Raw genomic sequence first — 72,089 nt, forward strand, 5'->3', positions numbered from 1 at the left:
TTGGTGGGTCGTCGTTCTCTTGAAGGTGAAGTGGACGCAGCTGTGGTCCGTCCATTGAAGCTCTGTGGCGTGGCTGAAGTCGATGTCTGTGCTGGATGAGAAGACGGCGTTGAGTGTGTGTCCGGCGAGGTGGGTGGGGGTGGACACCAGTTGCTTGAGTCCCAGGTTGGCGAGGTGGTCGAGCAGGGTGCTGGTGTTGTGGTCGTTGTTGTTCTCCAGATGGAAGTTGAGGTCTCCCAGGAGGATGTAGTCAGCGGAGGGGAGGGCATGCGGGCTGATGAAGTCGGCGATGTCCTCGCTGAATTGCGTGCGTGGTCCAGGGGGTCGGTAGATCAGGGTGCCTCTGAGGGTGGTGTTCGGGTTGGTGTGGATCTGGAAATGCAGGTGTTCGGCGCTGGTCAGGGTGTTGTCAGTGCTGGTCGTGAGACGGATGGTGTTCCTGTGGATGATGGCGATGCCTCCTCCCATCTGGTTGGCGTTTCGGTCCCTCCGGACGATCTTGTAGCCCTCTGGGATAGCGATGGCGATGTCGGGAGCTGAAGAGGCGTTCATCCAGGTCTCCGTGAGGAAGGCAACGTCAGGGGCTGTGGCGTCTAGGAGGTTCCAGATTTCGATGGCGTGTCTGTGGACGGAGCGGGTGTTGAGCAGGATGCACTTGAGGTGGGTGCATCCTGCTCAACACCAGGAAGATGAGTACTCAAAAGTCCTGCAGAGGAGTGGGGGCTTCTCCCGCCCACCCGCCACCCAGCTCCCTGCAACACGTTGCTCTCCCCTCGCCCAAGTTTGCTGAAGGAAAACCGTGACTTTAGCAAGCGGTTCTTATCTCTCTTTCCTCGCCTTCATTCGTTCCCTTGTGCAATGGATCCAAAAAAGTAAGAAACATTTTGTTGGAAATGTTGTCTTTCTCTGGCATTTTCTGTTGGAGCTGCAGCCTTGGGACAGAAAGGGTAAATAAATTAATAAAAAAATACAATACATGGAAAATAACGGCATGCAACTAGACATAGTGGTTGCAAAGTGACCAGAGTGTTTTCTGTCACACGTAAAGACATCAGCGCCACTTTACAGAGTGGGCCAGTTAATAGCGCTGGCGTTTTCAACTCTTTCCTGGAACAGCATTGTTGTCGGAAGAGAGGGTGAGGAGATGATGTCTCCATGGCCAGGGGTGTCTCTGGCGTCTACATGGTCAGTGGGGTCTCTGACGTCCCCATGGTCTGGGGTGTCTCCAACATCTCCATGGTCTGAGGTGTCTCTGACTTCTCCATGGTCAGGGGCGTCTCGGGGGTCTTCCTGTGCTATTGTGCTTGACTGAACCTATGCCCTGTTACCACAAAGGAGAATACAGCAAAACAACTCTCTGAGACAGTTTATACTGCCTATTTCACAGTGGAATGCTCTGCTAAATCAGTGTGCATTGATTTAAGAATGAAAAGGAATGATTAAGAGTAAAATAAAGTGCCGCAATCATGCCGCAAAACTTCCATTTTTGTGCCGCTAAATTTGCAAATCTATGCCGCAATTTCCTGGGGGGTCTGACTGAAGGAGGAACAAAAAGGAAGGAAGCAAAAAAGAAAGAAAGGAAGAGTGATAAAAAAGGAAGGAAGGGGATGCAAAAGAATAACAGAAGTAAAGTGCAAAGAAGAAAAGAACGACCAAAGGAATAAAAAGGTAAATAAAATAGAAAAAAAGAACGAAAGCAGGTGAAAAGAATTAAATGCTATAAAGAAGGAAAGAAGTATTTAAAAAGGAAAGGAAATAAGAAAGCAAGGAAGGGAAGACGGATTGTAAAAGGAAATTGAGACAAACAGAATAAAATAAGGGATAGTCAGGAAAGACGAGAAGGAATGACAAGAAAATGATAAGAAGAAAAAGAAAAGGAGAATGAGAAAGAGGAAGAGGAAGGTACGGTTGACTAAGGAAGAGATGGAGCGAAGGAACGAAATAACGACCCATGAACGAAGGAAATAAAGAAGAAAGACGTAAATACTGGCAAATGTGTATTTTTTTGCTAAATTCCTTCAAAGCCGTATTATAAAATGCACCTTTTTGCTGCATCTTTTTCAAACTTTATTCAGAGGATTCCGGGGCCTTCCTAATCCCACAATGGAAGCGCACGCAGGCACGCTAGGAGGTTTTAATGTGCGGGGGTCAAGAAACTGAAATGGCCCCTTCACTGGGCGATGCTCTGGCGCCATCTAGCGGTTCCAGCTGTATTACTTGTATCCTCTTTGATAAATAGTGCAGCTGTGCTTTTAATATCTACAAATAAAGGTTGCCTCGCCGGCGAAGCCATGGGGCTTGTGAAATAATGTCCTTGTTCGCCCCCGCGCTCCTGACTGGCTGGGAAAACACAGACCCCTGCACGTCTCGGGGACAGTGAGTGTGCATGCCGGGGTGTGGAACACAACTACCTAAAGATAGTTTTTGAATAGCCATAACAGTGCACATGCATTTTTTTTTACTTATTATTATTATCAACTTATAATGCGCACAGCTGCCCCGGAGGGTTTCCTGGCGCGAGGCAGACGCAGTTCAAATGTCCCGAAACACTGACTTGGAATAGCCGGGTCTGCAGGTTTTTGAGAGAAGTGAAAAATGACTCACACTTTCTGTGTTCTGAATTCTTCTGTATTTGTTGTTACCCAGGTGATAATAAGTCATCCGTTTACTAACAGCGTCCAGGCTCCAGTCCAAGTCCGACCAGGAGACCTCTCTTACCTTCTGGTCGAGATACCACTGTCAGGAGCGCTGCTGCGAACCCCGCTAGGTCCAAGGGCCCCCCACAACCAGTGCTGAGTGAAACAAAACCCCCTGCAGAGAGAGCCAAGAGCCAGCGCCTCTGCCCTCAGACGGTGCCAGTGAGATGCACAGGGGCGGCGTGTGAGTCCCAGAGATGGGAGCCCCAGACACGATACAAGGACGAACCATCAAGATGTATTTCAAACTTAGAAATAAATCCAGAAGGTGAAAAGGAAAATGACTAGTAAAGTCTAGCTGCAAACAGGTCAAGGAGGGATCGTCATAGGGGCTGCTGGGACTTAAAGGCAGGAGAGAAACATGACAAATGATCGAATTCCAAAACCAAACACCCGGGAGTCTGTCACTAGGGATAGGGTGAAAGCCTAGCCGCAGACCCCAAACCAGCAGCAGAGATCCGGGTCCGAAAACATCAGTTGTAACGTGAATTGGCGTCGTGTCCTAGTGTTGCATTGATAAAAACCAATCACCATTCAAGTGTCATTACCTAGGGAGGCTCACCCCACAACCCCCCCCCCCCCCAATGAATAAACAAGTGGACCCTTTAGCCTGCATATAAGTGGGAGTGACAATGCATTACTAAGCAAGAGCTGCTTGAAAGCATGAATTAAAACACTTCACTGCTGCTAGCAAAGACATCAACCTTGTTATGTCATATTAGCTTATGGTATGCTATGTTATGTTACACTATGCTATGTTATCTTCTACTATGATATGCTAATGCTATGTTATGTTATTTTACGCTATGCTATGTTATGTTATCTTATGCTATGTTATGTTCTACTATGATATGCTAATGCTATCTTATGTTATGTTACGCTGTGCTATGTTATGTTATCCTATGCTATGTTATGTTCTACTATGATATGCTAATGCTATCTTATGTTATGTTACGCTATGCTATGTTATGTTATCTTATGCTATGTTATCTTATACTATGATATGCTAATGCTATCTTATTTTATGTTACTCTATGCTATGTTATGTAATGTTATCTTATGCTATGTTATGGTATACTATGATATGCTAATGCTATCTTATGTTATGTTACACTATGCTATGTTATGTTCTACTATGATATGCTAATGCTATGTTATGTTATTTTACGCTATGCTATGTTATGTTCTACTATGATATGCTAATGCTATCTTATGTTATGTTACGCTATGCTATGTTATGGTATCTTATGCTATGTTATGTTATACTATGATATGCTAATGCTATCTTATGTTATGTTACGCTATGCTATGTCATCATCAAATCTTTATTTCGGTCACTATGGACCATAAAAGATACAGAGAAATACAATGTCAATTTAGCAGTAAAACATGAACAATAGTAGTTTCATGATAAAATAAACACTTTATAGGTGTAATATTAACTAGCATAACTTGAACAATGAAAAACTCATAAAAACAGTCGTAAAAACATTTAAAATGAAGTGTTATCTAGACATGAGGCGATTGCGAATAAACCATGCTGTGGTTAAAAATTTGGCTACGGCACATACAGTAGGGGCAGACAGGTCAGATTTTAGGATTCTGTATGCAGGACGGTATTCCTTAAAGCCTAAGTTCCTGAGGAGGGGCACAAGCCAGTATTTACGTGGTTTGTTATATGCAGGACAGAAAAAGATCATATGTAAGTCGTCTTCTCTCGTAAGAGGGCAAGCCTGGCAATTAGGTGTAGTCTGCGTGTTAAGCCAGTGCTCTGTGTGTGCCCTCAGCGGGAGTGATCCGTAGCGCCACTGCAAGTACAATTTGCGTGTTAGTGGTGGAGCAACATCATCGAGGACCAGCTCCAGATGGTAATGGTCCTTGAGAGCAATAAAATGTATGGACAACGAGTCTTGGCAAAGTGATTCAAATGCTGCCTGTAACTTGTACTCGCGGTAAGCGTCGGCCAATGATCTACGAGAGATCCTTCGACAGGCGCTCCGCGGGTCAAGCCACAACTCTGGCTTCCCCATCATTTCAAAGGTGTTCTTGATATATTTAAACCAGGGTATATGCAGCACCTTAGGGAAGCGCAGAATTTCTTCTAGTTCTGCTCTATAACTGGATAACTCTAGAGAACTCCAAACTCTGCGCCAGTACATCAAGGGCCTCAGTCCCAATTCTTCAGAAATTGGTCTTAGGCCAAGATCCAGTCTCAGCGGGAGGAGCGGGGTGTTTGATGGTAGGGCGGTCAGTTGTCGGATAAAGTTGTTCTCGGTTATCTGCAACTTCTGACACGCTACATGTCCCCATATCTCACCCCCGTAGATTACTGCCCCTCTAGCCTGTGTTTTGTAGATGTGGAGAGGTGGGCCGAGAGGCTTGTAGGAGGACCTAGAAATCAGCCTGGTTATACCACCTGCGAGTTGGGCAAGTTTCAAACTTGCTCTGGTAATATGCGTATCCCAGGTCAAAGATTGATTCAAGGTGACACCTAGATATTCAAATGTAGAGACCCGGGCCAAACTTTCTTGTCCAATCGTGGGGTTTGGGCGGGTTGAAGGGGGTGGGTTGAAGGTCATGAATTTAGTTTTGGTCGCATTCACCTCCAAACCACGGAGCTCACAAAAATTAATGAATCCATCCAAGATTCTCTGGAGGCCCATTGGTGATTTTGAGAGCAGGAGGGTATCGTCCGCAAACAGAATTGCGGGTACCCTCCTGCCATTCAACACTGGGGCATCAATATAGCTTAGCCCTGTCAGGAAGTCTATAACACCGTTCACGAAGAGTCAGAACAGGGTCGGTGCAAGCACACAGCCCTGTCTGACCCCCGTGTCCACGGGAAAATCCTCTGTTAGTGCACCTCCCTTGCCGCATCTGACTTTAGCATAATTGCCCTGGTGGAGCCTCATCAGCATAGTTAAGATATCGCCCGGAACATCTAAATCTTTAAGTACCATCCATAATTTGGCACGGGGGACCAAGTCAAATGCTGCCTGCAGGTCAACAAAGACCGTATACAGCGTGCCTCTGCCCGCAGTCACAGTTTTCCAATATAAGTAATTGAATCGAAAAATCTGATCTATTGTAGAAACGCCTTCCCTGAACCCAGCCTGATATGGGCTCAATATGTCCCTCTCTGCAATCCAAGTTTGGAGACGATTCAATAATAGTCTACCAAACAACTTTTGTGTGACATCTATTAGGCTAATTGGTCTATAATTGGAAGGGAGCAGAGGGGATCCCTTTTTGAATATTGGGACAATCTCTGCTCCCAACCAAGTATTTGGGACCTCCATGCCGGCCAAAATGGAATTAAATAAGCACAGCAGGTATGGCGCCCAGACGGCTGGTTCATTTTTGAATAAGTCACCAGGCAGTCCATCAAGTCCCGGTGCCTTGCCTGGTGCTAATCTGTCTATCGCCTCGTGTACCTCCCTTAGAGTAAAAAAGTGCCCTTTGGTATTGTCAATAATAAAATTGGACGTCTCCGATGTATTTAGTGCGCTATATAGGGATTTAAAATGATCACGCCATGCATTAGCTGAAATATTAGGTTCAGTTGCATCAGGTAGTGTATCTGTCCCTGTATTTACGAGGCGCCAGAATAAGCGGGAATCACCTTTTGCTAGTGTCATTTTTAGTTTCTCCCACCTATTGTGCTCCCATTCCTTTTGGGCAGCGCCAATCATGTGTTTGTAAGCTAAACGCCTAGCCCTGATAACCTCAATCCCTAGACCCTCTTTCAATGCAGCCAGGAGGTTTGATTTAGCCTTCCGGCATGCAGAGTTATACCAGCTAGGAGTGTGTGGGCATTTAGTGGGTCCTTCCTGCGTTGTAAAAAGGATGTCAGATAGTGCCAGGGTTAGGTCTGTATGAAGAGTCCCCCACTCAGTCCATTTATCGGGGCAATCATTTCGATCAATGACTTCCAGAGCCTTAGTAAAAATGGGAATCGCCCGGGCATAAAGACTGGGGAGATTGCCTGGGTTAAGAAGTAATCTTTCCCATCTCACTCTCCGTCGGTTGTTGGCAATTGTTAGACCCGCCAGAAGGGACGTGGTCTGCTCCCTCATAACCGCGCAATCTGGGAAAATGTATTCTGCTTCAAGAGCGCGGTGGTCACTATCCACACCTGGCAAAACCCTAAAGTCTTTGATGGAAGACCAGGATGCTAAGGGGACAAGAATGTAGTCCAATTTTGATTCCCTCCCACCCCTGCTAAATTTGTGTTTTGGTGGGATATCGGATTTTTTCCGGCCATTGCATGCCCGTAAACCGAATTTTAAGGTAAGTGTTGTGAGTTGGACCGCAAGAGGTGTCCATGCTTTTGGTCTGGGCGCCTCCAAAGGAGGTATGGACCAGAGCGCATCCTCTTCTTTGGCCAGACCATCTAAAAGGCCAGAGAGGGGCTCATAATGACAATTGAAATCGCCACCAATTAAGTAGGGCGTATCCGTAGGAATTTCACTTAAAACTAGAGCGAGTTCCTCAATGGTACGGGATTCCGACCCGTTGATTACTGGGCGGGAGTAAACATTTGCCAGCATGAGTCTATTGGAGTTGGGCCATTCCAATAGTACCACAAGGATATCCTCTGTGGAAAGTGAATGTAGGACAGCACTGCATCCCAAGTCAGCTGCTAACCATATTGCCAGTCCACCCGAGGGTCGTCCTTTTCCTCCCCATTTTGCTTTCATGGTAAATGATGCGTATCCTTGATACGTCACCTCGTCACATGCCCAGGTTTCCTGGAACATGCAGATGTCCTTACTCCTGATGAATGTATTCCATTCTGGGCAGTGTAACTTGTTTACAAGGCCCGCCACATTCCACGATAGCACTTTTACAACGTGGGGGTTAGTATTGCCAGTTGATTCATCTGTAAGTAGGGTACTACCCAGATCATTTACTGGAGATATGCACATATCAGAGACAGGGGCTGTGGTAATCACCACCTCATCTGGCTGGATATCCAAAATAAAAAAATTGTGGTCTATCAAGTTCCTGGGCTCAGCCTTCGATGGGTTGGGTTCCTTTGTTAGGGCAAATGGGACACTTTCCTCTTTATTGCTTGTCCAAATCAGTCAGTCCACCCAATCTAGACTCCCAAATCTATTCTGTGTGGGGAAGTAGTCAAGGTGTGATTTGTCGTTCATATAGGGGATACCCCTTTTCTCATTGCTCTGCCTATGACCTCTACTGCGTACAAGTTCCCAGTCGCCCTCTCCCTGCACTTGTACTAGAGGTGGGTAAAAGAAAGATAGTGGTAGAGCTTGGATTGTGGTTCCCCTGTCACGGTAGGGCCAGTTAGATATATGGGAGACTGTCCTAGGGTCCCGAAAATTGACCAAGACACAGTCTCCCTGTATAGATTTCTTCAGGCCACCCAACCATTGGACTCTTCTTACCATCAGAACCTGGCTACTTATTGCAACGGGGAGTGGTCTATTAATTGTGAGCCAGTTGATAACCTTGTTTTTGAGCGATTCAACTGACTCTTTGGATGGTTCTTTTAAAGCAGGAATACCTGCCAGAATTATAGTATAGGGGCTGGCCTCGGGCGGAAGATTAATAATCATTGGTTTCTCACTAGTGCTCTTATTCAAGCCCTTGGTGCAACGTGCGGGCGAATTCTTATTTGGGCTTCTATTTGGTATTAAGTCAATAGCTGGTACTTTGTGTGGAAGAGGCGGTATATAGGTTTTGGAGGGAAGGGTAGAAGGATTCAGACTGGTTGCTGGGGGGGGTAGATTATTCGTCGCGCCACTTAAGACAATATCTGCGGCTGTATTGTCTTTTGCGCAGGCAGCTTTTAATTTAGTCATATCATTGATAATACGATTTAGGGACGTTTCAATTTTCCCCAGACGTGCTTCCAGGGGATTAAGTAGTCGCCTCATCAGATTATAGATATCTGAGAGTGTAATGTCCTCCTCACCCAGAGTTGAACCAGTAATATCTGGTTTATTCGATGACAAATTAGATGACAAGGGCCCTTTGGATTGTAGTGGTGTTTGGCGTTTATTAATAGACTCAGAATTCTTGGCCTGTGGTGCGGCTAAAAGTTTGGTATTTTTGCATTTTTTCCCCCGTGGCGTCTGGGGCTTCTTGCTATTTTTAGGAATGGCTCCTTCCCTCACCCCTGTCCCATTGCGATCGAGCTGTGTAAACCCCAAACTGTTATCCTCCCTGCGAAGTGCGGAAGTATTGGAACTAGTCTTGGAATGGGGAGGTTTAGGTTGAGGGAGGGGGAGGGGCAATATACTAAGATCAACCTGAGATGAAATAGTACAATCAGAGTTGGGAGTGCCTTGCAGAATGGGACGTGGCAATCTAGCCGATTCAAGCATTTCATGTAAACCCTCACTCCCATCCATTTGTGGACTGACATCAAGTCTCTGAGACGGGGTTGTTATTGCGGCTAGAGGGCCCAACGATGATCTTCTTACCCATTCGATTTCCTGGGAGATACGTCGTTCCAGTGTGGTGATATCCTCAATTAATAGTGTGCCAGCTTTGGCAAAGTATGAGTCCAAAGTGCATTGAGGATTCCCAGCAGCGCTCTGAGTCTTACTTCGAGTCTCCCTCATGGCCATTCTTCAGCGGCTATCCTCTAGCAGGCAGCAGGGGGCACGGGAGGGCAAAGTAACAGAGTAACTGACCGAGACCGATCTCGACCGTTCACGAACGGCCTCAAACGGCCAGCTCTTTGCCCGGTCTTCGCCCCGGTCTGCGTCCCGCGCGCGTACCCCTGGCGCGTAGGGACAGGAAGGTTGTTAATAAGAGGGAGGGCGTGGAGGAGGCGGGGCCGGGAAGAGGAACCAGGTGTGCAGGAAGAATTGTCAGTGTGCACCCTGGGCCTCGCAGTCCCATGTGATCAGCCTCCTTGGTGGGTCCCTCAGGTGTCAGCAAAGCGTCCTCTCAAAGCAGGTAACAGCGAACCCAACAGCGTCCCTGCTCTTTTTAGCGGCACAGGAAACAACCGGCCTACGAGCGGCTCCCGCGAAGCGGGGGCCGCGAGGAGTAGAGTGGATCAGCAAGCGTCCTCACAGGGCGAGTAGCCATTCATAAGTCAGAATTTTCCTCTTCTTCTCACCCGGCAGGGCCTCCTTCCCTGCCTGCAGTGCTGGTCTTCTGCCTATGCCAATCCCGCCACAATCTCCGCCCTCTTTTCCTTTTTCCTCTATGTCCTATGCTATGTTATGTTCTACTATGATATGCTAATGCTATCTTATGTTATGTTACGCTATGCTATGTTATGTTATCTTATGCTATGTTTTGGTATACTATGATATGCTAATGCTATCTTATGTTATGTTACGCTATGCTATGTTATGTAATGTTATTTTACGCTATGCTATGTTATGTTATCTTATGCTATGTTATGTTCTACTATGATATGCTAATGCTATCTTATGTTATGTTACGCTATGCTATGTTATGTTATCTTATGCTATGTTATCTTATACTATGATATGCTAATGCTATCTTATTTTATGTTACTCTATGCTATGTTATGTAATGTTATCTTATGCTATGTTATGGTATACTATGATATGCTAATGCTATCTTATGTTATGTTACACTATGCTATGTTATGTTCTACTATGATATGCTAATGCTATGTTATGTTATTTTACGCTATGCTATGTTATGTTATCTTATGCTATGTTATGGTATACTATGATATGCTAATGATATCTTATGTTATGTTACGCTATGCTATGTTATGTTATCTTATGCTATTTTATGGTATACTATGATATGCTAATGCTATCTTATGTTACGCTATGCTATGTTATGTTCTACTATGATATGCTAATGCTATCTTATGTTATGTTACGCTATGCTATGTTATGTTATCCTATGCTATGTTATTCTATGATATGCTAATGCTATCTTATGTTATGTTACGCTATGCTATGTTATGTTATCTTATGCTATGTTATGGTATACTATGATATGCTAATGCTATCTTGTCATGCTATGATAGCTAATGTTATGTTATATTATTTTGTTATGCTTTGCTATGTTATCTTGTGCTATGCTATGATGTACTATGATATGCTAATGTTATGTTATGATATATATTATGTTATTCTATACTGTCTTGTGTTATGCTGTTATACTATGATATGCTATGCTGTTATCTTATGCTATGTTATATTATTTTGTTATGATTTGCTATGTTATTTTATGTTTTTATGTTATGTTACCTTATGTTATGTTTATCTGTAAAGCACGCAATCCCTGGCATCCTGGCACCGAGCTGGTGGCGCTGTAGCCTCGCCCAGGGCAAGCGTTGGAGCTATTCAAAGAGTGAAGCCTTTAGCTTCTTGTGGAACTCAAGAGGTGAGAAGGCTCCTGGGTGTAGTGAGAGGCTGTTCCACGCTTTAGGGTGATGTAGGTGAAGCCTTTCGCTTCTTGTGAAACTCAAGAGGTGAGAAGGCTCCTGGGTGTAGTGAGAGGGTGTTCCATGCTTTAGAGGGGATGTAGGTGAAGGCTTTAGCTTCTTGTGGAACTCAAGAGGTGAGAAGGCTCCTGGGTGTACTGAGAGGGTGTTCCATGCTTTAGAGGTGATGTAGGTGAAGCCTTTAGCTTCTTGTGGAACTCAAGAGGTGAGAAGGCTCCTGGGTGTCGTGAGAGGGTGTTCCACGCTTTAGAGGTGATGTAGGTGAAGGCTTTAGCTTCTTGTGGAACTCAAGAGGTGAGAAGGCTCCTGGGTGTAGTGAGAGGGTGTTCCATGCTTTAGAGGGGATGTAGGTGAAGGCTTTAGCTTCTTGTGGAACTCAAGAGGTGAGAAGGCTCCTGGGTGTACTGAGAGGGTGTTCCATGCTTTAGAGGTGATGTAGGTGAAGCCTTTAGCTTCTTGTGGAACTCAAGAGGTGAGAAGGCTCCTGGGTGTCGTGAGAGGGTGTTCCACGCTTTAGAGGTGATGTAGGTGAAGGCTTTAGCTTCTTGTGGAACTCAAGAGGTGAGAAGGCTCCTGGGTGTAGTGAGAGGGTGCTCCACACTTTAGGGGTGATGTAGTGAAGCCTCTAGCTTCTTGTGGAACTCAAGAGGTGTGAAGGCTCCTGGGTGCAGTGAGAGGGTGTTCCATGCTTTAGAGGTGATGTAGGTGAAGGCTTTAGCTTCTTGTGGAACTCAAGAGGTGAGAAGACACCTGGGTGTAGTGAAAGGGTGTTCCACGCTTTAGAGGTGATGAAGGTGAAGCCTTTAGCTTCTTGTGGAACTCAAGAGGTGAGAAGGCTCCTGGGTGTCGTGAGAGGTCGTTCCACGCTTTAGAGGTGATGTAGGTGAAGGCTTTAGCTTCTTGTGGAACTCAAGAGGTGAGAAGGTGTAACAGTGAGTCCGACCCCGACAGTGCCTTCGTCTGCCACTCTCACACTGACTTTGTGTCCCCCACCATATCCCCTCTGTACCCACAGCACCCGGTCTCACGGATCAGACCTACAGCCTTTGGCAGCGCCAAGACGCCTGACGAACACTGTTTCTTTAACTGGGACGAGCTAGCAGCAGACCCCGCCCCCGACGAGAACGTCACAGAGACGGAGCCGTCATATCCCGGAAGGCGAGGACGAGAGGAGTGTGTTATCACCGGAGCGGAGAAGAGAGCGAGAGAAGGAGAACGAGAGGAGAACCGAGAGGAGAACCGAGAGGACCGAGTGGAGAGTATCGTGGACGAGAAGAACGAGGAGACAACCAGACGACGAGCGGAGGTGCCGGTAGCCGAGCCAGGAGGCCAACGACCCCGTGATTCGCCCGCCACGTTTCCGAGGGAGAAGCGTGGCACCAGCAGGTACGGGCTCGTATCTCGGGTTGGGCGGGTCTTCGTAGTGTGCCTAGAACATAAGAGCCGTACCCCTCACCGTACCCTTTCCTCACTACCTTCGCCACATAGGTTAGGAGTTTTGAGCACGGTGATCCTCCTTCACTCCCTGGGCCCCCTCACGGTATCACCTTTTGAGCAAATCACTGATACGCCTCTCCCTTCTGTCCTTTCTTCCCTCACCTCACCCTGAGGACCGGAGAACCGCCCTGTCACGAAGACCTCGACACCCTGGAGCGGAGTCAGAGAGGGAAGACGCCCCCTACCAGTCGCCGGACCCCGGAACTCGACGAGGAGAGCACCTTACCATACTATAGACCCTCAAAAGATAGAAAACGTGTACCTAAAAAGAATAAAGCACCTAGAGAAACAGCTCCTGTTTCAGAGCCTCCTTTCATCCCGCAACAAGTGGTGGAGAATGCGGGCATAAGTACCGACATCTGTAAAGAAAAGATGGATGAACTCCTGCAGCACATTATACAAGGACAAGAAAAGTTAGGATGGGTGGTAGAACAACAGCTGAAGTCCGCAGAAGTGGATAGAGAGACCTTTAAATCTACCATCGCGGCTCAGTTAGACGGCATCCAAACGATGATTCGAGACCCTGGTACCGGATCCGTCCCAAATCCCAGACCAGCACTGCCGGGACCATCCGGTATAGCTCTCCAGAAATATGTAGCCGGAGAGGATCCCGATGCGTTCCTCCTGAACTTCGAAAGAGCCGCTCTAGCCTGCGGATGGCCGGTAGAAAAGTGGCCTTTCTTTCTGGCACCTTTGCTCACCAGTGAGGCCCAAGCAGCCTATCAGGTTGCTAACGCGAACGGCACCGTTCCATATGGCACCATCAAGGCCATTATTCTGGACCATCTAGGCCTGGATGCCGAGGCGTACAGAGTACGGTTTAGAAAAGAAAGAGGGAGACCCGGCGAGAATCCCAAGACTTTGTTTTTCCGCCTAAAAATGGCTGCCGACAAGTGGTTGACCCCGAACACCAGTACTAAAGAGTATATCATGGACAAGGTGTACCTAGAGCAATACCTGGAAGCTCTACCCTTCAGCATTCAAAGATGGTTGCGGCAGCAACCACACTTGACAGTGGCCCAAGCCATAGAGCTGGCGACCTCATACGCACGAGCCCAACCTCGTAGCGCTCCATGGGAGACCGAAAAAACACCACGCCCCTCCCCGTTGAAACCAGAAAGGAAGCCCCGACCTCCCGGAGAAACCCTCCCTCTAAAACCTTTCAAACCCGAAACCTACCCCGTAAGAGGACCACAGTGTTTCGAATGTGGGACTTGGGGGCATATAGCCCGTTTATGTCCCCACCGCAGATCCACCGAAGAACCCATGGAAGTGGGATACGTACCCAAGTCCGTCCTGTACACCGCTGAACTTGGGAGTTCCTTCTACGTAAGTGTAATGGTGAATGGGAGAACAGTCAGGGCTCTTCTTGATTCAGGGTGCCGACAGTCTGTGATTCAAGGGAAATTGGTAGAGTCCACACAGGTGCTGCCCAGCTCAGTAGTAAACATTAAGTGTGTGCATGGGGACATAAAACCATATCCGGTGACTGTCCTACGCCTAGAGCTCCCGGGTGGGATTCAACATAGAGTAAAATTGGGGGTATTAGAATCCTTGCCAGAGGAGTTGATTATTGGGACGGACAATCCCGAATTCCTGGAGCTGTTTTTTCAATCCACCCGTAGGCCGTCCATACAGACCCAGACCTCCCTACTGCAGGGTCAGGCCCATCCCGCGTATATCACACCAGAACCATGGGTGGGAGACAAAAACTTTAGCTTCGCCCAGGCAAATGACCGATCTCTCTTTAATGCGTGGGAACATGCCCACCAGTCTAAAGACGACCCTAACCCCACGTACCCACGATTCACCATCAGAGAAGGGTTGTTATACAGAGAAGGAAATAAGGGCGAACCCCTACAGCTGCTGGTACCCTCCCCCTTTTGTGATCAAATAATGTTCTACGCTCATTCCCATCTCCTGGCAGGACATATAGGGAGTGAAAAGACGACTCAGAACGTACTTCGGCATTTCTATTGGCCAGGTATCTATAAAGATATCAAACTGCACTGTACAGCATGTGAGGTGTGTCAAAAGAAAAACCTACACCGCCCTCCCCAGGTGCCCTTGCAGTCATTACCCATTATCGGGACCCCCTTCGAGAGGGTTGGCATGGACCTGATAGGACCCCTGCCAAAAACAAAAAAAGGGAAACAATACGCACTGGTTATAGTCGACTATGCCACTCGCTTCCCGGAAGCCTTTCCATTGCGTAATCCCACCACCAGAGTAATCGCGGACAAAATGATAGAACTGTTCTCTCGGGTTGGGTTCCCGAAGGAAATCCTGACGGATCAGGGTTCTCCGTTTATGTCACGCCTAATGAGGGAAGTGTGTCAACTAGTGGATCTACGTCAAATAAGAACCTCCGTGTACCACCCACAAACCGACGGCCTCGTGGAAAGGTATAACGGGACACTCAAGACAGTCCTTAAAAAGATGCTCTCAGTAAGTGGGAAAGAGTGGGACGCTCTTCTACCTTTGTCCCTGTACGTCATACGAGGACAAACCCAAAGCAGCCTGGGATGTTCGGCCTTTGAGATGCTCTACGGAAGGCAGCCACGCACGCTACTGGAGATGACCAAAGAGGCGTGGGAGAAAGAGACGGGGGAAACCCATGGAATATTGGAATATACCCAAGACCTGAAAAACAAGCTTGGAAAATTGAGAGACCTGGCCTATGTACACCTAACCCAAAGCCAGACCCGCCAAAAACACTGGTACGACAAAGGAAAAAAATGGAGACAACTGAAGATAAACGACTGGGCTTTGGTGCTCTTACCTTCGGCCACCCGACGGTTCCAAACGGAATGGATGGGACCTTATAAAGTGACCAACACCATTGGGAAGACCAGTTACCGTTTACAAATATCCCCTAGGAAAACAAAGGTGTACCATATTAATTTGCTTAAGAAATGGATCGGACCTCCGCCCAAAGACGTCCACATGGCCAGGCCAGCGCCCGAGCCCACTACTTCTACGTTAGTGGACTTGAACATAAACGACGACCTATCAATGCACCAGAGGGAGACATTGCTCGAGACTCTGACGCCCTATGACTATTTGTTTTCGGATGTGCCTGGGAAAACAACGGCGATTGAACATCGAATCGACACTCCTCCTGGAACTGTAGTGAAGAGGAGACCCTACCGCATTCCAGCCGCCAAACGCCCGGCCATACAGAAGGAGGTCCGGGAAATGCTACGGCTTGGGATCATAAGACCGTCTCGTAGTGAATGGTCATCACCAATTGTAATGGTACCAAAACCAGATGGAAGTACCAGGTTTTGCATGGACTTCCGAGCCCTAAATCAACTGTCCTCTTTCGATGCATACCCCATCCCACGGGTGGATGAACTCATCGAACAATTAGGTGAAGCCAAATATATCAGTACGCTAGACCTAACAAAGGGGTACTGGCAGGTACCCCTGAGGGAAGAAGACCGCACAAAAACCGCCTTCGCAACACCAGAAGGATTGTTTGAATTCAACGTCCTACCCTTCGGCCTGCATGGAGCCCCCGCAACATTCCAACGGTTAATGAATGAGACCCTTCGTGAACACTCCACCTTCACCTCAGCCTACCTGGATGACATTATCATCTTCAGCCCTAGCTGGGAAGAACACCTCATTCATCTCGCTTTAGTTCTTCAAGCACTCAAAAAGGCAGGGCTACACATAAACGCAAAGAAATCCCGGGTGGGCTATCAAAAGGTAAAATATTTGGGGTACATACTAGGCCACGGGGTTATTGAACCCCAGATCGAGAAGGTCCGGGCTATTTCAGAAACACCCTTTCCCGCCAATAAAAAGGAAATGAGAGCCTTCCTCGGGTTGATAGGCTATTACAGAAGATTCATCCCCTCCTTTTCGGACATAGCCTCCCCTTTGACAGACACCCTAAAAAGACAAATCACCCCTCAGGCTTTTCAGTCCCCGTCGCCGGCTATGTGGAAAGCCTTTAACACCCTGAAAGGGATCATTACCACAAATCCTGTTCTGGCATCCCCCGACTACTCCAAGCCCTTCATCCTTCATACGGACGCCTCCGACTATGGGGTGGGGGCGGTGTTATCGCAACAGACGGACAAAGGAATCGAGCACCCCATCCTGTACATCAGCAGGAAACTGTTCCCCCGGGAAGTGAAATATCCCACAATTGAGAAAGAGTGTTTAGCCATCAAATGGGCAGTGGACAAATTGAGGTATTATCTGGAAGGCCACCCATTTACCCTCTATACAGACCATGCCCCATTACAATGGATGAGCCGCAACATGTCGAACAATCCCAGAGTGTTACGCTGGTTTCTGTCCCTACAACCCTTTTCATTTACCGTCCTCCACCGTAAGGGTGTTGAGAACGGTAGCGCGGACTTTCTCTCACGACATCCTCTCCCCGATCGGGAGAATCCAAGGGGGGAGGTGTGTAACAGTGAGTCCGACCCCGACAGTGCCTTCGTCTGCCACTCTCACACTGACTTTGTGTCCCCCACCATATCCCCTCTGTACCCACAGCACCCGGTCTCGCGGATCAGACCTACAGCCTTTGGCAGCGCCGAGACGCCTGACGAACACTGTTTCTTTAACTGGGACGAGCTAGCAGCAGACCCCGCCCCCGACGAGAACGTCACAGAGACGGAGCCGTCATATCCCGGAAGGCGAGGACGAGAGGAGTGTGTTATCACCGGAGCGGAGAAGAGAGCGAGAGAAGGAGAACGAGAGGAGAACCGAGAGGACCGAGTGGAGAGTATCGTGGACGAGAAGAACGAGGAGACAACCAGACGACGAGCGGAGGTGCCGGTAGCCGAGCCAGGAGGCCAACGACCCCGTGATTCGCCTCGCCACGTTTCCGAGGGAGAAGCGTGGCACCAGCAGGTACGGGCTCGTATCTCGGGTTGGGCGGGTCTTCGTAGTGTGCCTAGAACATAAGAGCCGTACCCCTCACCGTACCCTTTCCTCACTACCTTCGCCACATAGGTTAGGAGTTTTGAGCACGGTGATCCTCCTTCACTCCCTGGGCCCCCTCACGGTATCACCTTTTGAGCAAATCACTGATACGCCTCTCCCTTCTGTCCTTTCTTCCCTCACCTCACCCTGAGGACCGGAGAACCGCCCTGTCACGAAGACCTCGACACCCTGGAACGGAGTCAGAGAGGGAAGACGCCCCCTACCAGTCGCCGGACCCCGGAACTCGACGAGGAGAGCACCTTACCATACTATAGACCCTCAAAAGATAGAAAACGTGTACCTAAAAAGAATAAAGCACCTAGAGAAACAGCTCCTGTTTCAGAGCCTCCTTTCATCCCGCAACAGAAGGCTCCTGGGTGTAGTGAGAGGGTGCTCCACACTTTAGGGTGATGTAGGTGAAGCCTTTCGCTTCTTGTGGAACTCAAGAGGTGAGAAGGCTCCTGGGTGTAGTGAGAGGGTGTTCCACGCTTTAGAGGTGATGTAGGTGAAGCCTTTAGCTTCTTGTGGAACTCAAGAGGTGAGAAGGTTCCTGGGTGTCGTGAGAGGGTGTTCCACGCTTTAGAGGTGACGTAGGTGAAGTCTTTAGCTTCTTGTGGAACTCAAGAGGTGAGAAGGCTCCTGGGTGTCGTGAGAGGTCGTTCCACGCTTTAGAGGTGACGTAGATGAAGGCTTTAGCTTCTTGTGGAACTCAAGAGGTGAGAAGGCTCCTGGGTGTAGTGAGAGGGTGTTCCACGCTTTAGAGGTGACGTAGGTGAAGCCTTTAGCTTCTTGTGGAACTCAAGAGGTGAGAAGGCTCCTGGGTGTAGTGAGAGGGTGTTCCACGCTTTAGAGGTGATGTAGGTGAAGCCTTTAGCTTCTTGTGGAACTCAAGAGGTGAGAAGGCTCCCGGGTGTAGTGAGAGGGTGTTCCACGCTTTAGAGGGGATGTAGGTGAAGGCTTTAGCTTCTTGTGGAACTCAAGAGGTGAGAAGGCTCCTGGGTGTAGTGAGAGGGTGTTCCACGCTTTAGGGTGATGTCGGTGAAGGCTTTAGCTTCTTGTGGAACTCAAGAGGTGAGAAGGCTCCTGGGTGTAGTGAGAGGGTGTTCCACGCTTTAGGGTGATGTAGGTGAAGGCTTTAGCTTCTTGTGGAACACAAGAGGTGAGAAGGCTCCTGGGTGTAGTGAGAGGGTGTTTCACGCTTTAGAGGTGATGTAGGTGAAGGCTTGACTTCCGAATCTGGGTTTCTGTCCGCGTGCAGTGTGTGCAAGAGGGAGTCTGGCCGAGTGGGGGTGTCAGGTAGGCTGTGAAGGGAGATGTGACTGTTCAGGTAGTCTAGTTGTGTAGTGCTTTGAAGGTATGTGAGGAGATTGAACTGTGTGCTCTTGTGTCTCAGGAGCCAGCGGGGTTGCTTGAGGTGCGGGTGATGTGAAGGCTGTTTGGGAGGTTGTGGGTGATCCTGGCTGCGTGTTCTGGTGAGTTGCTTGCTGATTCTGGTGTAGAGGGGGTTCCCCTGGTCCACCTTGCTGCTGACGAGGGTGTGACTGACAGTTTTGTGGGTTGTTGAGCCTTAAACATTAAAACATTATATGTGTGTTCCTCCTGCAGCAAGCAGCAAAAAGTGAATTCTTACCTTGAAGATTAGCATCGCTGCAGTACAGGGTACCTTCCAGCTATTTATTATGAAAGAAAATGCCCTATAAACAGAAACATGGACACAAAGCGCAAGGCAACTTTTGAAAGCAACGTTGAGTGAAATCAAATGAAACATACAAGCATTGGAGCCCTCTTGCACGAATATAAACAGGAGGTGGTTTGGCTTGTTCATGTATTTTTGCCGGCAGTCCACATAAGACAAGCCTTGTTTTCTCCTCCTCAAATAAGTAGTCCACAACTCAAAAGAAGAGGAAGGTGCGGTTTACTACTCCCTTTCTGAGTGGCGAGAACAAGGTGGTTTGAGTCCGGTCATCTTGTGTAAGTTAAGCATTTTACCTACATATCTGTGAGGGCCAGTGCTTAATTTGTAAAGAAACAAGTGCCGGGGCTCTGGTCAGGAGGCCACCACAGCTTGCACCGCACATTGTCCCTCCATGCTACCAATGATAGGAACAACACAACTACTGACCATCACACCCCTACTAGTGTGACAATTTGGACTAATCCAGGTCTCCAATGCTATAAGAATGGCTTGAACGATAGGTAAGGGTCATTTTTAATGTAGATTGAAATAAAAAAGTAACTTGTTGTGGTCATCTCTAAAGTATTCAGGCAGTGCCATCTTGTGACAGACTGTCAAAAGCGCTAGTGTTGACAATTAAGTGTGGGTGCTGAGCACCGGAAACCACAGGCACAAATTAAGCACTGAGAGAACCAATGTCTCCTCTTTCAGGAATCTTTCCTAAAAAGGGGGTGTGGGGGGTTGCTCCTGTGAGTGCCCTTCTGTAAGACTTCCTCTGCTTTGGACACACCATGTCCAGCTCAGGGCTTTAAGTGGGCCGGGTCTCACCGGTGCTGAACACCGGCAGTTTTGTTAAAGGGGGCCTCAAAATGGGTCTCTAACGGACTCTGTTTTGTGCCCTGGCATGGGCGGTCCGTTTTTTACCGGACTGTAGTGACAACAGCCACTAGTGAGAAGTAAGCAGTGTGAGCACTGCTTACTTCTCACTAGTGGAGAAGTTATGCCATGACGTCACGCCAGGTGAGCGTTGCAAGGGAAGGGAAATCCTTTAAAGAGTCATTTTCTCTCTGGATTTCCCTTCTCTTTTTGAAACTCAGTGTTAGATCGTCGGCTAGTGTGACGATCGCAGTATGTGGGTAGGAGGGCAGCATGCGCTCCGGGATCGGGGAATGATTATACACACACCTACTCCACGCTTACGCTTCGGTGCACTGACCCGGATCATCCGGTCCGGCCCCCATTTATTATCTGCACCTCTTCCGGGTCACAGCCCAGACCACCCTCTCTGTGATCAGGGGGGTGTTCCCCATAAACATAACATTCCTCCTTTATCATGGCAAAACAAAAACAACACAACACCGGTTGAAAAACACTCCAGTATAGAGAGAGAGAGAGAGAGAGAGAGAGAGAGAGAGAGAGAGAGAGAGAGAGAGAGAGAGAGAGAGAGAGAGAGAGAGAGAGAGAGAGAGAGAGAGAGAGAGAGAGAGAGAGAGAGAGAGAGAGAGAGAGAGAGAAGAAACCAATGCATTTCTTTTCCTTAGTCCATCACAAAACCTCTCAGTCGAGACGACGCCGCTGGATTGGCTCAGAGATGATATCTGTGTCCACCTCGACCGTCACTCCCATCTCTACCGCCTTCAGCTCCAGCTGCCCCTGACAAATGTTCCACAGCTGCCCCGGACATTGGTGGGGCTGGCCCAGGTGAGACACTCTCCTCGTCGAGGGCGTCACCCGTCGGTTCGCCATCCTCGGACTCTGGCACCACCTCACTTGGTCGCACCGGACACTGGTACTTTTTGAACTGGGAGATGTTCCTGGTGACTGTCTCGTGATCCCTCTGGGCAGTGACCATTGTGCCCTTGACCGTCTGAATCACCCAGGGCTCAGGTTCGAACGGAAGGGAGAACTTCCCTCGTGGATGTCGATTCTTCACTAACACCAGGTCACCTGCCACCAACGATCTGCACCCGGCATGGCGCCTCTTGGACATGCGGTCATTCTTGACCCGCCTCTGCCGAAGGCGTTCGGATACTTGACGATGTGCAGGCGAGGATGGTGTCAAATGAGGAAACACATCATTCAGCACCCGTTGATTACACAAGAGACCGGGGCTGGCCATAGTTGTAGAGTGAGGTGTAAGTCTGTATTCTTTCACGAAAGTGTACAGGGCACATTCCATGTTCTGTTCTCGAGACATTGCTATCCTGAGTACTTTGTTTAGGGTGCGCATGAAACGCTCGGCCTCGCCATTGGCCTGTGGCCACCGGGGTGTGATCTTCACGTGTCGGACACCTCTTGATCGGAGGTATTCAGAGAACTCGTGGCTGGCGAATGGCGGACCATTGTCTGTGCGTAGCTCCTTGATTAGCCCATGGCTGGCCATGATTTTCTCGAAGCGAGGTATTGTGTTGCTCGCAGTAATTGAGTCCAGTATCTCAACCTCGGGGTATTTTGAAAAGTCATCAATGACGACAAGCATGTGTCGGCCATCCGGTAGGCTCCCAAAATCGGCACTCACCCGGTGCCACGGGTGAGGAGGTATGTCTTCCGTCAGGATTGGGGCCGGCGGATCAGCGGGCCCCACCGCTTGGCAGAGCGCACAGGACCGGACAGTCCTCTCCACCACACTGTCCAGATCAGGGAACCACACCTTGCTCCTCAGACGTGATTTTGTCTTTACCACACCTTGGTGCGCGATATGAGCTAAGTCCACCACTCGCTGCTGTAGTGACCTGGGGATAACCAGACGCGTGCCTCTCATCAGACATCCCTTGGGGGACACGGCCAATTCGGAACGGACATTGTGAAGAGCTTTTAACGCCATTTGTGCATCATCCGTTCGGTGTGTCAGGTTCTCCAGCAGGGAATGCCACCTTCCTGATCCAACCGCTGATATCACCATCTCCCAGCAGTCATCCCGTTTGGTCGCTTCCAGGATGTCCTCTAGCCTGATGGGCAGAGGCCGAGAGCGTTCCACCACCAGCCTGACATATTCCTCCGTCTCCTGCGCTTCAGACTCCTCTTCTCGGGTAACTGGCCGGGCATGTCTGGATAGGAAATCCGCCGGATTTTGTGTCCCTGGGCGGTAGACCACCTTGAATTGGTATTCTTGCAGCTGCAGGATCCACTTTTCAATTCTTGGAGGTGGTTTCGACGACACGCCCATGAAAAGAGGAATCAGCGGTTTGTGGTCAGTGTGAACCGTGAATGGCTGCCCATATAGGTAGAGGTGGAAATGACGACACCCCCAATGTATTGCAATCGCCTCCTTTTCTTTGCTCTGTTTCCGTCAGAGCTCGGCTCGCGTAGGCTACCGGGGCCCACTCACCGTCCAGTTGCTTCTGGGACAATACGGCACCCAAACCAATGGGACTGGCATCCACCGACAGTTCGGACTCCCGGGCGGGGTCAAAATACGCTAAAGTGGTTTCGGCGGACAAGGCGTGTTTGGTGTCCTGAAAAGCCTTCTCCTGAATGGGACCCCATTTCCATGTGGCGGCATTCTTCGTGAGTTCCCGTAGGGGCGCCGTTAGATTCGTTAAGTTCCGGATAAACCGACCACAGTAGGTGACCATGCCTAGGAAGCTTCTCACTCCGGTGACCGTGGTCGGGGCAGGTGCCGTCTGGATGTCACGAACTTTCGCTGGGTCGGGTGACACTCCTTGTTGTGAGAAGTGATATCCAAAAAACGCTATTTCTTTTTTTAGGAACTCGCACTTTTCACGATGCAACGTAAGGCCACTGTCCTGGAGCCTCTGGAACACGCATCGTAGACGGTTCATGTGTTCCTCCAGAGTCGGTGCGTGTACTAAAATGTCATCACTGACGTTTATGACCCCTCTGAGGCCAGCCAACACACCTCTGATGGTATCTTAAAATACTTCCGCCGCGCTGGACACTCCAAAACTGAGGCGCTTGTAGCGGCGCAGACCCACATGGGTGGAGAAAGTGGTTATGGCCCTTGACTCGGGATCCAGCAGGAGTTGATGGTAGCCCGCCCGAAGGTCCATCTTCGAGAACCAGTGCGATCCGCTTACCTCCGCAACGATGTCATCGACCGTGGGTGTCAGATGGCGTTCCCGCTTGATGGCATGATTCGGCAAACGCATATCCACGCATATCCTGACTTCACCTGGTTGTTTCGGTTTTCGGGCTATCACAATGGGGGAGACCCATGGTGTCGGTCCTTCCACTCTCTCGATGATGTCAGCGGCCTCCAATTTTCTTAGCTCCTCTTCGACCTTCGGCCGCAGATGAAACGCTACTCTCCGATGCTTGAGAGCAACTGGTTGTACTGATTGGTCTATGTGAAGCCGTACCAGGTGGTCCTTTAAGCATCCGATACCGTCAAACAGGTCTCGAAATTCTTCCACCAGTGACTCAACATCCTCCAAGTGCACAGCGAATGCAAACACCACCAGTTGCAGATGTTCCGCCGTACGACAGCCCAGCAGCATTCCCGCACCTTCCTTGGTGACGTACACCTTTGTGCGAACGGAACTTGACTCATGGGTGATGTCGGTGGTGAAGACGCCTAACACAGTGAGTGGTGTGCCGGAGCCATAAGCAAACACCTGTATGGACGTTGGCTTCAAGATGGGCTGTATCGGGAAGGATCTCAGCATGGACTGGGCCATTATGTTTATGGACGCACCTGTGTCAATCAGCACCGGCGTCAGATGTCCTGCAATCTTGACGTTACACTTTGGGACCCTCCGTCTCGGACATCCATCAGGTTGTAGGGCGTGAATTACATGGACCGTGCCTTCTTCCTCATCGTCGTCCATATCGTCTTCCTCAGCCCCCTGTTGAGGGGCATCCACTGCATTGATCTGCCGACCTTGTTGCCGCTGACGTCCCGCAGAGCGGCACACTTTGGCTAGGTGATTCAGACGCAGGGGCGGTGGGTGAGATCTTAAAGTGGTGGGGCGCAAACGAATTAGCATACAGCACCGTAGCGAGCGTGCGCCGCGAGCGAGCCCGAACCCCAAAAGGGGGGTTTGGGGGGGTTACCCCCCCCCAAGAAAATTTTGGAAAAAAAGAAGAAAAAGCGTGCATTTTCAAGCAAATTTGAGAAAGCAGGAAGGTTAATAAAGCAATTGTGAAAGTGCAGTTATTACATTAATAGATGGCATAACATAGGTAGCTGCTTATTGAGTATTACCACAGAGCTTCATACATTCTGTCCTATTATGCTCAGGTGCTGAATTCAGACTATAGGACTCATGGAAATCTCAGCTCTAAGAGTAGATGTGTCCAACATAGTTCCAGGAGGGCCAAATCCACGCCAGATTTTCAGGATAAAATAAGTGTCGGTAGAATTAATCTAAATGCTACTCATTTACATACTAATTAGATATTTTGAATCTGTGATGATGGATCCGGCTCTCCTGGACCCCTGCTTTAGAAAATGGCAATTTTGTGTAACGTGTGTTGCTTTTTGCTGCACCCTAAAATGGATACCTTAGCTACCGTTAGGGAAGCGCCAGCCTCAAATCAGAGATAACATCTAATAGAAAAACATAATAGTAAAGGGTACACTTATTTAAAGAGACAGCATGCATTTTACACAGGGCCGTCAGACAGAAGGGGCTTTTGATTTAGGACTGTACTTTACAAGGCCCTTCGTTGCTGCTTCAAATGTATACATTATAAAAACAGGTCTTGCTTGCTTTTGTGGCATAATCGCAACATGGCAGATAATGGCGGCCGCCTATAAATGGCACCATATATTAGTGTAGCCTTCAAACTTACATAATTTATTTCTAGTCTGAACGACATGGTCATGCTGCCGGAAAACCATCTTACTGCCTGATTTTACTGTCTTTATGATTACCAAAAGCACACGGTACTCCTCTGTGAAGGAAGATTTCAAATGGAGTCCCATCTCTGCTCCCAGAACCCTCGGAATATTTGTGTTGAGTGTCAAGCAATGAAACGTTAGTTGGCATGGTGCTTCAACATAAAACAAAACCAGCATTTGTCACTATGTTTCTGGCGTTTAGCACTAGGGAAGAATAGAGCAAAAACTGGAAACCCAGTGGGATTATCCTGCTAAAAATGTCATCTCCCAGACCCTTGTGTGTTAAAAAAAAACAGTAATAAATACATAAAAGACTTTAGAAAAATTGTCTGACAGAAAAATAAAATTTAAAGTCCTCCTTCCCCTACTTTGTTTATCATGTCTGTATGGTGGCCAAAAGCATCTCAAAGTAATTTCCTCTGGCTCATTACATTTAATTAAATGCTGCAGGAGGTGCTCAATATTTAGTATAAAGGCAGAAAAAAATGGATGAGGACGCAATAACCTTCATGTGAAGAAAAAAAGAAAATTAGAACAACCCATACGCTGGCGAGGCATTGTGCATTTTTGTTTCCAATCGCCACCGTGCAGAGATGCACATGGAAAAAATTGCCCACCAAGCATATAGTTCTACTCATGTCCATCCGTTTGAAGTATAAAGCCGAAAATAAAACAAACAAACACTCAAAGAAAAATGTTCGTCATTCCATATAAAACATGTAAGAAAAACAAAGAAATTATACATATGAATCAATTGCCGCCATGAGACTCACTGAATCAAAGGGCATAGCGAAAATCCTCCTGTTCCCGACTCGCGCAAACTCGTGTCAATATCCAAACATTGCATTACATGTTGCCGGCCTACATTTTAAAAAATTCATTATAGCAGCCAAATGCAATTCCTATCACGTGCATTGTGCGCAGCATTCAGTGAAGTTTCCAATGTGGCGTACAGCTCGATAGCCTGGTCACATTAAAAAATACAGGCAAGTACCGCAACATGAAATGCGATGCTTGGATATTGACATGAGTCAAAAGGGCCATGTGAGCCAACACCAAAGTGTCTTCGAACGTTACGTAAACTACTGCTGTGGAGTGGCATGTAAAAGGCTTAGTGAATCAGGAATACAACACCCAGAATGCAGCAGAATGCAATAGGTAAATCCAGGGCCGGAGTTCAACACGAGATAGAAGACAACCAATCCCATGTTCAAAAGTCAAAGGATTGAAAGCCAATGGGCTCAATGACTCAAAACAATGCCTACCACCCAAGCATAAACAAAAACGCCAAATTAACAAGTCCCACACTCAATCCAAAGACAGATGGCATACATTCAATCAAAGACCACGCGTAAGAAGAACCAATACCTCAGAAACCCACGGACAAACCGCAACTTTGAACGCTCCGGAAGAAACACCTTGCTGCAATAAAAAAAAAACATGAACTGGAGTCACTCTTGTCTGAGTATCTGTTAAGGAGTGCAGACATTAAAGACCATCTGTCTGGTTCAGAAGGGTGTGCCTGATTCCCGCTCAAATATCCTGTTCCCAACATAAAAACACTTGTCTAGGAGGAACATTCTTCTATTTCCAGAAAACATAAAATTTGGAAAGGCCCTAAGGACCAGTCTTTAAACATACTGACTGATTTCAACTGTTTAGTTCTGGTCCCACTCAATATAGCAGCAAAATGTCCACAGGCACACATTTGCACTTTCGAAAGCTCAAGATAAATATATAGGTAATGAAATGGTCTGAGGTAAAAAAAAAAAAACAATATTAATTACACCTGGGGTGCGGTATAATAGCTTGGGAGTGGAAAGGGATATACGGTGTGGGAAATGTAAGTGAAGGTGACAGAGGGGAGAAACAGATGTGGAAAAACATTACAAAAATCCCTGACCACCAACATTCCTATGGTCTAAGGCTCACAATAAATACAAGCGAACATTTCCGACATGGTTTTTATGCAATAGCACAGCTGTCCATCCCTCAATAGCCTAACAACAATCTGCCCAATATTGCAACACTTGTTCAGTTAATTGTTTTTCAACATGTCACATGAGTAGACGAGGGGAAAGAATAAGCTGGGAAATATCGAGTCTTTTTGTATTTTCTTACCATTGAATAAAAGTCTCCTAAAAACGAGTACAAATAACTGAATGCAAAATCAAAGTGCTGTCATTTCTCATAAGTCCGGAAAAATATGTTTTCGTTAAAATTATTTTATGTACTGCAAGGTTACAAAGTCCGTTCTCTGGTCAGTCCATGATTTTTTTAAAAACTGCCTTTGTAATAGGTAATCTAACCACAGTCGCGGCACTCGCGGCACGCAATTCTCGGGGGCGGGGGTTGGGGTTTAATGTAAAATAAAAAACATGACTTACCTGATCCCGATCCCGCGCGTGCCACCTCTGCGTCCAGTTCCTGGGTCGGTTCGGACTCCGGAGCAGGAGAAGGTCTGGGCAAGTCCGTCTGCAGCAGGAACAACTTCAGACTGCGCGGCAGGTGTCTGCAGCGTCTGGATTGGCTGGCGCCACTGGATTCATTGGCTAGGGCACAGATACGGCCCGCCCACTAGGAGACCGGGGGGCTGCAACGGCCTCTCGGGTCCCCCCTCCCTCGCTCTCCTACTGAACCTATACTAGTGGCTGACAATGCGCATGTTCTGGCTGGTCACAACCTAAACCCGAGCATGCGCACTACGTTCTGCTATCAGATACAGTGACTGTCTGTCACTCAAACCTTGTTGAGTGCTGCTGCAGCCCCGCCCCCACCCCCTTCAGCGGCCGATTGCCGCGCATGTTTAGAATAGTAGCGTCTGCCGTCTTTTATCAGCGGCAGCACGAGAGTGGTGCTTGCACGAATTAGGGCGATGTGTCTAGTGGGGCTACGCCCCAGCGCCCCAATGGACGCACCGCGGCTGGCGACACGCCGAACATCTTTTCCCTTGAGCAGGGCATGGACCTTGGTGTGGGTACGACCCTCCACACATGTAGCAGGAACGAGTCGAGGGTGGTGGTTTGCTGTGTTCCGGTTTCTTTGTAGACGCTTTCTTCGAGGTAGTCGCCACCACCGCGTTCACTGGCTCTGTCTTCACTTGACGTTGAAGGGCCGTCTCCATATGTGCGGCGCGCACTTTGGACAACTCCTTAGACCGGCCCATGGTGAGAATGTCGGCCATGGAGATTCCGGGCGTTTCGAGTACCTTTTCTCTCAACTTAACAGACGAACATCCCTGGATGAACTGCGCCCGCAGCTCGTCATCTGTGTCCGGTAGGGTACAGGTGCTTGCCAGTTCCTTCAAACGAGCATAGAAGGTGCCGACCGATTCCTCCGGCTGTTGTCTAGCTTGTCGTAGGAGAAAACGTTCGTAATCTGGGTTTGCTAGGGGTTCAAAATGTGCGGTCAAAGCTGCTTTGAGCGTAGCATAGGTATGGGGAGGGCCGGCTTCCACCACGGATTTTCCCAGTCGGTGAATGGCAGGACCACCCAGATGCAATAGCATGGGCCGATGTCTTTCGGGCTTTAGGCCGACTGCGGCAAAATAGTTCTCCAGGCGCTCCAGTCATTCTTTCCACTTAGCCACCTGGGCGGACGGCGGGCCGTCCACTACGAACGCTTCAATCGGGGGCACCGTCGTCATCTTCACGCTGACTGGTCGGTAGCCTTGATTCAGCCGGCGCAGGCTGACCTGGACGTGACAGAGGACGTGCTCCGGGAGTGGACGCAGTCAAAAGAACTAACACCCGCACCTCCGGCGCAGGCAGCAGTAAAACTTCGGCCTACAGGCACTCGTCAGCCAGGCTTCAGGGTACGGGCGTCCAGCGTAGGTGATTGCGCCCCACGTGTCAACCAGTGGTATTAGGATAGACTCCCTGGGCGAGACTCAGCAGTCGTGAACACCCCGTCTCTCCCAGCAGCCCATTCGCCACACTGATGCATCCACCACGGTCAGCAGGCCACTTCACAGGGCACACACACGTGAACTAACCAGGGAGAGCAGGCTGTAGGTGGCTTCCTTCTGTGCAGCACCTCCGGGACTCACTCGCATGTTAGGATGCAGCCAGGCAGCAGGTCATACGAAGAGAGCGCCCCCACACGCGCTCGGTGCGAGATACCAGGCACGTGCGCGTGCCCCGTCACCGGGACGTGTTCAGCCCCGTCGCGGGCCCTGGAGAAGACAGCACCGGGAGGTGGCAGGGAGCAAAAAGTTGCAGGCCGCGTAGGCGCACTCACGGGCGAGGTTCAGCGCTCCGCGTGGCAGCCGCCACCAGAGCGGGTCAGGCAGCGCTCCGGCGCTCGAAGCACAACGGCCTCCGGGTGAGCAGGCAGCGAAGATGCAGCCGCCGTGGGTCGAGGATCAGGAAAGACCCCCTCGTCGCCAGTTGTTAGATCGTCGGCTAGTGTGACGATCACAGTATGTGGGTAGGAGGGCAGCATGCGCTCCGGGATCGGGGAATGATTATACACACACCTACTCCACGCTTACGCTTCGGTGCACTGACCCGGATCATCCGGTCCGGCCCCCATTTATTATCTGCACCTCTTCCGGGTCACAGCCCAGACCACCCTCTCTGTGATCAGGGGGGTGTTCCCCATAAACATAACACTCAGGAGCAGCAAAATTGTCGCGGTATCACCAAGGCTTTAAGTGGAAGCTTTTTCAATATTATATTCAAGCCATAGTTGCTGCTTATTTATCTTATGCAACTAACAACCATTGACAAAGCCAATAGTCCTGGCTTGTTGTAGGTTTGATGCTACTTGTTGCATCGCATATCAGGATGCAATGACAGAAACAGCAAAATACAAGTCGGGCGGCACACTATGGTAAAGACAGTGTTTTAGCTTAGGTGTTCCCCATGGTGTGACCCCCCCCCCCCCCCCCTGAGAAGAGCGTTGGTAGTGACCCCAGTCTGTCTCTCCTGGAACAGAGGCGCTCGTCCCACCTGCTCTCACCACTAGGCAGGCAACTAGAGCCAAATTTCGGGGGGGGGGGGGGGCTGAAAAATATTTCGGGGGGGGGGGGGGCTAAGTCTTCCTGCCATAGGCAGAATGGCTGTAAGAAGGGGTGAAAACACAACAAAAGCCTCATTAACGAGTAAATGGTCTTTTAAAGACCCGTGAAGTACTCTGGTGCGGCTGCAATTAGACGGACGCCAGCCCGCGAGGCTGTCTCAGCCGGGCTGATAGTGCCAATATCGGCAACCGTTATCATATCATACATCAGTACATAATCATAATAAAACACACGACACTGAATGTAAGTGGAGAAATATTGCTGCAGGTTTATTAGCATAATAAATATGCAAACACGGTGGGTTATCTTACGGGCGATCCCAGGGCAGGCCAGCCCCATGGCGCCTGCCCGTCTGATAAGCCTAGGGTCACCATGGCGGCGCCAATTGGTGACCACCAAATGTTGGGAGGGTCCACCCCTCCCATCCGTGAACCTCCAGTCCACATGCTTCACCACGCCCCCCCGTGATGGGTGGGCGGAGCATACATGGCAGCCCCCGGTTGCTCAGACCCACAACCGCCTGTCGGTAGCGGGGCGCCGTAGGTCTTCCAGTGGACACGCTAAAAGATCCCTGGGTATCCTGGCTTAGCACCACACGGTGCTGCTGCATGCTATACCCCTTGGTATGTGCAGACCCTGGATCGCCCTGTAACTCCTCCTGCAACACAAAAGTGAAAGTTGTTAGAAAAAACCTTCCCCCCCCTTCTTGTCCCTCCTGATGCCGGGTAAGCGGATGGGCGGGTAAGGCAAAACGAGCGGACAAGAGGGCGAGGAGGGGGCGGGGACCGAATATGTACCCCCCTCAAGGCTCCTCCCCGCCGGAAGCAGCTACCTGCTTGGGGTCTCCCTAGGTCAAGCCCAGGGACAAGACCTCCCACCCCTGTGCCTTCCTGTGGCACTAAGGCGGCCGCCCTCAAGGGGGCGGGCCGCTGCGCAACCCCCACCCCGGGCAGCCTTACATAGTGCCAATATCGGCAACCGTTATCATATCATACATCAGTACATAATCATAATAAAACACACGACACTGAATGTAAGTGGAGAAATATTGCTGCAGGTTTATTAGCATAATAAATATGCAAACACGGTGGGTTATCTTACGGGCGATCCCAGGGCAGGCCAGCCCCATGGCGCCTGCCCGTCTGATAAGCCTAGGGTCACCATGGCGGCGCCAATTGGTGACCACCAAATGTTGGGAGGGTCCACCCCTCCCATCCGTGAACCTCCAGTCCACATGCTTCACCACGCCCCCCCGTGATGGGTGGGCGGAGCATACATGGCAGCCCCCGGTTGCTCAGACCCACAACCGCCTGTCGGTAGCGGGGCGCCGTAGGTCTTCCAGTGGACACGCTAAAAGATCCCTGGGTATCCTGGCTTAGCACCACACGGTGCTGCTGCATGCTATACCCCTTGGTATGTGCAGACCCTGGATCGCCCTGTAACTCCTCCACAGCCTTGGGAGTGGCCACCGTCACTACCAGGGCCCCCCACCAAGGTAGACCTATTTCCTTACAACCTGTTGCAGCCAGAGCTTCCCCTAGGACCAGTAGGAAAAGAACCGTGCCTAAACTAGAGAGGTGCACCCCATCTCCCTCCCGGCACCCTGTGGACTTGGCGTGAGTAAGGCCATGCCTGATGAAGCCCAAAACCTCTTTGCTCTGCGCAACTGCGCATGGCTCCAGGTAGACCTTTTTACCTACAGCAACTGATACCGGGCTTCTCCCAGGTCCAGCCAAGACAATCTACGCCCAGCTGGACCGGCGGGCGGCCTGCCCCACAGGACAGGTGCCCTCATCCTTTCTAACTCCCCCGTGGATTTTGACTGAAATGACCGTAAACCTAAAACTAGGCGTTGGTCCAATGTAGCCTTTGAATGGTTGAAGAACAATCCCCTTGACAAGACACTCCTGCCTGACAGTGCCAATGCGGGAGGGGTAAGAGTTGGCAAGCCCGCCTTACCTCCTCCTTCACGCAGTTGGAGTATGTACATCGCATTCCATCAGTCACCACCAAATGAGAAGCCTTCCCCTCCCAAACTTTTGCTAGTATACCAGGGAGAGACAGGACTGAGTGACCACAGAGGAGGACCAACGTGTAAAATTCTTCACTATCTTGGATACTGGGTGCGCCAATTGTTCTCCTGCTAATTGGTAGCCCAAAAGCATTACCCCGGGGTTTCCCTCAATCATGTGGACATATCGCCCCCGAGGAAGGCTACTTCCACAACCTGCCTAGCTGCCAGCCAGTGCTGGAGGGCAGGATACGTTACACGGTACCGATACTCGCATCCATGGTACCTGTTTCGTCGAACTCAAGGACGGGCTGCTAAGTGAGCAACCGGGCTCCGCCCACTCCTGCCTGGCAGAGCCCATGCGGGAGGAGGTAAGGGTTGACAAGCCTACCTTCCTTCCTCTTTCACTCCGATGGAGTACGCCCATCGTATTCCATCAGTCACCCCCCAATGTGAAGCCTGGCCCGCCCAAAATTCTGCTATTATACCAGGGAGAGACAGGACAGAGTGACCACAGAGGGAACAACGTGTAAAATGCTTCTCTATTTGAATACTGGGAAAGCCAAATTGATTTTCTTGCAGATTGTAGCCCAAAGTGTTACCCTGGTGCTTCCCTTAATCATATGGGCCATGGCCCTGTTGGAAGGCCACCTGCATAGCTGCCAGCCAGTGCTGGAGGGGGGGGGAAGTTACCCGGTAGTGATGCTCGCATCACGGTACCTGTTTCGTCTAACTCAAGGGCGTGCTACTAAGTGAGCAACCAGGCTCCGCCCTAGAACCCCGAGGCCAAACCCAAGCCCTCCAAGTTTAGCTGCCTCACCTGCCTGTTAACACGAATCCCAGGGCAGACCGCCGGCCTATAATCCATGCTTGGCCATGCCTGAGCTACAATACCTCTGAACAGCCTGACAACAAGCTAACCACCAGCATTGAGCTCTGAATGTTTCTGACGCTGCCAAGAAACATGCGCATAACTAAAGCAACTGGCACCATGCCATAAAAGTAACAATTCAACCTTCTATGAACAAACGTGCCCTTGTGGCTATCCGAGTAGTGCTCCCTCCAAGCCAGCAGCCCTACTCAGGCAACCCGCACCCTCTAGGCACTGACACACCCCCGCCCCAGCTGCCCTCGAGTGCCCGGTCGTGTGTAGCCACAACCTAGGTTTCATCACTGCGTCATACCGGGGTATGATGACCCATCTAACTCGACTGCTGAATGCCTCTTGCACCATCGCAAGTATGCCTTTGCCTGCTCAGAGTCTGGCTGTAAAGTTGGAAGGCATTGACCCCCCAGCCCAGGGTGAAGATGATGTCAGCATTACAGTTCCTGGTGCTAAAGACGGTCCCTGACCCTGATGGGACAGAAAGCAAATCCCTTGCTCCTGTTGAGCACGAACCCAAAACCAATTGCTCACCATGGTTTAATACCTTCCTGCTGCTAATCATTCCTAGCTGAATGTTGACAAATCCATGTTCTGTAATGGCACTACATCGCAGCCTGCACCATTCTGCCAGTGCCGAAAGGACCTTTGTCATGCTGCCTGGCCTCATCAATCTTGCCCTGTTCTAGCCGCGCCCGCTTCAGCCGTGGGGCAAACAACTCGCCGGTACTCCCAAACTGGCCCTGATGCGAGACAAACCGGGCCAAGGCACAACAGAGAGTGTACTAACTAATAGCAGGTCTAACAGCGTCAACAGGCATCCTCAGCTTACAATAGGCGTGATGGAGTTCACCTGTCACTGCCTGGTCGACGTGACCTAGGTACATGGTCCCCTTGCATGGCGGCATGCCATTGAGGCCAACATCCAATAAGTTCCACTATCTGCCTACGCTACAATCCTGCCTGGCGTTCCTTCATGCCCAGATATACCATGTGATGGCTGCTCTCCTCCGTCCTTTGACCCAACCACACCTAGAAGAACAAACACAGCGAGATGAAGCGGCCTGTGACCTGCCCCAAGACTCTACGAAATCCTCCTACCGCATGATGTGAGAGCTCGCCACCAACCTCTGTCCAGGCCTGCCAAACCAACAAGTATTTGGACCCCTAGTGCTCCAAGAATTGGAGGAGGGGGGGAGGGGAAGTCCTGTCTGGAGATGTGTGTTATGGAGGACATGTGTCCTATAGTACCTATTGTTTGGGTGCAATATCAGTACCACGCGTACCTGATGTGTTTAATACTAAATAACAGTACTAACAACTCAATCAGCACAGGGCTATTTGCCCCCCGACTTACAACCGTGAGTGGCAAACAAGGGAGATTAAAGGAAGGCTAACCCCCGTCAGACACAGAAAGACCACCACGTGGCTGTGCCCAAAGACCACCATCCCAGATCAAACAGACCCGATGGAAAGACAACCAGAGCCTAACGCTCTACACCCGCGGATGACCCCGGAAAAACCAATCGTTTAACAATCGAGTAAATAACAACGGACATCCTTACAGCATCTGAAGGCCTAGTCATTTCAGAAGTAACCTGGGACCCCAATGCCAGGCTTCAGTGCAGGCCTCGGCACCTGTGGAGTGTGTGATATTTGCCCACTTCCATGCAAGCCAGGGCCCGCGATGCAAACTTTCTTCATGATCGCTAAACACACGTCAACCACCCTAGCTGTTCCAGTGTAAAATCACTGTAACAATAAAATTCATAAAGAATGTTTTTTTTTTTTTTTTTTTTTTTTTTTTTTTTTTGCTGCTACTGATAGCGGTAGTATGCAAGTCTGTCGCATGTAGTCTGGAGGTCCATGACTATTTGCTACTTTCCCAACTGTGATCTTACATTTAGTTAATTTCCCTGATGTAGGAATTTAAGTCAGGTGGACCCTAGTTATCACACACAAAAGGACCCAACCCACCAAGCATTTGCTGTAAATTTCAGACAAAATCAGAAAGCAGCAGCCATAATGGAGCCGGACTGGCGATGTGCATCCAGCGCTGGCGAAGAGGCCGACCACCTTCTAGCCGGCTGCCGCTAAGAGACCCTTCGCAGCCTGGGCGACCCTGAAGCACCGGCTTCCTTACACCACAAGGATCCGGGCTAGCTGTGCGTTGCTGCGCTCATATATATATATTGCGCGAACTCAAACCGAAGCGCTATACAGCGCTAATAAAATTACACCTCATGCCCGGGGAAAATTAGTGCTGTGCCCAGCCTGACGGGATGTGTATGCAAGCTCGTAGCTCGAACCCTGGTTTCCTCCCCTAGAAGGGGCAGCGCCGCCCACGAACAACATCCTCTCCCAAATTTGGCCGCCTAATATTAGTCAAAACGGAGGAACACTCGAAGGCCTACGTAAAGACCCCAATGAGCCGCACTACCTCCCCGTGGCCTGATTACCAAAGGCACAAGTCCAGTGCCGACCCACAGGAAAGGGAACAGAAGTAGTGTGTTCTTGAGCTGGCGGGCTACCCTGGAGAAGGAGGACAACTGCGCGAGCCTGCGCTCGGGACGCCAATTAATTAAATATATAGTAGCCTACCGGACTTACCACCGCCGAGCGCCGCGCGTACATAGGCAAACTGCAACGGGCAGTCAAAGTGCCTCACACCGTTGCCGAGTGCCTATGCCTCGGGCACTGCCACACCCAGCCACCGCACCAGGTCAATGTTGCCCGCGCATAGCGTCAGGCGCGTGTGAGAGCTCTAACCTGCCCTCTGCCAATGAGGACTGGACACCTGGAGGACCCCGTTCTCTCCCCCCAGCTGCCCGAAAACACCTGGCCAATACGTTGGCAAGCTCCAAAATTACGCCCAAGCACTTTCGCTAACAAAGCTACCGATGGGATGCCCCCTTCCCAGGGCCGGTGCCACTTCCAACTTCAGTTTTCGACCACAAACCAAACTCCGTTAGGCTAACCCCTTTGGAAGGTGAGAAATGCTTCCCTGCCCTGGAGAAAGTTTGGATCCCTATACCCGTCTGACAATCGACAAGGTGACATTTGTTTCCTGAAAGCAATTCACTACTGGCGACGACGTTCACAACTCAAGTTTCATAGCAGGGAGACAATCTTAGACATAGTGGCATACAAGCAAACAGGAAAGTGCATGTTTGAAACCTATATAAGCAGCCCGGCCACCGCGGGAGGGAAAGCTGAGCACGCTCCTGCCCCCCATCCCCCGCGATCCAATCCCCCCTCCAACCAGGAGGACCGACACAGACAGCCTCTGGACATCATGCTGTGCAGCGACGAAGGCACTCTACCCCGCCCGCTTCCGGGATTTAGGGCCACCCTGTGAACAGCAAGGCTCAATAGGTGGAGCGGACACACCCGACCCTGGAGGCTCGCGAAGTGGCGCGACCAGCACCGATGCAAAAACACCCTTCTCATGTTGCATCTCGAAACACCGCGAATAAGCCCCGAATGTGAAAGAGCGCTGACTTGGTATGCTTCCACATCCATTCAATCCAAATGCGCACCTCTATGTGGATGCAGGCCACGCCCCAGCCAATGCAGAGCCTGAAACCAGGTCATGCCTGAGAAACTCAATACGCCACATGAGCAGGTGCCAACCTCCCTGCCCACGGAAACACAGCAGAGGGGCCCAGCCACCAGTTCACCGGCCCCTCGCACAAGCCCGGTCACCCCGTGTAGCACCCCCCAGCAGCAACCACTCTGAAAACCACAGCAGCGCGCCGACCCCCAACATACAACCCCCACAACTGTTCCCTTCCTCCCCGGCACCAACCACAAAAGGGGGGGGGGGGGGGGGGGTCCGTCCAGGCCCCACGTCGCCGCGCCGCTGTCCCCACTGACCGCCGCGCCAAGGCACAAAAGGAAGAAGCGCAGGACCTGCGCACTGCAGAACAGGAGCAGGACCCTGAGGGGCAGGCGAGACGCGCCGTCCCCGAGACAAGGGGGACGCGACCGCCACGACCGAAACCTGGATAGCAGCGCTGGCAAGTCCGGATCCACCATGGCGCGCCGGTGAACCGAGGGAATGGCACGCCCGTCAGGGCACCCAACCCCGCACACTCCGTCCCTTCAAGCACGGTACACCACAGGCAAAATGCACATGCCGTCAATAGGTGCATACAATATGCAGCGCGAGCGCGACCCGGAGGCATGGAACGTCTCATAGCACTAGGTTGCTGAACCCGAAGGTGTAGGAGCGCATGCCAGGGCCCCAAATACGCAGAGCACATACCGGCCGGGAGAATGACGGACGAGAGGAAAGAGTGCCGCTACGAGTGATTATGTGGCGCGAAATGCCCCGATGATTGTAGCGCTAAAGAGCCTTAATACATAGCGCCTACAGGTAAGGGGAAAAGAGATACGATGCCCGGAGTGGCAGAGGTGGCCATGTACCCACGGATCACGTGCACGCAAAGCACGAGCTCAGCCACTGGGCTACAGCCCTACTTAAGTGACCTGATAGATAACCAGGATGCCCGGGGGAGGGGGGGGGGGGGGGCGGGCCCCCATCCCGGGGCGAAGCGAGGGTCCGGGAGGGCACCGCGTGCACGCCCGTACGCCCAGGATGGGCAGCATGTCCGGCGGCGCACACCCAGGCCGCCCCGCCGACAACCGCAGCTCAGCGTGACCATTGCCAGCTTTGGGCACTACGAGTCATCCTGCTTACGGTAAAACCTAAGCCCTGGAAACAGAATGTGCGCTTCCCGAATCGGGCTTGAACCCGGACCCCAGCTCCCACGTGATCGCCCAGCTGTAAGGCCAGCACAACCCCGCCTGTAATTACCCCGCTCGAACCCAGGAATCCCTTGGTTGCCGTGAGAGGCTCTCTGATAAACCTCCTCTCGCCCCCGGAGGGGCGACACCCGCACGGGCCCCGCATGCACGGGAGGCCCCCGCCGCTCACGCCGGAATTCCGCCCGCACCCATGTCTTCCCCGCCGACCCCAGCTCCCCCTCACAACAGCCCGTGGAGGAGGCAGGCCAGCGCGCGTTGTCCGTGGTCATGCGCGCAACCAAGTTGGCCATGGTAACAGCCTGAGGGTCACATGATACCCTAAGGTAATGTAGCACTTTGCAAGCACCGTAATTACATTGCACATACATACACGGGGAGTAAGGAGTAGGCAAAGAATCACAGACTGTGGACGCGACCCCGAGGCCCCTCCTCCCCAGTGCACCGTGACCCGCACCATAATTAAAACCTTACCCCAAATTCCGGCCAGATCCGCGGGAGGAGCAGGTATCTCTGGCTCCCGCTGCCACCAGCAAGGCTTGGCCGTGATGCTAGGAGCTCCGGACAGTGACCGTATGCTCTCTACTGGCGCGTTGCCCGCGACGGACCAAAGGGAATGGGAGGGCAGGGACTTTAACCGGCCAGAGGCCTAATATCAAAAGGTCACCATGCCTACCTCCCGAAACAGACCCGATGCCGATCGAACGATGGGGAAAACCACCAGCAACATAGTAACGCACCCAAACCGTGTGAGACCGGGTCAAGTCTCCACCACGCAGTTCCCCTGCTGCCCCCATAACGCAGGACACAGCCAGCCCTCCGCGCACGGCCCTCCCCCCCGCCCGTGGTACACCGACCACAGGGCCCCGTTTCCTGGAGCTCCCCAGGGACAGGGCCGGGGCGAGAGGAAGGTAGCCGGCTGGACTCACCAGGAGATGAAGGAGGGAGCACGACTACGCGGATCCGCGACGACCGACTTCTAAGGCAAAACGAGCGGACAAGAGGGCGAGGAGGGGGCGGGGACCGAATATGTACCCCCCTCAAGGCTCCTCCCCGCCGGAAGCAGCTACCTGCTTGGGGTCTCCCTAGGTCAAGCCCAGGGACAAGACCTCCCACCCCTGTGCCTTCCTGTGGCACTAAGGCGGCCGCCCTCAAGGGGGCGGGCCGCTGCGCAACCCCCACCCCGGGCAGCCTTACACACACACGACGGGGGGTGCTGAAGCCCGGTGAGCCCAATGGGTGTTGCGCGCCTGCCACTGACAGAGGGAGTAGTAAAATCCATACTACTCCTGCACCCGGAGAAGAGCGTTGGTAGTGACCCCAGTCTGTCTCTCCTGGAACAGAGACGCTCACCCCACCCGCTCTCCACTCCGGAGCATGGAGTTTGCCCGCGTTGTACCTTCCGATAAAGCCAGACATTTACTCCTTACATCCGCATACTCCTGCAGGGGGCCTTTCCACCGAGAAGTGTTTGCGAGTCAGGGCTCGCAGCCGCCTGGGGTGAACTTGGACATGACGTTTGTTGTGAGCTGGGTGCAAAGGGTCAGAGGTCAGGCAGCTGAGGCGGTGACATTTGTAAAGTGATAGGTGGTAACTTGAACACTGGAGTACGGGGGGCGGGGGCGACAATCTGCAAGGCCCCCCTGGCGCAGTGATGGCTGCTTTTCCCTGCGGAGACAGGACGGTGATAGCCACCCCGCTATTTACATGCTGGTGGGATAGCTCAGTGGGTTGAGCAACCGAGGGTGTGTGCGAGTCCGTGTGTGTGTGTGTGCGCGTGTCCTGCCGTTCACAGGTTTAAATCGCAGTCAAGCTAACCTGGCCTTTCATCCTTCTGGGGTCAAGGACGGAGCTACCACTCCCTCATCTGTGTAACAGTCACTCCTACTCTGAAAATATCAATAGACTCTTCAGTGAGTAATCCCTGTTGTCGTGTGCCGGTGCATGTCTGAGGTCAATAGGTCACGGACGGGGAAGGGTTACACTGGAAGCGGCCGATGGGCCCCCCCACCGGGAGGGGGCTGCCTGGAGCCCGGTATCCTCACAGCATCAAAGCATTGCGCTGATCGGGGGCCTGACTGAGGGCCATGGAATGACCCCCGGAGCTCCCTCTCCGGAGTGAGTGTTGAACCGGCCGCCGAGGGCACCCGAAAGGTATGGAGCAGCTCTCAGGTCAGTCTGACTCTGCCCCCCCCCCCCCTCCCAGTTTATAATTATTGTGAATCCATAGTGTATCCGTAGCGCTTTCTGTTTAGATGAAGATATTTGATTATTGATCGTTGTTTATATGCGTTTGCGATGCACTAAACCCATGTTTGCCACTTTCTTCCAGCTCCTAGCATGAGTTTATGAATGGGGTTTGTTGAATTGCGACCGGCTCAGAATGTGAATTTTACAAACAGACCTATTTTTACAGAGGTTGGTTCAGATAATTAGTAGCTGGCCACAAAAATACCAGCTGCAAACTGTGACCATAGTCTGCAACCAGTAAATAGTACCTCCGACCCATGGCTGCTTGTTTTGATTATTTGATTATTTGGAGGCATTTTCCATATGGCATGTGGTAGGTTTGTGTTCTCTTGCTCAGTTTGGGGCATCCAATAATTGGCATGTGTTTTCCATCTTGCCAAAGCCCAACTGGCAATGTCTTTCCTTCAATGAATGTGTTTATTGGTATTTCTATAGTGCAAACCTAGTGGGGCGGAGCAGCCCTCTATACATTTTATTAGGGACGGGTCCTTGGAGATGATTCAGGGTGGTGTACCTAGAGTTGTGTTCACACAATTATTTTACATTTGTATTTAAACATTTGCCAGGAATCACACTGGCTTTCAGACTGTTGCAGAGGCTGGGATTCAAACCTTGGTCCCGGATTACAAAGTTGGCAGCTCTGGCCACTAAACCACACCTTGTTCCTTCTAGTAGCATTCTTTTATTGTTTGAATTTCTTATATTTTTGTTTTATAATGGCGCCTGGGAGGAGCTCATTTTAATTGGTTAAACTCGTTACTTCATTGTTAGTCTTGTGTGGGGAAACCTGTTGATATGTAGGGCTGACAAAGACATCATTTGCTGCCAGGGCTCATGCAGTCTCTTGAGAAAGGGACTGTGGCAGGGAGGCAGAGCTCTGTTTTTGTTTTCTTTGTGTTGTGCAGCTCTTTTCTGACTCTTAGCATAGGAGGCAGCAGCTCTCAGAAAGAGCACATTAGAAATATAGTTTTACCGGAAGTGGATGCCACCTTCATCACTTGGCCCTTTTTACTCTGCAGGGGGCGGGATTGAGCCTCAAACCCTCAGCCATTGGTTGCTGTGTGATTCCTCCGACGTACCAGCCAGTGATTGGCTGTAAACATCAGTCACGCTCTCTGGAGCTTCGCGCTTGCTCCAATTCATGGGTCCTTTTCCATGGTAGAGGGGTGTGTTCAGTCCAGATACGTGAGGGGCTTGTCTTTTGTTCACTTTGTGTTGTCCAGCTGTTTTGTAAGTTGAGATAGAACGCATACACAGCAGAAGTTGTAAGGAACACTACTCTGTCTTGGTTGGGACTGGTCCGATTGGAAGGGCAGCCCCTCCTTTCCAAACGTGTTTTTAATGTCATGCCCTCTATTTTTAATCCAGTGATATCTTCAAACTGCAAGCACACGCAGGCGATCGATGTTTTTTTGCCCGTTTTCTTCCCTCACTGAGAGTGGGTCACCCACAGTCAAGGCGACTGCACCCCTGTATGAGCTCAGCAGGCATCTGAATGTAGCTGTGGGCACGGGAACCGCCTCCATGTGCGAAGGCAGGCTGATTCTCGCTTGCACTCTCAGGGCAGAGGCCTGCCAAGCGCTTCCTCTCTCCCCTCCATGCGCACAGTGCCAGTCTGGCTGGGATCTGAGCACCGACACGACTGGCGCGTGCCACCTTTGAGAACTCCAGAAGGGTCGTGGGCCAGGCCAGAGACCTTGTAAGCACTTCGTGTCTCCCCTCCATGCACAGAGTGCCAGTCTGGCTGCGATCTGAGCTCCGACACGACTGGTGCTTGCCACCTTTGACAGCTCCAGAAGGTGCGTGCGCCAGGGCAGAGACCTTCCAAGCGCTTCGTGGCTCCCCTCCATGCACAGAGTGGCATTCTGGCTGGGATCTTAGCCCCGACCCAACTGGTGCTTGCCACCTTTGACAGCTCCAGAAGGTGCCTGGGCCAGGGCAGAGATCTTCCAAGTGCTTTGTGTCTCCCCTCCATGCACAGTGCCAGTCTGGCTGGGATCTGAGCCCCGACACGACTGGTGCTTGCCACCTTTGAGAGCTCCAGAAGGGGCCTGAGCCAGGGCACAGACCTTCTAAGTGCTTCGTGTCTCCCCTCCATGCACAGTGCCAGTCTGGCTGGGATCTGAGCCCCGACACGACTGGTGCTTGCCACCTTTGAGAGCTCCCGAAGGGGCCTGAGCCAGGGGAGAGACCTTCCAAGCGCTTTGTGTCTCCCCTCCATGCACAGAGTGCCAGTCTGGCTGGGATCTGAGCTCCGACACGACTGGTGCTTGCCACCTTTGAGAGCTCCAGAAGGGACCTGGGCTAGGGCAGAGACCTTGTAAGCACTTCGTGTCTCCCCTCCATGCACAGAGTGCCATTCTGGCTGGGATCTGAGCCCCGACCCAACTGGCGCTTGCCACCTTTGAGAGCTCCAGAAGGGGCGTGGGCCAAAGCAGAGACCTTCCAAGCGCTTCGTGGCTCCCCTCCATGCACAGAGTGGCATTCTGGCTGGGATCTTAGCCCCGACACGACTGGTGCTTGCCACCTTTGACAGCTCCAGAAGGGGCGTGGGCCAGGGCAGAGACCTTCCAAGTGCTTCTTGTCCCCCCTCCATGCACAGAGTGCCAGTCTGGCTGGGATCTGAGCCCCGACACGACTGGCGCTTGCCACCTGTGAGAGCTGGAGAAGGGCCTGGAGTGGGCCAGGCCAGAGACCTTCCAGGCGCTTCCTCTCTCCCCTCCATGCGCACAGTGCCAGTCTGGCTGGGATCTGAGCCCCGACCCGACTGGCGCTTGCCACCTGTGAGAGCTGGAGAAGGGCCTGGAGTGGGATCCCCTGCTGTACAGTCAGGCGTCCTACAGCCTAGTAGGAGTAGGTGCAGTCTTGGCCTTTTGATCTTACTGCAGTTTCTGCTCAGGTTGCCGGCTTCGATTGGTCCTCGCCTTCCTCATTCACGGTGTGTATAATTCAGCAGGAGACCGTATCCCTGCACATAAATGCATTAAAAAACATAATGGCTCCTGCTTATGTCACCAATTCCTATCCTTGCCCCTTTGGTACCCTCTTACTCATTCGGCAGCATCTCTGCAGGTTGCCATAGAGATTACTGGCCCTTCTCTGATTACCCCCTACATGGTGCGCGGGCACACAGCATGCCACTACCCCTGGGGCTGAGCTGGTTAGTTCTTATTATAATGGTTACATTTGTCCCTCACACACTCTCACCCATCACACTGCCAGGCACTGCATCCCATAACATAATACCCACAGCTCGGTGGCCATCACGGATGACTGGAAAACACCTCCATATAGGCTTAAAACAAAAGCAATAGCCTCCCTTCCCCGACCATCCTTGTCAGTAAGCAGTGTAGCGCTCCGAATAGGCATAGTAAGCACTATACAGACATCACAGTATAACACAATCCTAACTGAAGTCCAAGAGGTCCATTAAAGATGCTTCACATACTTGCCAATTATCCTCTTTGCTAATTTCATACAGGGTGTTCTGCTTCTACAACTTTCTGTCTCATTTTCACCCAGTTTTTACTCTTCGTACAAGTCATGCGAGAGCTGTTGTAGTCCAGGCTCCCAGTCGTCAAGAACACGAAATGCCGCCCTTCATTTCATTCATAGAGGGGCAGACCGGGCATTATCACATGACTCCAAGTCACCAGTGTAGTGTCTTCCCAGCTCGGGTCCACCCACATACGGAGCTTGGTATTACGTGCCTTTATTCCTCAGCGTGCAACCATTAGCTGAAAATCCTACATGATGAATTCTATCACACACGCACTTACATCATTGCTCTACGGAGTCCGTCAGGAACCAAAACGGTGCTGTCATCTCTAACTTACAAAACACTGCACCCCTTTGTTAAATAAGAAGCAGAAATAATACATACATATACATTACAACTCTGCAATAAGCCATTTTGGCGCTTGAATCAAACACAGAGATCTGGGCATGTGAGGCTGCGAAGATACCGGAGAAGTGTCCATGACTGGCATTGGTGACAGAGACATCGGTGCAGTCATTGTGCTCTCTGGGTTCTCAGGTGGAGAAGTCTCACTTCTGAAATCTGGAGTTGACGAATGTCGAGGCAGGTGCTTGATATGTAAAGAATCTCGCGTAATGGACTTTTCAGGACGATGAGCGTTCATCATGTGTCTTTTACTAGTCACAACCCTCAATGGGTCAGCATCAAAAGAGAATTAGATTTGCGTTTCCGTTTTTGCCTGACTATAACTTGGTCTCCTCTTTTGAACACAGTGTACCGAGCACAGCGGTGTCTATCTGCATAGGTTTTCATTTTGCGTTTGTGAGACGAATCAGTAGTGCAAAGTTTATCAAGGTCAAGAGATCTCTCACTGATCCATTGTGGCAACTTGGTTCCCATGGCTCTCCTGAACATTAATGTGGCAGGGCTTTCACCCGTTGTAGAATGGGGAGTTGACTTGTATGCACGAAGCGTAGACTGAATAACTGATTTGCATTTCCAGTGCAGCGCGTTGAATGGTCTAACGGTCTTGTTGGAATATGGTCCTCTCTGAAGGGTCACCCAAAACCTTTTGCCTTCCTCCTCCTCTTTTTGCTTTATCTTTTTGTTGGTCTTAGGACTATGAGCACTTTACCACTGCTGACCAGTACTAACGTGTGTGTGCTCTCTTCCCTAAGCACAGTGGCATTGGTGTATAATTGATTGGCATGTTTAGGTTACCTGTAAGTCCTTTGTAAAGTGGTGTACCATATACCCAGGGCCTGTAATCTAAATGCTACTAGTGGGCCTGCCGTACTGATTGTGCACACACACATGGAGCCTTTCAAACCTGTCTCGGGCCTGCCATTGCAGGACACGTGTGTGCAGTTTACTGCCACTTCAACTTGGCATTTAACCCCTTCAGTGCCCATGACGAGCTGGACTCGTCATGGGCTGCGGTGGCGCTGTGCCCATGACGAGTCCAGCTCGTCATGAACTCCGCCCGCTAATACAAAGCGCGGCACTGGGCGGGGAAAGGGGCGGGCATGCAAGGGGTTAAAACCACCTAACAAGCCTTAAGCTCCCCTTTTATTACGCATAAGTCACACATAAGGTAGGCCCTAGAAGGCCCCAAGGGTAGGGTGCTCTATAATTAAAAGGTAGGACATGTAGTTTTAAGTTTTACATGTTCTAGTAGTGACAAACAGCTACATTTGTTTTTCAATATTGTGAGGCCTACTCCTCTCATAGGCTGGCATTGGGAATTCCTGATTAGAAAGGAGTAGTTAAATCATGTTTCATATCTTTGGAATGGAAATAATAAATCCTCTTTAGTGATAAAGTTTGATTGAACATTACTATGTTAGAAATTTTCTCTGCTCTTAACTTAGCTCTGTGTACCTACAGCCTATCTCCAATACACGTCTGGGGTGGGTGATGGCTACACTTTCTGCATTCCCTCTAGACAGCCAAAAACACAGGAATGATGGGTATGATAGGGGACTCATCTGCATTCTGATCCCCCTTCTAGGCAGGAAAGGGGATTGGGTGCTGACACTCACATCTGATAAGGCCATGTCCTGTGTCCCACACACAGGGCTGATTTCTCCTTACAGATAGCCTGGCATACAGGGGTGGGATGATAGGGGACCTGCACACTTCAAAGGGCTGCTTTGAAGTCAGCCCCTTACTTCAAAGTCACATTTGAGCATATCTACTAGGGTCTAACCCTACCAAATCAGTACCCTACTGGACCTGTGAAGAAAACTGCCAAGAGTAAGGATTGCTGTGCTGTACGGATTACGACTTTGCCTGGACTGACTGTTCCGAGGAGCTGCTTCTCTGCTTTGCCAAGCTTGCCTGCTGATCTCTGCCATGCCGAGGACAAGAACAGGACCCATCTAACTTGAACCCAGAGTGACTCCAAGGGCCTCCTGGCTTGTCTACTGTTTTCTGAAGTCTCTGGCACACAAAGGATTTCCTGCAATCCTGCTGGTGTTACTGGGCTCTGCCATCTGTTAGTCCTACCCTTGCCTGAGATGGACCCTCCAGTGCTGGGCCTCAGATGTTGGTTCTGTAGTTGTAGTGCTACAAAACCGACGCATCTTCACCTTTGCGCCGATCAGACCCGACGTATCGCCTTTCAGCGCAAATGCTGTTCGACAACAGCAGTTCCACAGCCAGCGTGGCCCAACAACGCCTCCCTGCACAGTTTGACGGTGATGCATTTCCTGCATTTCAACGGAGCTCAATGACAACGCAGCGTCCCGGCTGAGTGGAAAAGATCGACGCATCGCCCCCTCAGCGTCAACACTTTGCTCCATCAAAGGTACTTTTCAGTGGGACCTGCGTGAGTTTCGTGGCTGGCCTGCACTTAATCGCGGTCGGCCTGAACTTTTGATTTATCCCGGACTCTTGTGACCTCAAGTAATGTTTTAGCACTATTGACTTCTAAGCACTGTTTAAAAAATCAAATCATATCTCGACTTGTACTGATTAACTTTTTGACGTTTTAGACTTGATTTTCTCATAAAAATATTCTCTATTTTATTAAACCTGTGTGGAGTCTTTTTGTGGTGTTTTCATTGTGTTACTGTGTGTGTTGCACACATACTTTACACAATGCCTCTTTAGATAAGTCTGCCTACTTTGTGCCAAGCTACCAGAGGGTGAGCACGGGTTATCTTTTAGTGTGTATCTAGCTTACCCTGACTAGAGTGGTGGTTACTGCTTGTACAGGGTGCATACCTCTGTCAACCAGAAACCCCAGTTCTAAGAGGTCTTTATGAGGTTGCTCATATTTCCCGACAATGCCATTCACCTGTGGCCAGAGAGTTGTGCTTTTCTGATGCATGACATTTAGATGAGTAACAAAAATTTCTAAATTCTCGACTATTGAAAGGTGGACCATTGTCAGATTTCAAAATCGAAGGAACACCCCTTGTTGCAAAAAAACTTTCAAACCTCTTGATGACTCCGTCATGAGTAGCTGACAACAGATCTTCCGCAAGGGGAATGCGGGAGTATTCATCAACAATTCCTAGTAGATGATGTCTATTGTCAAGGGGCCCAAATGAATCAATTGCAGTCTTCTCCCATGCATGGTTTGGAAGATAAGACATGTTTAACGGATGTGGGGTTGTCTTGGATGGCAAGCAGATGCACAAATGACATGCCGTTAACTATTTTTCAGTCTTTCATCAGGACGAAGGAACCACTCTCGGTCCAGTAGAGCTTATGTAGTAGCAACAACTCCACAGTGTCCCTCATGGGCCAGACTCAGACTCTTGGGTATGACAATTGTATTGTATTGTATTGTACTGATTCTTATATAGCGCTGCTGTCACCCCACGGGTATCCTTCTTGATCTTTGTAAGATGATGCCTTCTGGGGTAACTGAAAGTTCCTCCTACACGTTTTTAAATTTCTGGTAATCAAGGTCATCATGAAGAGGTCGAGTATTTTTTCACCACGACTGATGTGTAATAAAGTCTTTGAGTATTAGCAAATCTCTATCAGTGCTCGTGGCAGCAATGATTTGTTCCACCGATACAGCAGCAGCAGGGGTACTGGATTCTACAATGAAGTTAACATAAGCATCAGCTGCTCTAGTAGTGCCAGGACACTGTATTGGCGCACGTGTGGAGTAGTCAGCAGGGTTTTGATCTTTTGCTGGATGATGCGCAATCGTGCATCCATACTCCTACAGCAGCCACCTCCACCTCTCAATGCGAGGGGGCATCTTGGCTTTTGGATTGCCAAAAATGATAAGCAATGCTTGGTGGTCGGTGGCAGCTGTGAAATGTTTTCCATATCGGAATACATGAAAATGTTCACAAGCCCACACCACAGCGAAGCTTTCTTTTTCAGTGTGTGAATAGGCACGTTCTGTCAGTGACAAACTTCGGCTAGCATAAGCCACAATGTATATTGGTGCATTGGGATGTCCAGTGCAATGTTCCCTCTAATTTCTTTCCTCTGTGTGCGGCAGTGGAGGGTCGCTGTGCGCTGCAACCATGGCTATGTGCGCCAGGAACCAGACCGCACATGTGTGCAGCGCCAAATGTGAAAAAAAAGTGAAAAGATGGTGCATTTTCACACATACTGCGCCACGTTAAGGGTCTTAAGGCCGGTTTGCACATTGGATAAACATGCCATGACATGAATTGGATACACAGGTGTTACATCTGGGGGTCTCTAGTTGGCAGGGTAGGTACCACTGTCCAAGTAGGGACCCTTGCTTCTAGTCAGGGAAAGGGGGATACACTGTTAAGATAACCCCTGCTCACCCTCTAGGTAGCTTGGCCTGAGCAGTCTAGGCTATCAAAGGCAATGTGTAAAGTATTTGTACCAACACTCACAGTAACACAGTGAAAACACCACATATTTACTCCACACCAGTTTTAGAAAAATAAGGTATCTTTACTAAAAACTTCACAAGACCAAATACTACAGAAAAACCAACATACAATTAAAAAGGTTACTTTAAAGATAGTTCAAGAGTTTGCAGAAAGTACTCCAGGATGTAAAAATCAGTGTCCTGCACAATGCGACTCTCAATGCACAAAATGCGACACTCTCGTGCCCAACAGTACCTGTAGTTGCGTCAAGGTTCCCAAAAGCTATAACAATGAAGATGGCAAAGGCGATGCGATACTCCTGAGACTTTGGGGAGGCTTTGCAGAAGCCCTGCTTCACGCAGCAGAGGTGGATGCGCCGGCTCCGATCTGTAGGGGGAGGATGCGATGACTTTGGCTTTCGTTGCGTAGGTTTCTTAGGGGGAAGCTTCACGCACAGGTACGATGTGACGATCTTCGGTGCGGCGCGATGCGCGGCGCAGCGCTGACTTCTGGCGCCGCAACCCTCGATGCGTCACGGGACGGGACTCTGCGTCGACACACGCAGCGACTGGATACTTTCGCGCACCGGTAGTGGTGCGGCCCGCAAACTGGTTCTGCGATGACCCTCGCAGCGTCAGGAATCTTCACGCACCGGGACAATGCTCGACGCACTCGGCGATGCAGGGACTCCGGGTGACGCCGCAATGAAATTCTCCTCGCACTCTTGCTCTTGCGACTCGCAACTGGATGATGCGTCCCTCAAATGGATGATGCGATGGGTACCAGTTACTCTTGTTAACGCTTCTGCTTTTCAGCTCCCAAACACAGCAAAACGACCACCTGAGGCCCCAAGACTAGGCAAGCACTCCAAGGCAGGTCAGAACTCTCTCAGCAGAGTTCCAGGGGAGCTGGTGGTGAAGTCCTTTTGTTCCTGGGACTTCTTAACAGGGATCCAGCTCTCCTCAGGCCCTTGGAGATCAGAATCAAAAGAAGGGGACACAGCAAAGTCCTTCCCCTCTCCTTGGCAGCAAAGCAAAACAGCAAGCAGGCAGTCTTCTCCGCTTCAGTTCCTTCCAGCTTTCTCCTTGGCAGAGGTTCCTTCTTAGTTCCACAGTGATCTAAAGTTTAGGTGTCTGGGGTCCTCTTCTTATTCCCCTCCTCTTATTACCCTGCTCAAACCAGTTCCTGGGTGTGCTGTGCCCTGGAGCACCTGGTTCCTTTCAGAGTGAGGGGGAGGGTCGTTAGACGCTCAGCAGGAGGTGGAGCCTTCTTTGTGCTGGCAGAGGCAGAGTCCTCAGCCTGGCCAGCAGGGGGTGGAGCCGGCATTGTGCTGGCAGAGGCAGCCCTACTCAAACCCAGGGGCTACTCCTCACACCCATTTGGAGCAGATCTCCCTATTCACCCTGCTGCTGACTCATCCAGACTCCTGGAGCCACCTAGCCCATCACATGACACCAGTCAGCCAACCAGCACACAGGCACACAGGAAGGTTAAACAGGAGAATAGCTACTTTCTAAAAAGTGCTATTCTCACACAGAGAATTTAAAAACCATCTTGCTAAAAAGATGTATAATTACATTCTGAACACAAAGATACCAAACTTGGATTTTCTATCTTGCCTTTAGGGGAAGATAGGCATGTAAACAGCCTCCCCCATTCTGTCCTATTGGCAAGATAGCCTCTCAGCAGTGAAAAACGAAAATGGCTGTAATTCACTACCAAGGCATGTTACACACCTCAGTACATGCCCTACCTTTCAGATACACTGCACCCAGCCCAGGGAGGTACCTAGGGCCACCATAGGGATGCCTGACATGTACAGAAAGGGAAGGATAAGGCCTGGTCAGTGGGTGCACTGGCCAGGTCGACATGGCAGTCCTGGACTGCACATAAGCACTGCAAGCAGGCCTAAGACATCATTTTAGCGCTACTCCTGTGGGTGGCACAATCAGTGCTGCAGCCCACTAGTAGCATTTGTACTACCAGCCCTGGCACTCTCAGTGCACTTTACTAGGGCCTTGTAGGTAGAACAAATATGCCAAACATGTATAGCCAATTACATCACAATTTCCCTAGGGAGCACTTTTACCTTGACACTGATCAGCAGTGGCAAAGTCCGCAAAGCATCTATGCCAGTAAAAACGACATCCAGCATAGCGACATCCAGCATAGCATCAAAAATACAGGGGGTAGAGGCAAAAAGTCAGGGGTAACCACGCCAAAAGATGCCAGGTCTAACACGTGTCCCCTCCAGCTGAAATGTGCGGAGAACTACCCACCCTCTTGGGAGTTCTCATCACTAAGGCGGAAAAACCTGGACAGACCGTCAGCGTTGGCGTGGTCTGTACCGGGACGGTGTTCCACCGCGAAGTCCATCCCCTGTAGGAAAATGGACCACCTCAACAGCTTAGGATTCTCACCCCTCATTTGCATCAACCTTCTAAGGGGCCTGTGGTCTGTCTGAACCCGGAAGTGAGTCCCAAACAAGTAGGGTCTCAGCTTCTTCAGAGCCCAGACCACAGCAAAAGCTTCCCTCTCAATAGCACTCCACCTCTGTTCCCTGGGAAGTAGCCTCCTGCTAAGGAAAGCTACAGGTTGGTCCAAGTCCTCATCATTTAGTTGTGAGAGCACTGCTCCCACTCCATGCTCAGAAGCGTCTGTCTGCACTATGAATTCCTTGGAGAAGTCAGGCGCCTTGAGTACAGGTGCTGAACACATGGCCTCCTTCAGGGCATCAAAAGCTTCTTGGCAGGCACTGGTCCAAATCACTCTCTTGGGTAACTTCTTGGAAGTTAGTTCTGTCAAGGGAGCAACAATGGTGCCATACCCCTTGACAAAACGGCGATAGTACCCGGTGAGTCCTAAGAAGGCTGTCACCTCTGTCTGGGTTTTGGGGGTTCCCAAACCCGGATGGTATCTATCTTGGCTTGTAGGGGCGCCACCTGGCTGCTTCCTACCTGGTGTCCCAAATACACCACCGAACCCTGCCCTATCTGGCACTTACTGGCCTTGATAGTGAGGCCTGCACTGTGCAGAGCCTTCAACACTGCACAGAGGTGTTGCAAGTGTTCTTCCCAAGTGGAGCTGAACACAGCAGTGTCATCCAGATATGCGGCGCTGAATTGCTCCAGCCCGGACAGTACCTGGTTGACCAGTCTTTGGAATGTGGCAGGGGCGTTCTTCAACCCAAAGGGCATGACACGGAACTGGAAGTGCCCCTCTGGCGTTGAAAACGCAGACCTCTCTTTGGCCCCATCAGTTAAGGCAATCTGCCAGTACCCAGAAGTTAAATCAAACGTACTGAGGTAGTTGGCAGCTCCCAACCGATCCACAAGCTCATCAGCTCTGGGGATGGGGTGTGCGTCAGTCTTCGTGACCGCATTGAGCCCACGGTAGTCCACACAAAACCTAAGTTCTGGAGTGGCACCTGGCGCAGCAGCTTTTGGTACAAGTACCACTGGGCTAGCCCAGGGGCTGCTGGAGGGCTCTGTCGTACTTTAATATTCGGGACCGCGTAGGGGACAGGGTCCTACCCCCGTCTATCTTGGTATCAGCAAACCGCAAATGGTTAATGCGGCATGTACGAGTGCTTTATATATCGTTCTAGCTATGAATGCACTGTGTACACGTTGTTTCACGTTACTACGCGGGTTCCATTTTGGAAGCGGTGGCCATCTTGTCATTGCCCTCACATAGGCTATAATGGAGCAAATATGGGCCTCACAGTACATGTGCTTTCCTTTGACTTCTCTGTGACCTGGGCAGCTGGCTCTGCTGCCCCAGGTCAAACTGGTCTCACGAGCTCCCCTTCCTCCGTCCACCTGTGATTAGCATCAGGGCTTGACCCATCATAAAACCCTTTCATTCTACACGAACCTCCGGCTAATCTCTTTCACACCTGACTGTTCCTGCTTTATGACTTGTTTCCCAAAACAGGAGATGCTCATGTTTATGGGGGGCCTATTGATATCAAATGTGGGATCTGAACCTTACTGTGTAAATCATTGTGGGCTGGCCGAACTGGAATGTGGGATGGTCATCATGACTCTGCCTTTTTCTTTGTAATGTACACTTGTTTATTACCGTATCATAAAACCAAGGAATGTATGCTTGAGGCAGGGAAAAGCGTATTTAAGATGAAGTCCGTTTCTATGATTTTCAGCAGTCTCCTGAGAACATACACGCTGTTGTACTTCTAGGATACCTGTAATTGGTCTGCAGCCAATAAACGATCTTTGACTTCGCCCAAAAGACTCTGTGTTTCTGTAGGTCTGGAACAGGGTGAACCCAGAAGTCATAGGGAGTGTGCCCCTGCACCGCTGGGTCTAAACTACCCAGTACTTCAGTTCAATCACTTCTAGTTCCAACATCTTAGAAACCTCCTTCTTGATGCTGGCCCTGACCTTGTCAGCCACCCGGTAAAACTTTTGTTTCACATGCATGCTATCTCCCGTGTCCACATCATGGACACACCAGTTGGTGATACCGGGGGTCAGGGAGAACAGATGCAAACTGACCCAACACATGGCGACAGTCCCTCTGCTGTTCTGGGGTCAGGGTGGGCGAGAGGACCACTCCATCCACTGACACATCTTGCTCCTTAGCTTCCAGGAGGTCAGGAAGAGGATCGCTATCCTCCTCCATCCCTGCATCTGTAGCAAGTAGCATTGTTATTTCAGACCTCTCAAAATGGGGTTTGAGACGGTTCACATGTAGGTCCCTCATGGGGTTCCTGGGAGACCGCAAGTTGACCAGGTAGGTCACTTCACTCTTGCGCTCCACCACCTCATATGGCCCAGTCCACTTGTCTTGGAGCGCGCAAGGCTCCACTGGTGCCATCACCCACACCATCTGCCCAGGTTGAAATTCCACCAGTGTGGTATGCTGGTCATACCACCTCTTCATCTCATCCTGGCTGGCTTCCAGGTTCGCCTGCGCGAGTGTCCTGAAGCGCTGTGTCTGGTTGCGGATGGCCAGCACATAGCTGAACACATCCTGGGGGGTTTTCCCAGGGGATTTCTCCCACCCCTCTTTCACCAGACTGAGAGGCCCTCTAACAGGGTGCCCGTACAAAAGCTCAAAGGGACTGAACCCTAGAGACTTGTGTGGTACCTCCCTATAGGCAAATAATACGCATGGCAAAAAGACGTCCCACTTCCGTCTCATGGGCTCTGTCAGCCCCATGATCATGCCCTTCAGGGACCGGTTGAACCTTTCAACCAACCCATTTCCTTGAGGGTGGTAAGGAGTGGTGAACTTATAAGTTACCCCACACTCCTCTCACAGAGACTTCATATACCTGGAGATGAAGTTGGTACCCCGGTCAGATACCACCTCTCTGGGGAAACCCACACGGGAAAAGGGGAAAAGATCCCCATCAACGCACGGCCCACCACCGGGGCTGTGGTTGTCCTGAGAGGGATAGCCTCCAGGCACCGGGTGGCATGATCCACCAGGACCAGGATGAACCTGTTGCCCAAGGCTGTCCTGGGGTCCAGTGGCCCCACAATATCTATCCCCACCCGCTCGAAAGGGGTGCTCACTACAGGAAAACGCTGGAGAGGGCCTTTGCACTTCCCTCCAGCCTTGCCACTTGCCTGGCAAGTCTGGCATGATCTACAAAAGGAACCGACGTCCGTCTTCATCCCGGGCCTTTGTCGGGTCTTGTCCTGCCCGAGATGTCCTCCAAGAGGCACGTCGTGAGCCAGTCCCAGTAGGAAGTCTCTGAACCCTGTGGGCACCAGCAGGGTACGTGATCCACTGGGCTCAGCAAACCTAGGCTCACTGTACAACAAGTCATTCTCCCAGTAGAGAAAGAAGTTCTTTGGATCAGCACCTGCTGCCTGGTCTGCAGCCTGGTGCCGCAGACCTTCAAGAGTAGGGCAGGTCTTCTGCGCTCGGCAGAACTCCTCTCTGGAGGGACCGCCCTCTTGCTGCCAATGGGTCAGCTCAGGTATGTCTCCCAGCTCAGCTACCTGTTCCCCTGTAGGCTCCAGGGCATCCCCCTCAGGATTTGCTCCTTCCTGGACCGTGGGAACAGCGGGGGTGGACGCACCACGCCCCTTGCCCTTCCTCTTTCTGGCAGGGACCTGGACCACTGTTTCAGGCTCCAGGTCTGCTTCACAACCCTGCCTGGCTGCCATGGACCGAGTGGTCACACAGACCCACTCAGGCAAACCCAACATCTCCAAATGAGCCTGGCGTTCCACCTCCTTCCATGGGGAACTCTCCAGGTCATTACCTAGCAGACAGTCTACTGGCATGGATTGACTCACAACGACTCTGAGAGGCCCTGAGACCACCCCCCCCACTCAAAGGGAACATGTGCTACCTTGCAAAGGCGCACAGAGTTGTCAGCTGACACTACAGGGTGAAGTACATCGGGAATGATCAGCTCCTCAGGGACCCACTGACACCTGACTGAAGTCACACTGGCTCCAGTGTCCCTGAGAGCCTCCACCCTCTTCCCATTGATGGTCACCCACTGCCTGTACTTCTTAGTGTTATCAGGGACAGGGGTTTCCCGGAGCATCTCTGTGTCTCCTAAAGAGACAAGGGACATAACTGCTAATCCCTCCAAATCACTAGAAATTAAATCCCCACCAAAAGCTACACTAGCTATACCCGGTGTTGGAGCACCAGAGGGTGCCTGGGATTTCTTGGGGCACACAGGGGATTTGTGACCCAATTCCTGACAGTGATAACACTTAATGGGTCCCCTGTTATCCGACCTGCCCTTAGGGGGCCAGGTTGGTTTGGGTTTTGACTTGGGGGGCTGGGACTGGTTACCCTGGGAACTGTTTTGGGGCCCTTGAGAGAGCTCCTTTTGGTTACCCTTGTCCCCCCCACTCTTCTGCTGGGGACCCTGCCCACCTTTGGCTGTAGTACCCACAAAACCCCTATGGACCCTGGTACTGACCCAGCGGTCCGCCTCCTGTGCAAGCTCAAGGGGATCAGTAAGCTTGCGGTCTAAAAGATGCTGGCGCAGTTCTGGAACACATATACTACTCAAGTGCTCCCAAATGATCAAATTCAACAACCCCTTATAATCAATCATTCACCTTGCTGCCCTTTATCCAATCTTCCAGTGCACGTGAGAACAGATTCACACATTCCACCCAAGTCTGGGACCCCTCCCTCCTGGAGTTCCTGAACTGTACCCTGTACTGTTCTGGGGTTAACCCAAACCTGAGGCATAAGGCCTCCTTCATATGGGGATAGGTCAGGTTACCAGCTGCTTCCAAGGGCTCTAGAGCACTCCTCCCTGAGGCCTCAAAATGCTTGCACAGACCTGCACCCCAATCTTCTTCAGGCACTCTATGCATTTTACAAGAAATCTCATAGGCAGAAAACCACCCATAGATATCATCACTCACTCTGTAACTCTGAACCACATCCTTGGGGATATATACCTTACCCCCTTTCACTGGCTGTTTGCTGCCACCATTTGAGCCGGTCTCCACCTCTCTGGCTTTGATCTCCAGCTCCTTCATGCTCAACTCATGAGCCAAAAGCTATTTTCTTTCCTCAAAAGCAAGGGCATTCTTCTTCTCCTCCTTTGCCATTTCCATGTTCATTTTCATTTTCATTACTTCCAGCTCATGTTCTCTGATTCTTTGATTCTCTTGTAACTCCTCTGCTGGGGAGAGACCCCTGCTGGAATGGTGGCTCCCGCTCCTCTGGTGGGGTTGCCCACTGGCAAATCATTTGCCCAAACCCATTCCCTTCATTATTATCATCTGCTCCTTCAGCCTCTTTAGCCTCCCACCAGGTTTTCAGAACCTTCTGCAACTCTTCCTTTCTGAAGTTGCTTTTTATGGGACAACCAAAATCCTTGCAGAACTGCTTGAGCTCCTCCACCTTGTATGAATACAAATCCTCAATGGTGAACTCTAGCTCCCCTTCTACACTGGCTACTTTCTCACTTGGAGCCATAATAATTCAAGAGTTACCTCAAAAATAGAACCAAAAATCAACAATCAGCAGTATGTGGCTGTGTAATGGTCTGCTCTCCTAGTGATGTACACCAATTACTGTGGGTCAAGTACAAATACAAGTTCAATCCCACCGCTGCCACCAATGTTAGATCTGGGGGTCTCTAGTTGGCAGGGTAGGTACCACTGTCCAAGTAGGGACCCTTGCTTCTAGTCAGGGAAAGGGGGATACACTGTTAAGATAACCCCTGCTCACCCTCTAGGTAGCTTGGCCTGAGCAGTCTAGGCTATCAAAGGCAATGTGTAAAGTATTTGTACCAACACTCACAGTAACACAGTGAAAACACCACATATTAACTCCACACCAGTTTTAGAAAAATAAGGTATGTTTACTAAAAACTTCACAAGACCAAAATACTACAGAAAAACCAACATACAATTAAAAAGGTTACTTTAAAGATAGTTCAAGAGTTTGCAGAAAGTTCTCCAGGATGAAAAAAATCAGTGTCCTGCACAATGCGACTCTCAATGCACAAAATGCGACACTCTCGTGCCCAACAGTACCTGTAGTTGCGTTAAGGTTCCCAAAAGCTATAACAATGAAGATGGCAAAGGCGATGCGATACTCCCGAGACCTTGGGGAGGCTTTGCAGCAGCCCTGCTTCACGCAGCAGAGGTGGATGCTCCGGCTCCGATCTGTAGGGGGAGGATGCGATGACTTTGGCTTTCGTTGCGTAGTTTTCTTAGGGGGAAGCTTCACGCACAGGTACGATGCGACGATCTTCGGTGCGGCGCGATGCGTGGCGCAGCGCTGACTTCTGGCGCCGCAACCCTCGATGCGTCACGGAACGGGACTCTGCGTTGACACACGCAGCGACTGGATACTTTTGCGCACCGGCAGTTATGCGGCCCGCAAACTGGTTCTGCGACGACCCTCGCAGCGTCAGGAATCTTCACGCACCGGGACGATGCTCGACGCACTCGGCGATGCGGGGACTCCGGGTGCTGCGAGGACGCAGCGATGAAATTCTCCTCGCACTCTCGCTCTTGCGACTCGCAACCTGATGATGCATCCCTCAAATGGATGATGCGATGGGTACCAGTTACTCTTGTTCACGCTTCTACTTTCCAGCTCCCAAACACAGCAAAACGACCTCCTGAGGCCCCAAGACTAGGCAAGCACTCCAAGGCAGGTCAGAACTCCCTCATCAGAGTTCCAGGGGAGCTGGTGGTGAAGTCCTTTTGTTCCTGGGACTTCTTAACAGGGATCCAGCTCTCCTCAGGCCCTTGGAGATCAGAATCAAAAGAAGGGGACACAGCAAAGTCCTTCCCCTCTCCTTGGCAGCAAAGCAAAACAGCAAGCAGGCAGTCTTCTCCTCTTCAGTTCCTTCCAGCTTTCTCCTTGGCAGAGGTTCCTTCTTAGTTCCACAGTGATCTAAAGTTTAGGTGTCTGGGGTCCTCTTCTTATACCCCTCCAAGTCTTTGTCTCTCTTTGTTTCAGTGGGGGGATTCCCCTGCTCAAACCGGTTCCTGGATGTGCTGTGCCCTGGAGCACCTGGTTCCTTTCAGAGTGAGGGGCAGGGTCGTTAGACGCTCAGCAGGAGGTGGAGCCTTCTTTGTGCTGGCAGAGGCAGAGTCCTCAGCCTGGCCAGCAGGGGGTGGAGCCGGCATTGTGCTGGCAGAGGCAGCCCTACTCAAACCCAGGGGCTACTCCTCCCACCCATTTAGAGCAGATCTCCCTATTCACCCTGCTGCTGACTCATCCAGACTCCTGGAGCCACCTAGCCCATCACATGACACCAGTCAGCCAATCTGCACACAGGCACACAGGAAGGTTAAACAGGAGAATAGCTACTTTCTAAAAAGTGCTATTCTCGCACAGTTAATTTAAAAACCATCTTGCTAAAAAGATGTATAATTAAATTCTGAACACAAAGATACCAAACTTGGATTTTCTATCTTGCCTTTAGGGGAAGTTAGGCATGTAAACAGCCTCCCCCATTCTGTCCTATTGGCAAGATAGCCTCTCAGCAGTGAAAAACGAAAATGGCTGTAATTCACTACCAGGGCATGTTACACACCTCAGTACATGCCCTACCTTTCAGATACACTGCACCCAGCCCAGGGGGGTACCTAGGGCCACCATAGGGATGCCTGACATGTACAGAAAGGGAAGGATAAGGCATGGTCAGTGGTTGCACTGGCCAGGTCGACATGGCAGTCCTGGACTGCACATAGGCACTGCAAGCAGGCCTAAGACATCATTTGAGCGCTACTCCTGTGGGTGGCACAATCAGTGCTGCAGCCCACTAGTAGCATTTGTACTACCAGCCCTGGCACTCTCAGTGCACTTTACTAGGGCCTTGTAGGAAGAACAAATATGCCAAACATGTATAGCCAATTACATCACAATTTCCCTAGGGAGCACTTGCACCTTGACACTGATCAGCAGTCGCAAAGTGCCCAAAGCATCTAGTGAAAACGACATCCAGCATAGCATCAAAAATACAGGAGGTAGAGGCAAAAGATGCCAGGTCTAACAACAGGCAAGTACACTTCAGGTTTCGAAACATGGCGCCCTGCCCGAATGCACCAGTTTGACAATAATACCATCAAAGCTTCTTGTAGCACAGACAAAGAAGAGTGTATGAATTGAAAATACATTTAGAATAAGTGGTCCCAGGACAGGGACTTCAGGACATTGTGTTGTACGTGACCATAATATGCGTTCTTAGGGAAAACTACCAGGTTCAGGTGGGAACGGCAGGGGCGTAGCTTAAGCAGGGGTGTTTGGGGTGTGACATCCCTCAAATGCGTCCTCGGTTTGGTATTTGGGTCCGGGGGCCATATTCAGCTCTGTTATGTCGGTGCTGGCTTTTCTAATCATTTTCAGTTCACAAAGAGATTTTAAGTTGTTAATTTTTTTGATCGGGATCTTAAATATATATAGTGACCGGTTTACCAAAGAGAAGTAAAGAGGTACTCCTTGAATGGGTGCAAACGTACAACATTTTTGGAATTCATAAACATTGTCAGTAGTGTCCTTGGACAGCTGAGTCAGTCTCAAGTTTCCTGGCAGACTTCTGGCAATCAAACACCCAAAAGGTGATGGGATGAATGCTTGCAAATAGTCTAACCAGTGGTAGTTGTCATGGGAGCATTCCAACCTTTCGTTTTTCACCCACTGTGCCACTCTAGACAGAGTTCCACCTAATGCAAATCTGTACTGACCCTGTTCCTTATGGAAACAGGCCAACCCGAACCATCACACTCCTCCACTCTGCAGCCCACTGGTGTTTTAGTGGGGGAATTTTAGATTCACCCCACCCCATCCTACCCCGCCACTGTCCCGAGTTAAGGTACATACCTGGCTTACATTGTACCTCGTTTTCCATTAGAAAAAAGGTGAGAAGTGCCTTTTTAAAAACAGTGACATAACGCTTCATCTCACTGTGCCGCTTCATGACGTTGTTGAGGAGAAACACAAAAAGAAATTCAGGTCTCGCTATCAGTACACAGACAGGCGTTGAGCTAGAATGCCCTTATTTCCAGGGAAGGTGTGCTGCTAAAGGAAATGGCAGAAGTGAAAGAAGTGGAGAGGAGTATAGACAAGGGTGAAGCTAGCAGGGCAATGGACAGGGGCAAACAGTCTCCCCATTTGTAGGGGGGTTGTTTTCAGCTATACAGACTGCAGTTTGTGTAGGTGCTTCCTTCATACAGCAAACTCTGCACCGACTCCAGCGCCCTCTCTGCCACTCACTAGGCCTCAAAGAGGAAGGAATATGTTTAGTTTTGCCCCAAACTAGACACTGCTTCGAACTCTATCAAAAGAGTTACAGTCAAAGTGTGAGTGAGATCTGAATGAGGAAAACCTCTCCAGGTGGGACCTCATAGTCTGTTTAAAATCCAGATAATAGAGAACATATTCAATTAAGTTGGAATGATATCAATAAAATTACTGGGAATGAAAGAATAGTGCATTTCGACGGATGCTGTGAAAGTTTAAGGCATCTGAATAATACTTGAACAATGCCAGAATGTACAGTTGGGCTACCAGATTTTGCAAGAGATGGTTTGCTTGATTCCCTAACTGGCAATTACATCTTCAAATCATGGCAGAAAGACAATTGGATTCTGTCATAATCCACAACGCCCTGCCTTGATTTTGAAGGGGTACAGCTCAGCTCATGATACACCAGCACCAAGGGAAAATCTGGACCTGAACCATATAGTACTCTTGAACTTCATTTCAAGCCTCATCAATGCTTGTAATAACACTTGCATGATACCGCACAGATTGCTTTTGGCCTTAATAAATCATGCAATCTGCAAAAGTAATGGCCTTTCAATCTGGTGATTTTTCAACCTAAGCACTGCTGTCTGCCATGGGACACCTGAGAATGTAGACTTTAAATAGCCAACTGAAGGCCCACACATTGAGGATGAAAAACACTACAGGAAACCTATTAGTGCATAACTAAATTTCTATGTGTAGCATTGAATGTCTGTGGAGACAGTGTTCTTGCTGATACCCATCCCCTCATTTTATTGTTCTGGCGGACACAAGATGTATCCTGGTGCAGGGGACCGGTCACAAACCTCTTGACCAGTGCTTTATGTGATTACTGCATGTTACTCAATAACAAAGTGCTAGACACTGTTGGGATTTTGGGTAAAGCCCAAAGCCCTACTCCTTTTAATGCGAGTGACTACCGTCCTGTCATCAGACCATTGCACTACTAATGATTGGTGGTAGCTGGTTATAGTAGTACGATACAGGACATTTCACCTGGACCTCAGAGGAGAGACTGCCTACTAGGTTACCTTCTCACCTTGATATATGTGTAGAATGTTATGGCCAGGCACCTTTATGTCCCATATTTATGTGTGGAATGTCCACGCTTATGCTTGAGTAAGATCAGGCGATGTACCTATGTTGGGGTCACAAAGATTGAGGCCTGGAAACATATCTACAAACACATCCCATAGAATGACTGGGACCTGTTTGCAGACTTGCTGTATTGTTTTGGTAGTAAAGCGAGGCTTAGGGGGAGATTGTGTGCTTTTATTTAAGTATCCATGTTAATTGCAGCCCCTTCACGAGCGGCGATTAACATGGATACTTAAACAAAAGCACTCAATCTGTCCCGCAGCCTTGCGTTACTATCAAACCAATACAGCAAGTCTGCAAACAAGGCAGATTAGCCTAAACAACACACACCGTGTTTTTAAACTTGCTGTATTGCTTTGCTATTAAAGCGAGGCTGCGGGGGAGATTGTGTGCTTTTATTTAAGTATTCATGTTAATCGCAGCTCGTGAAGGGGCTGCAATTAACATGAATAATTAAATAAAAGCACACAATCTCCCCCGAAGCCTCGCTTTACTAAAAGAACAATACAGCAAACAAACAGTGCGTGCGCTTCAGGGCAATACAAAAAGCACACGCAAGTGGCCACATCAAAACACTTACCTCCGCTCCTTTCGCCACCGGCCTCCGCAATCTGGAAATGCCCGTTTTTCGTGCCGCGCGCCTTTTAAAAGCGGCGGCGCGAATACTCTCGCGGGATGGGCCCTCTGTGCGCGCTCGGGGGTAGAGAAGTGCGCGCGCGCCCGAGCGTGCGCATTATTGGGAACAGTGGTCCAGTGTGCTGGGCAAGGATGGTACCCAACCCCACTGGGCTTGCAGCAACAACAACCTCCATCTGCAATTTTGGATCAAAGTATGACATTTCAGTGGCATTCTCAATTGCAATCCTTGATTTTCTTGAAGCTTTGTTCACCTTCACTTGACCATCAAAATGGAATATTTTGTTTTAATAAATCTTTCAATGGGGCACTTACAGTGGCAAAGTCACATTTAAACCTTGAACAGTAACTGGCATGTCCAAGGAAGAATAGCAAAACAGTTACATCTTGTTGGGGAGAAGTGGATGACAAGTCTACCAAGACACACTTATGTAAGAGCTTTATCATCTTCCTTTCATGTGGCCCCAAAAACTAGGATTGTATCACAATAATTGAAAGCATTTGTGACTGGCTGTATTATGCGACGAATGACATCCTGAAAGAGTTCTGCAGCTAACGACACTCCAAAACTTAGCATTTTATTTCTAAATAAACAAACATGATTCAAAAAGGTAGTAATGTACCTGCAATTTTCTTCCAGTTCAAGTTGGTAATACCCTTTGTTTGAATCAAGGCAGGAAAAGACTTAGCTCCATTCAGCTGTGTGATCTTGCCAGCAATGTGCGGACCTGGATGTTGTTCTCATTCAATTGCCTTGTTCGCTTGGCACATATCAACGCAGATGCGCATGGTTCCTCCACTATCCTTCAGCACTACCACTATGGGTGATATACATGGCGTAGGACAAGGGTTCGCTCAATAATGGCGTGCATTAATATTGTCATAGCTACTTTCTCAACAGCCTCTTGTAAATGAAATGCAATTAGACTATGAGGCCGATTTGGATGCCGTAGGATATGCTAAGACCCTCGGTTGGAGCCGTTCCTAGGGCATCGTCACCTCCTGTTTGGATTCATTTCCGACCGACCCATTTTGATGGTTAAGTTAAGAATGTTGTTTTTTAGGTATATTTTTATTATTATTTTTAAATATATTGTTGTAAAATATCTTTGATAGTAATATAATTGTATTGGTATTTTTGTTATTTTTAAGTGTGTTTTTAGTTTGCTTTATATGTTTGAATGTTAAAAAATTGTTTTTGGTTTGTAGTAATTAATACGTGTTTTTATATTGTTGAAATCTATGTAAATTGTTTATGATAACAAAAAAATAATCGAATTTTTTTTTTAGTAGTTGGATGTTGGGCTTCCAGGGGAAAATAACGGGGAGAATTAAAAAAATTATATTTATTTTTAGTTATTCAATTTACAATTTTCACATTTTATAGGTGTGAATATTTTATTTTTAATGTTTTATGTTACAGATTTTTTCATAGCTAACAGTATAATTTTTCTTGAATGTTTTAAATTTAAAAATGTAATATAAAATGTATAACATCGAGGTTATTTACAAATGTAAACAAATTAATGTAATTCATAAATATTTAGGTTAGATTTATATTTTGCTACAGTACTATAAACAATTACGGTGTATATTAGTTTTTTAAATGATGAAATAATTTTTTTTTCAAAAATTAACTTTTTAAATATAATACTGTATTTAATGAGTTAGTGTGTGAGATACGTTTTGTCGTATGTATGTATATATATATAAATATATAGAAATAGTCCTTTCCGCTCTCCTTCCCACTCGGCGGAAATACAGGCACGGACCTCTCGCCTCCAAATCGAAAATTAAACAGTCCCACAAGCCAGGGCGGGTGAAGCAAATAGTTTAATACCCAATTTAAAATGCAAAAATTAACGGACCAGTGTCCTCCATGACGTGTTTCGCTCCACGCAGGGAGCTTGATCACATGATGCGTCTCCGTGAAATGAGCTCATAAATAGAGCGACACTGAACATCACCAGGAAGAAAATAGAAGACAGACTGCCAAATAGATCCTGACACACAATCTGTTCCCTTTAGGCATGATCGGCAATGCAATCAATGTAATGTGCAAAATACGCAAACTGTAACAACAGGGCTCAATAAACAATAATATGATAAAATAGACAGTAATTGACAAAGATTGTATAAATATATAAATACATGAAATATATAAAATATATATACACACAACACAAAAAGGAGGTGCCATACAAGGTGGTTTTAAAATAAGTGCATAGTGCATATAATCCACCTAAAAAGGCAACCTTAATGGGCCCTTTGTATAAAAAACGAACTGTCACATTTATGTACATGGACAAGTGTCCAATGACTGAAGGCCCAAGAAATTTGTTAGAAAACTCAATGTGTACAGCACAAGACATAAGTCAAAATTAGCAGCATATATGAATAAAACTAGTCAAAGGAGAAGCAAAATTTCATAAATATACTAAAAAAGCCATATAAAACATTCATCTCATTAAACAAATCAAGAGCCCAGGGAAAATAGAGAATCTCAAAGAATCAGGCAGTCTGAAAATTAAAAACTATTCATAAAATGCCTAAAAGACATAAAAAAGTTTAAAAAACCATTACAGCAATAGAGTTAAGATAGACAAAGCAAGTAGCGACAGTAACTCTCAAAACCACTCATAAAAAATTGTGAAGATCCTCATTAATATTCAAACCATTAGGAGCTCTTGTATCTAAGGATATATATATTCCAAATTGACTCCTGCGTTCACGGATAAACGTACTCTCAAGACCCAGCTGAATTTGAAATTCAGGAAACTTTAATTCGCTTCTTCGTTACGCATTTCGGCTAAACAGCCTTGCTCACACGTAAGAAGCGTTGTATACATCGTGTAAAAATACAAAAGTAAAGAAAGTGAGGACGGACACAACCATCACAGTTTAATAGATAAGAAAGGCGGCCATGTTATAGTATCAGAAACGCACAATGTCGCAATGAAAAAGTAACTATAAACAGGTGCATCCTAGTACAAGATTGAGATCACAATGTACTGTGTTACACATGGTCAGGAAATCTTGATGTAGTACAGATAATCTTATGATGTGGTTCCACAGTGCATAAATTCAAAATACAAAATAAAGTACGTCTGATATATCAAATTTGCCGCATATGACACCTTGTGGTATGATGCAACAGATAAACTGGATGACAGAATCCAAGTTGACCCTTCCCGAACAGGGCTGAGGAAATGTCTGAGCTAGTGTCGGCCATCATAGAGTGATGTCTGCAAATGGGCTAAGTAATTGACCTCTGACATCGGCAGAGTGTCCAAGTCTTGTAACGGTATGTACCATGCTCAGGCGTAAGCGAGACAGGCTGAGTATGCAGTCCATGGACCAGAACGTAAACACAAAGTGTGTAGGGTATGACTAGCATGGCCCAGGTACAGGTCTGCGTGTGGCTCAAGTAGCTAACGTTGGACCGCGATAAATGAGCGTCCAAAGTCACAATCATTGTGGATGCGTGTCCCCAAAGAAAACATGTAAAACGAGCAAACCATGTGAATGTGTCTTGCCCCCCCGAGTGAGGTACCTGGCCCTAAGTAACAACCACTGTACAGAAAATACTGATGTCTGAAGATTAAAGATGAGCGGACAGTTAGAGAGACACGCCAAGGCTTTCAGGTGGTCCTCATCGTATGTATATATGATTGCTGTACTTTGAATCGGCATCTGACCAATGTTTTATTGAAATTGCCGCTAAAATTTGCCTCACACCACTGCTTGAATCGGTTTTAAAAAGATTTAATTTAGGTTGTGATTTTACTCATTGTGAAAGTTAATCGCTTTTTTATATGCACCTTTGCCCTTTAGCAAACAAGAACAAAGAGAAAGCAACCACCCACTTGCTCGGGAGTTAGAGCACTTCCGCTTTTGTAACACGGTCTAGTGCTGGGAGGAAGTTTTCAACTGCTGCTCAGCAGAGCTGATTGGTTGGCGGGCGGAAGGGGGCTGCTTAACTGGGACGCTGGAGCGGACGCGCAGCGGACAGTTAGAGAGACCCGCCAAGACTTTCAGGCGGTCCTCATCGTATGTATATTTAATTGCTGTACTTTGAATCGCATCTGACCAATGTTTTAATTGAAATTGCTGCTAACATTTGCCTCACACCACTGCTTGAATCGGTTTTAAAAAGATTTAATTTAGGTTGTGATTTTACTCATTGTGAAAGTTAATCGCTTTTTTATATGCACCTTTGCCCTTTAACAAACGAGAACAAAGAGAAAGCAACCACCCACTTGTTCGGGAGTTAGAGCACTTCCGCTTTTGTAACGCGGTCTAGTGCTGGGAGGAAGTTTTCAGCTGCTGCTCAGCAGAGCTGATTGGTTGGCGGGCGGAAGGGGGCTGCTTAACTGGGACGCTGGAGCGGATGCACAGTGGACGCGTGCAGCGGGCGCACCGCGGGCGCGCCAAAGGTGCGCCTAAGGCTGGCCCGTCTGCGCCCGTCCGCGCCCGTCCGCGCCCGGCCGGGACCAGGGGCCATAACCCCTGACCCAATTAAACACTACTCAGCAAGGGAATTGTTGTCCTTTGCCACAGGCAACAACGGCCTGAACCCCTCTGTCACCACCAAACTGAAAGCAGAAAACATCTTGAGGCACACCGGGACAGACACTGTTTCGTTGCCAGGGCTAACACTTCAATCCACGCCCACGCCAGGAAAACCACCTGGCCTAAAAGTGGCGGTCTTGAACACAAGATCCCTTCAGAAACATCATTTAGAGATCTTTACGCTCCTCCAGGAGGAGGACAATGACATACTGTCATTGACAGAAACCCGGATGGGGGACGTATCGGCCCCCGACATCATTGCTGCTCTGCCAGGGAATTTTTATGCCATTTAGCACAACAGGCAGGATAATAGAAGAGGGGGGGGAGTGGCGATTCTTTTTAACACCAGACTTACAGCCACTTTGATAATAGCAGAAAGCATAGACAACACAGACATCCTGGGAGTTAAATTTACCTCCAAATCCTCCTGCCTCCTCCTGACAGTTTACCGCCCCCCGGATGCAACTCCTGGTTTCAGTGATCACTTTGCCGAGATCATGTCTGACCTCAGCCAACGATACCAAAGACTCATGGTAACAGGAGATTTCAATTTCCACTGGGTGAGGGAACCACGAGAGCCACAGGCAAAACAAATTGACACAGTAATGTCGAATCTGGGATTTCACCAATTAGTGAATTGCCCTACTCACATCAAAGGGCACACCCTTGACCTGGTCTGGTCATCTAACCAGCAGGACAGGTTTCTAAACATTCTACCGTGTGTCTGGTCCGACCATTCACTAATCTCCTGCTGGGTCCCTCTGGATAGTTCCCCGACACAACCTACACCGGAATGGAGGAGAGTGCGGAGCTGGCACAAGATCCAGACGGAAAATCCAGTGGACACATTACAGCGATTACCTGCACCCATTTCTGAGGAAGGCTACACTAACATCGACATAGCTAGCCAATCCCTTAGTAATACTCTGCAATTGACTATTGACCAATTATCTCCGGAACGCAGGGAAAGAATGAAACTCAAACGCAAGGGGGCCCTATGGTTCAATGAAGCATTGAGGGAAAGCAAACAGAGCCTTCGTAAAGCTGAGAGACAGTGGAGGAAAGCCTATAATCCCACTGATCTTACCATCTACAAAGCCTCACTAACTCTCTATAAAAAATCTATTATCATTAGGAAAGCCGAGTATTATGAGGCACGGATAACAGATGCTCCTAATAAACAAAAGGAAACCTTTAAGATCCTAAACGAGCTCAGTAAAAAGGTACACGTAAAATCGGCATTAACACCCCTTGACGTTAATACTTTACAGACTTTCTTTCTCCAGAAGGTAACAGATATTCTTCTGGAGATTGGTAAAACCTCCATCACCCTGAGCTCGCAGGAGCTGGCTATACCTTCGCCCCTGCCAGATCAATCCCTCACAAATTTCCCTCCATTGGATCTAGAATATCTGGAAGCACTGATAAATAAAACCTAATAAGGCTCACCAGCCGACCCGTGCCCACCAAGGATTTTCCGGATGGCTTTTTCAGTCCTGGATCGTCAGATCCTCACTCTCCTGAATGATTCCTTGGCGACCGGTCAGGTACCCTCCAATTTGAAGGAGGCTAGAGTTATCCCCCTACTAAAAAAGCTAGGAGCGGACAAGGCAGAGTTGAAGAATTATAGACCCATCTCTCAGCTCCCATTTCTGGCGAAGGTCATGGAGCAACATGTTTTGAAGACGATCACTGCTTTTTTTAAAGAACATGAGCTGCTCCAACTGCGCCAGGCTTGTTTCAGAGCCCACCATAGTACGGAGCTAGTCATGCAATCTGTACTCGACGACCTCAGGATAAAGGCCGATAACAAAGAGCCGAGTGCCCTGATACTTTTGGATCTCTCTGCGGCATTCGATACGGTCAGCCACACAACACTACTGATTCGGCGGATGGACTTAGGTTTCCGGGGGCCTGCCTACAACTGGCTAAAATCATTTTTATCAGGACATTCGCAGAGGGTCCAACTTGGCGATCAGGTATCGGACAAGGGTAATATCTTCTGCGGGGTCCCTCAGGGCTCCGCATTGTCCCCGCTCCTTTTTAACATATACCTGCAGCCCTTGGTGTCCGCATTAGCCAACATGGAATGCCGAGTCTTCAATTACGCAGACGATACTCAGCTTATTCTGAGGATCGATAACTTGGCTCGCGCCCAAGAGGCAGTCCAAAACATCTTAAGGTTTACTATAAACTGGATGACTGCAAACTCCTTGAAAATTAACCCGGATAAAACCAAAGTTCTCGCCATTCCAGTAAAAGACAACCTCTGGAGTGGCCTGTTTTGGCCCAAAGAATTTGGGGCCCCTCCTGTGGAAATTTAGTTCGTAACTGAACATTATCTGCGCCATCTTGTCTCTCCCCAGCGCAACATACAGGAATACGCACGGCAGCCATTTTAAGCACCCTGGTCTCTCTCCCTGCTCATTGCCGATCGCCAGCGCGTCCCCCTGGCGCTGCGAGCATTCCCCCGCGCGCCGGCCACCCCCGCTCTCTCATACACGGGCCATAAACCCTCTCCTTCTGCGCGACCCTGCCATGAAATCGCACCCCGTGCCTGACCAACACCTCCTTTTCATCCCATACATGGTCATACATCCTTTCTTATAACCCCCTTCCTCCGCGCCCGATTGTCCGAACCGATGCCAGGCCATCACCTAGCCCTGCGGATGCAGTTTTATTGCCCCTACTGTAAAGGAAACACCCCACATCAAAGGGATTACAGTAGATCAAGGTCCCCCCACACCCCCTGAGACCCGACCGGTCGCACACACCCCCGGGAATTGGCGGAATGTCCAGCTGTGTGATAACCATCTCCCACTGTGGGTGGGGTGGGGACTTCCACTGTAGATATGTGTGGGAACGAGCTTGAAGTGGGGATTCTGAGGATGTTCTTTCATGTATCAAAGCGATCTCAAGAATGTGCCATGGATGATAAACCTGCAATAAAGTCATAAACCTGTGTATAAGAGGCCAGGCCTCAGAGATGCAGTTAGAGCACCTCGTGACGATACCTCGCTGTCTGATCTGATGTGTTCTCCTCCGCAGAGAATAAAACTTTGTTTCCTGCCTTCCAGTCTCTGGCGCCTGCCTCTTTGTTGGTTTAGCATCGAATGGTACAAGAGGCGATTACCGCCGGGCAATACTTGAAAGGTTATCGACTGCCACTGCCGCTACCATTTAACAATTGGCGTCCCAAGCGTGGGGCCCATCAGCGACACGTGGATCCAAAGAGAGAGGTCCCGACGACAGAGTGAACGACTGCAACGATCGGGAGAGCTCCGGCCCGATAGACCCTCGTCTGGCAGCCGATCATCCGAACTTCACTGGTTCCGAGCAGACCTCTCTCGAGTGATCTACGGTCCTGACTGGGAACCATCAGGAGTGCCACGGCAAATACGGAGGGTAGAGGACGATCGGGCGCTGGAGGCGGAAGATGAGAAACTGTCCATGCGGTCCAGGTAAGGTCGTGAAACACGACAAATTGCGAAACGATTGATTGATTGATTGAAAATACTAGTATTGCTTATTGATTGTTCTCTTTGAGATATTCGCTGTCTACAAACGGGGAGGAGTAGAAATACTCTCTCTTCCTTTGCAGATAGTGAAGGGTAGGTAACGCAGACTTTTGTCCCCATTGTAACCCATTGTGCCTATTTTTATCTCCCCACTGATTGATTGTCCGAATATTGATTGTTTTGAAGGATAGTGCTCTTTGAGATATTCTCTGTTTGCAAATAACGTAGAATAGAAATATTCTGTCTAGTCTTTGCAAATAGTGAAGGGTAGGTAACGCAGACATTTGTCCCCATTGCAACCCGTTGTGCCTATCTCTTTCTCACCATTGATTGATTGATTGTCCGAACACTAGTTGGTCGATATTGGTTCTTTGGAGGTATTCTCTGCTTACAAATAACGAGGAATAGAGATATTCTGTCTAGTCTTTGCAAGCAGTGAAAAGATAGGTAGTGCTGACTTTTGTACCCGTTGTAACCCGTCATGCCTATCTTCTCCCCACTGATTGGTAGTTGGTTCTGCCCGGACCGCTTATTAGAGGTGAACCATCCGGCTCCATTGGAAGGCACCCCTAATAAGGACATGTTCACTAAATATGGACTAGTCACTATAGCTTATAGCAAACTATGGCATAAATATACAAAGAAGGACTCTGAAAACCAGTAGACCACTGATGGGATCCTTTTTCTTTTAAGAAACACTAGGAAATAGCCCTTTGCGAAAAATATGAAACTAGGGGAAGGAGCCAAACTCACGGTCAAGATGGCCACGAGGTAGCTCAGCTCCATCACTCTCGCTGCCTAAACATATCTGCCCTGCCACCCACCCCGCCCAGTAAACACGACAAAATCCTGCACAACCGGAAGCCTGCTGATACCCACCATCGACGTCACCGAACTGGGCTAGATCACGCACAATTGGGCTATGTCATTTTTCCGATTACGCAGTAACATCCTTGTGCTCGTTACCAGATTGCAAATATGTACAACACTCCAGCAAAGTAGTATAGTTATAACATTTTAATAACTTATAGGTATAACAACACGCCAACAGGGTAAACACATTAAAACACGTTTTTAAACAACTATTTACATGACAGACCTCGCCCCTCCTTCTTCGAAATAGCAACATTGACCTGCTTTGGGCGGTCCTTTTAGTCGGCTTTGGGCTATAAAAGCCATGCAAAATCCATCGACATCAGTGGCGGACGATTGTGCGAATAGGCCGGAGGCTACACGCAGCGCCGAGGCCCTGGCAGCGCCAAGGTGGAGTCCACCACGTTGTACTGGTCTTCCCATTCTCTGCTTCGACCGGCAGCGAAGGGTGCCCTGGTAGGGGGGAAGCGACGCGGACGGGCCTCCCCCGCCTCCCCAGGTGGAGGCTCGCCAGCAGAGAAGGCACCCCTGCCGTTTCACTCGCCGGCCAGCTGAGTTGCACCCTGCCGTTTCACTCGCCGGCCAGCTGAGTTGCACCCTGCCGTTTCACTAGCCGGCCAGCTGAGTTGCACCCTGCCGTTTCATTCGCCGGCCAGCTGAGTTGCACCCAGCCGTTTCACTCGCCGTCCAGATGAGTAGGCGCCCCTGCACTCACCGGCCAGCTGCAGCAAGACAGCCATTCACGTCTTGCCTGCCGGACAGCCACCCAGGCGCGGGTTCCTTTCTGCACCAAGATTGCCATTAGCGTTTGACTCGAGAGGTGGGTCCCCGCAGCAGAGTGATCGGGGGACCCACCCCGGTGGCTGTAACGAAGAGCTGCTGCTGCTGCTGCCTCTGGACTCTGGCGGTCGGTTCTTCGGATCCAGGCCTGGCCCACCGAAAGACGGCCCTGGACTCAGAAGCTTGTCTGCTCGGGCGTGGGCCCCACCCTTGAAAAACACCCTCTCAACTTTGCAGATTCTGCGGGAGTCATTGACATTCGAATCCCGTGGACTTCCGGTGGGGGCAACCTCCGCTATTGCTCGATCATTCCACATTAACTTGTCTTTGCCCCGGGCGGCAGCCATCTTACGTCCCTTTGGTGCCCTGAGAGAGACTGATTCAAGGCGTCGGCAGCGAGACCCGCCTGCTGTCCCGCCCTGAGAATGGACCATGGCATTGCTGCGAGACCGTGGTGACGCCATGCTGACGCAAGCTTCTGTTTGAATTATCAAGAGACACTGTAGCCTAGCCGCTCGGATCAGTTCCGGTGGAACCTCAACATGACCCGGTAGGACCAAAAACTGTGCTTCCCCACCCCCGAACCACGATTCATGCTGTCTGTTCTTTCCGTTGGCTC

This window comes from Triturus cristatus, chromosome 4_1 (genome assembly GCF_964204655.1).
Source record: "Triturus cristatus chromosome 4_1, aTriCri1.1, whole genome shotgun sequence".
NCBI lineage: Eukaryota > Metazoa > Chordata > Amphibia > Caudata > Salamandridae > Triturus > Triturus cristatus.